Here is a 72,089-nt window from a genome sequence, read left to right on the forward strand (position 1 = left end):
TGTAAACATTGTATATGACTCACTTCTACACAGGTGTATAGGAACAGCTTCCCTGTAAGTACATGTGGATGGGTTTGTTGGTGCATCAATCAATCAATCAATCACTGAACTTGTAAAGCGCACTACTTACCCGTGAGGGTCTCAAGGCACTGGGGGGGGGGTGCTGCTACTGCTCGAAAAGCCAGGTCTTGAGGAGCCTTCTGAAGGTGAGCAGGTCTTGGGTCTGCCGCAGATGGGTAGGGAGGGTGTTCCAGGTCTTGGTGGCGAGGAAGGAGAAGGATCTGCCGCTGGAGGATGTTCGTTGGATGCGTGGGACGGCGGCAAGGGCGAGGCTGGCCGAGCAGAGCTGGCAGGGGGGGTATAGAGGTTGAGTCGGTTGCTCAGGTAGGCTGGTCCGGTGTTGTGGAGTGCTTTGTGTGCATGGGTGAGGAGCTTGAAGGTTATCCTCTTGTTGACAGGCAGCCACTGAAGGTCTCTCAGGTGGGAGGTGATGTGGCTGCGGCGGGGAACGTTGAGGATCAGTCGGGCGGAGGCGTTTTGGGTGCGTTGTAGTCATTGCAGGTGTTCGGCCGGGATTCCTGCGTAGAGAGTGTTGCCATAGTCCAGCCTGCTGCTGACGAGGGCTTGAGTCACCGTTCTTCTGGTTTCGGACGGGATCCACTTGTAGATCCTGAGAAGCAAGCGGAGGGTGTTGTAGCAGGAGGAGGAGATGCCGTTGACCTGTTTTGACATGGAGAGGGAGGAGTTGAGGATGAATCCTAGGTTGCGTGCATGGTTTGTGGATGTTGGAGCTGCTCGAAGTGTGGTCGGTCACCAGGAGTCATCCCAAGCAGAGGGGTTGGGGCTGAGGATGAGGACCTCCGTCTTGTCCGAGTTCAGCTTCAGGCTGCTGTTCCTCATCCAGCTGGCGATGGCCTTCATTCCCTCGTGAAGGTTGGTTTTGGCGGTGTGAAGGTCTTTGGTGAGGGAGAGGATGAGTTGGGTGTCGTCGGCGTAAGAGATGATGTTCAGGTTGTGCTGGCGGGCCACTTGTGTGGGGGGTCATGTAGACATTAAACAGGGTCGGGCTGAGGGATGAGCCCTGGGGTACGCCGCAGATGATGTTGGTGGCTTCGGATCGGAAGGGTGGGAGGCGGACTCGCTGGATTCTGCCGGTGAGGAAGGACGTGGTCCAGTCCAGGGCCTCCTTCTGGATTCCGGCTTCTTGGAGGCGTGTTCTTAGAGTTCGGTGGCAGACCATGTCAAAGGCGGCTGACAGGTCCCGTAGGATGTGGGCTGAGGTTTGCCATTGTCTAGTTGGTGCCTGATGTCGCCTGTGGCCAGGGCCGGACTGGCTACCGGGCAGTTGTGTGTGCTGCCGTGCTGGGGGCTAATTTCCTTGATGGGGACCTGTGTGTGCAAAACGTAATTCGTTTTGCTTTTTTTATTTCAAATTGCACGCAGGTCCCCATTAACGAAATAAGCCCCCACCACAGATAAATTAGCCCCTAGCTCAGCAGCACACACAACTGCCCGGTAGCCAGTCCGGCCCTGCCTGTGGCGGCAATAAGTGCTGTCTCCGTGCTGTGGTTTCTTCTGAATCCGGACTGAAAAGGGTCTAGGATGTTGTTGTCTTCGAAGTGTCGGGTCAGCTGTATGTTGGCGATTTTCTCGATGACCTTTGCTGTGAAGGGGAGTAGGGAGATGGGCCAGAAGTTCTTGATGTCTTTGGAGTCCGCCTTGGGCTTCTTGAGGAGGGCGTTGATGCCGGCGTGCTTCCAGCTTTCCGGAAATGTTGCTGTGTCGAAGGAGATGTTGATGACCTTCCGTAGATGGGGTGCGATGGTTGCGTCTGCTTTGTTGAAAACGTGGTGTGGGCAGGGGTCTGATGGAGATTCTGAGTGGATGGAGTTCATGACCTTGCATGTCTCGTCGTCATTGACGTGGGACCAGGAGGTCAGCTGGTTGGTGCAGGTGGCATTCGGGGTGGGGTCTGTTGCGGTCGGACCGGATGAGGTGTTGAAGCTGTCGTGGATGTCGGCGATCTTGCGATGGAAGAAGGTGGCCAGTGAGTCGCACAGATCTTGCGAGGACGGGATGTCGTTGGTGTTGGCACTGGGGTTGGAGAGTTCCTTCACTATGCTGAAAAGCTCTTTGCTGTCGTGTGCGTTGTTGTCCAGGTGGGTTTTGAAGGAGGATCTCTTGGTTGTTCTAATGAGGTGGTGATGTCTGCGGATGGCGTCCTTTTGGGCTTCGCGGCTGTCTGGTGTGCAGTTGTGGAGCCATATCTTCTCTCGCTTCCAGCATGTTCGTTTGGAGGTCTGGAGTTCTTCGGTGAACCAGGCGGCTTTCTTGCTGGAGTGGTTGGCGTAGGGTTTCTTGAGTGGGGCGAGGGTGTTGGCGCAGTCGTCGATCCACTGTCTGAGGTTTCGGGCGGCGGCGTCTGTGTCGGTGGGGTCGGTGGATGGGTTCTGGGCGAGGGTGGAGGTCAGCTGGTCTTCGGTGACTTTGCTCCAGCAGCAGCGGGGGAGCTGTTGGGTGTGGTGGTGCGTGGTTGGTTTCTTGAATGTGAAGTGGATGCAGTGGTGGTCGGTCCAGTGGAGTTCGGTGGTGTGGTTGAAGGTGATGTGGGTGCTTGTGGAGAAGACGAGGTTGAGCGTGTGGCCGGCGGTGTGGGTGAGTTCGGTGACGAGTTGTCGGAGTCCGAGGTTGGCGACCAGGGCGGCGGAGTTGGTGTCGTTGTTGTTCTCGAGGTGGAAGTTCAGGTCCCCGAGAAGGATGTAGTCCGTAGAGGCGAGTGCTTGGGTGCTGGCTAGGTTGGCGATGAGGTCGCTGAAGAGGGCCCGGGGTCCGGGAGGTCTGTAGACGAGTGTTCCTCTGAGGGTGGTGTTGGGGTTGGTGTAGATCCGGAAGTGAAGGTGTTCGGCGGAGTTGAGGCAGTCGTCTGCGAGAGTGTGGACCTGGAGGGTAGATTTGTGGATGATGGCTAATCCTCCTCCAATGCCGTTGGTGCTGTCTCTGCGGGCGATCTTGTAGCCGTCTGCGATGGCTATGGCGATGTCGGGTGCCGAGGAGTCGTTCCACCAGGTCTTGGTCAGGAAGGCAACGTCTGGGGCTGATGTGTCGAGCAGGTCCCAGAGCTCGACAGCGTGTTTGTGTGTGGAGCGGGTGTTGAGGAGTATGCAGCGGAGGTGGTTGGGCCCGGTCCTGGGAGGTTTGGTGGTTCTGCCGCATGTGAAGTTGCAGGTGTGACAGGAGAAGGGTCTGTGGGTGCGTTTTGGGGTGCCCTGGACGCAGCGGTGGTCTCGGCCGGTGTTGAGTTTGTGGAGGGTGTTGGCATCGTATCGAAGTCTGGCGTCTTGGCGTACGCAGTGACCAGGGGTTCTGGCGCTGGGCGCGGTCCAGGTGCGGATACAGCCTCAGGTCCCTTGTATGCTAAACACCAGGTATGTCACGTGTTGTGGTGTCCTCTGAGAAAAGTAATAGATTTCTGGTTGCCTGCTGTGCTGTGCTGTGATCTCTGTGGCTGATCAAGCATTGGTGATTGTATTAGATTGGGATATTCAAGGAGTTTGAATTACAGTACAGCTGGTCATTGAAGAGACTGGTGCTTGCTAATGGGTGCTGCCCATGAGATCTCCCTGAACAGCCTCAGGCCTGTCATGGCTAGCGTGGGTATTAGTCATCTGACATAATTTATGAAAGACGGAATAACCATATTAGTCAGTGATTCTTATTCTGGCAGAAGGTCAGGACCATTTTGGTACCCAAGATATGATTGTCCAAGCACCAGGCGCCTTTGAGCCAGTGGCGGGTGGATTCCCATGATGACTTGTCATTTGATCGATACCTTCTTTAACAGCCACAGACCCAGAGGAGGTGAAGGAGAGCTGCCATATTTGGAACTGCAGTTCTTTGGTGGGCGATAAGTGAACAACCCACAACAAGTGACCATAAAGAGCTAACAATCCAATGGCAAGTTGCTTGGCTCTAGTTATGATTCGTGCAGCTGAGGTTCTCCACCTGGTGATTTTCTTCCCAGACCACATTGAGGTGGGTGGGCGGTTTGGAGGGTGAGAGGTAAGTACGTTCATGTTAGTGTTCAATAAAGGGGGAAGTAAACTGTGATGTTCCATCTTACCTTGTATGGGTGCTGACAGTAGAGGGTTGATGCTCTGTGGTGGTTTGCAGTCGATGACGTGATTGTGAAGCCCTCCACCTAACCCTTGACAGCTATGGCAATGTTGTTGAGAAGAGTCAATGAAACTGGTGCCTGTAGAAATCCGGTAATACTCTAAGCTGTCTATCATCCTTCACAAGAGAGTCCCATCCTCCGTGAAAGTCAATCCAGCCGAGACAACATGTTCCCACCGGGCGGCCTCAAACCGCGCCGAGGTCAAGTTGACACCTTTTTGGCGCTGTCGCCCTCTATCTGCTTGCCAACATTCTGCGGCCTGTTACATGCAAATCGGAGTCAACAGTTACATTGTCAGAGGCCGCATTGTGTGTGGCTTTACCATAAACGACCTGGCACGCAGAAAGTGTAAATGTTATGTCAGTATCAGGCGCCGTTTAATCTTGATCGATAGGTTGGCAGCGAGCAGTGATGCAACTGACAAACGCAGAACGATGCCAGCCATTTCTAGTAATGGTCGAGGAGGGCTCTGCTTCCTCAAGGCTGATTGCGGCTCCGTGCCCGAGTGGCATATAAGAAAAAGTGCAATTTAGTTTTTCTGTTTGCCAACCAAGTACAAATTTATCACAGCGACTGCGTGCATTGTCCCTGTCTTTGTTGCGATTAATGCTTTAACACTTGCGGATTAGCGGATTATTAAAACACATAAAGGCTTTTTTGTACCTGTTCACGCTGTGAAAATCATTTGCTGGCACAAATTTGTGTTTGTGGAAGCAGGACGGAAAATATACCAGTCATGTAATCGGATATTGGTAGGAAATGTGGATACATGTAAATGGGGGGGGGGGTGAACATCCTAGGGATTGCCAAGTAGTATCCTACTTTTTTGTCATCAAAGTGGTTTGTGAGTGGTAGTTGGGGGCAGAGAACTGTCAATTATTGAGAAACAGCGCAGGTGGCATAAAATAGCCTTTCACGTTTCTAAACAGGGTCGCGCTGGCCTATAGGGCAATCTGGCAGTGCAGAACGTCTGGTCTGATAGGTCAGTGTGTGGGCCAGTTTTTTTGGCTGTTTGTGAGAGTGTTTTATGATTTGGTTGGGCTGGTTTTTTATCTTCGGCACAAACACATGCAGTTGACGAGGCTCATTTCTTGCTAAACACATATAAACCTTGTCTTTACAAGTTCAAAACTGCCCTGATTTTCAAATGTGGAGCACTTTTTTAGATACCTGATTCGATAATGGGGGCCACTGTTATTTTGGTGCCTGGGCCTATTATCTGCCCTTGTCCGACACTGTCCTATTTTGATAGCAATGGCAATTTTTAACAGGTCAAGTTTGTGCCTTTTAAAAAAAGAGTGCTATGTTGCATGTCATTAAAGCTACAGTGACTTTAGAAGCAACAGGCCAGCTACTCAACCCTCTGTCTGTAGACGATGAGTAGCAGTTTTCTTGAGATTTTGCAAGAGAGAGTATTATACATTATTACACCTGTCTATTACAAGAGAAAAGGCCAGGAGGTTTATGTTTGATTATTTGCCACTGTTTGTTGAGGACCCTATAGGCAGGGTTTGCGGAGTGTGTCCAATGACGACCAACCGTAAAGAAACTGCAGACGATGCATGGTGATATACGAAAAAGAAAGACTGCAAACCTATCAGTGCAAAAACAACATTGGAGCAGGAGCAAACCTGCGTGCAAGGCGAATCCAGTGGCGTGTCTGATACTGGTTTATACTATACAAGTGTAGTGGTGGGTGAAGAGCACTTCCATTCCTTGTTTGTTGCAAGCAAGAGCATTTTAAACAGAAAACAGAAAAGGGGAGAGGAGTTGGCCTAAGGGCTAGGGCGGTCGACCTTGCACCTGGGGAACCATGTTCGAGTCTCGGCAATGACCCTGAACATCCTGTGATGCTGAGCAAATCACTTAATCGCCCTATGCCTAACAAAAAAAAATTCATGTGTTCTCATGTAACCAACTATTGCTATGTAAAGCCATTGATACATGATACCTTCGGGTCAAGTTCGTGCTATATAAAACTCGGTTAAAAAAAAACCCCCTTCAGACTAGATAAAGACAGGATGGTCCATAGGAACAATGGCTGTTGAGTTATTTATTGAACGGAAATAAAAATGAGACATGATTGAATAGACATTAACACTACAATCCCAAAACACAATGTATGATTGCATAGGCTTAGTCGTAACAAAGGACATATGGGTTGCGTAGGTTATATCAAGGAGTGGTTGCCTGACATCAAGGAGTGGTTGCCTGACTTGTTGGCCCTCAAACCTGAAAAGGTTGGCTAAGAGGATAGATTCAACTTGGGAAGGGCAGGAGGTCAAGGAGTTGGCTAAGGAGGCCATTCTAGATGGAGCCCAAGAGGGTTTACAACCTTCAAGCACAATTGGAAGCAGGAGGGTTTGGAGGGTTTTGATACAGACAAAAGAATATTGCGAGTAAAGTGGTTGTGAATTGGTGAAAGGTTTTGAGAGAGCCAAGGAGGGGTGCTGGCATGTGGAACCAGCGTCCAGAGTTTGCCCAGTGCCCTGAGTATGGCGACGGCCTGCCAGCTTGATGTATTTAGGGAGATATAGATATTTTTTGGGTAGGCTAATTAGTGATTTCATAGCAAATTCCTTATTTAAGCCTATGGAGCTGTTACAGTATTTCTTCATAAATGTTTCAAAATTGTAATCTGGAATTTGCAGTTTAGAAATGGTATTTTTAATAGGGTGCCATTCAAGCTCAGCATAAAATTGCAAGATGCAAGATCCACTCGTCTCGCTCCCTTTCCCTTCATTTTCCCTCATGTTTTTGTTACTTTGTCATTTTTACGCCTGAGCAAAGAATCACAGGGATTACTAGATAATATATTGTTTACTATAGATGGGAGAAGTGTGTGAAGAATTGTTTTTTATTGTCTGCCTATGTCTTTTATTTTATTGTTACCCTTCTACGCCAAATGTAACCTTTCCACAGACACACCTAAAGATCATTCAGTTAATTCCATTTATAATAAGCAGTTAAGCAACTAACTTAAATAACATATATGCACAAAAAAACTTCCACCGCTTCCTTTTCCTTTCACTCTCTGATTTATCACAAACCTTTCTGTCTGCTATAGGCTCCCAAACATGCTTTCCAATCTCTTCTCTCTTTTCTATGCAACTCATCCAACTAAAAGGCACACATGTCTACCACTTCCACTAACATCTCACAAATTTCCTTCACTAATCCCGTTCAAATCATCTATCGCTTTTCGAAACACTAAAGCAAATGCAGGAGATCTCAAGAGCACACAATTAATACAACCAATGATAAAAGGAAAAAGAAGTACGTGTTAATTTACCTATTTACCTCTAACCATGGGTCGCTGAGTAGCATGCTACTCGCCTCATAGCACTTCAGTGCCATATCTGGGGTAGTAAGGACTATAAAATACAATTTACAATTACCAGAAGTGCATAATTTCTTGATTTACATTGAGCTATTGCTAGTAATTCATGTATTCAAGTTTTAGAAAAAGTTTTAGAAAAATCAAAGTGCGGAAGCCAGTTTGGGTAACCAAGATGGCGGTTCAAGGTTGAGCTGGTATGGTGGTCCGGCTCCCCGTGTCTATTCAGGTCAATAATGCCGCCCTAACCCTCCCGATTGGAGGTTGAGACCCCCCGACCCTCTCTGCATTCTTCAGCACCAACTTGCCCGGGCCGATCTGGGAGACGGATCTGTGGCAGGTCTGTGGTCTCCTGGTCGTGCTGTTGGTTTGGTGCTGCTGGTGGACTGGCGGATCGGGGCTCCTTGCTGTCGGCCTCTTAGATTGGTTATCATGGCGGATCGGATGGCCCGGATCAAAGGACGCCTGGTCGGCCTAGGCACAGTGTTGGTTGGGGCAGGAGTCACCCTCAGGCATCTTGCTTCTTCCCTCAGCTTCACTCCCGACACTGAAGGCTGGGACAGGCTTTAGGACTGGCTTCACCTGAGGAAGTTTTGAGCCCTCCTATTGGCTCCCATCTAGAAGAAAAGCTGCAATGCTGCATGGCTGCCTCTAAGAGAACACAGAGCGTCGGCTCAGAAGTCAGTGAGGAAACTGGTCTTTGTTTGCCCCTCAAATATTTCTCTTACTTTAAGGGGAAAGAGACTGTCTGCTCGCCACTGCTGCAACTGTGTTACAAGACTTATATCACAACCATTGGCTGTGCAGATCAACTTGGCTCTAGGGCAGTCTCTCTTCTGGATAAATTATTGCATACATTCAGAGGAACCCTTGGTCTGCATACATATAATTTAGAGCCTATTCTGGGTCTGGCATCTTCAACAGGATCATTTCATGCTTGTGCCTGTCAACGGAGGGATACAGAGGGGGTTGATCTATAATGGACACCCTACATACCTCCCATATTCCTAAAGGTGGAATAAAAAGCAGCACTGCCTGGCAAACCGGGTGATGGAAACATGAGCACCCGTAGTGGGTTAAGAGGGAAAAAGGCACCATAGGCCCACCGGCTTCTGCACTAAGCACTCATGAAAGTCTGGATGATCCCCCTGTTGCTAATGCCCAGGATATAGCCTCATTCGAGAAGGCACTCTGCACCACTACCACAATACCCCAGTCACAACATTCAATGGATTAATTCTTGACTGCAGGTCCATCTTCTACCTCGTACACTGTGATAGCTGAGCAAGTCAAGAAAACCGTCCCGGATTCCCCCCCATCCGACACAACAGAATTTATATACGGTAGTAAGTGCTCGATTGCCTCTACGTCAGCATCATTGCCTCAATTGGATCAGCCCAAGCTACAGTCAGATTTTGGAAGCTCTCATGCTGAAGCAGGCCCTGTAATGACCCATCAGAATTCGCTATCTCCATCATCGCTACAATCTTCCCAGATCTCGCAGCCTATGTGTCGTGATAGCATGGAACCCACCCTGACAGGTAATGATGGCCAAGAGGTGTTCTTCTACTCCTTATATTTATCTTATAGCAAACTGGGATGAGATTCTAGAAAAATCTCCTCAATCAATACTGGCCACAAATGTTTGCAGCAATCTCTCTGACTCCTCGATTAAGGTATTCTCGGACTCTGACTGTTCGGTCATTCCATCTCAAAAAAGGAGTAGGAAAAATGTTCTGCCAAGAGGTCAAGAAGAGGACTTGGTGACATCAACTTTTGACCAGGGTGTAATTGATCCAGTCTCTTTGCTGGTGGAGGAAGAACACCTGTTATGGGACCCAGAAGGGACCGAGCTGAAACCTACAAACTGGTCCTACCTTGGGGCTGTACCCCTAACTGAGTCATCTTTACCTGGCGATCAGGACATGGGTAGCAGTACACCTTCTCTTACAGGATGTTAACCTGGGGTTCTAGCGCAGGATGCTCATAACATTGGTGCTATCTATAATCTTCTTCTGCAGCACAGAGAGGACTATCGGAAAGACTCACTGGCTTGAAGGCTGCCCATCTTAAGACCCAAGTTGTTCTCTGTAAGCTGTCTAAAAACATGGACATATTCCAGTCGAGACTAGTAGCGGTTAAAGCCTCCCAGTCAGCTCTTCAACAGGTGGTGGATTCTAAAAGCACTGGTATCTCTCAGCATGAGTCACAGGTTACTGCACTATCGTCTAAGGGGGAGGACCTGGAGAATAGGTCACGTCGGAGTAACCTGCTGGTACTTGGAATCTTAGAAGGTGCGGAATTGGATGAAACTTATGGCTTTATGTTTCGTCTGCTACGAGAGGCGCAACCTATATTAAGTAACTGGGATATGGATTGTATGATCCAGTGTGCACATCGTTTTCCATTCAGACCTCCTGGTAAGCATTCTTAGTACCCCCAGGCTATTTTAATCTATGTTGGGAAGTTTATCCTTCGACAAGAGATCATCCAAGCTGCAAATTCTAAGCTTCCAGTTAGCATATGGCACCAAGGGGCATATTATCAAGGGGGTTTATCTCCGCTTTTTTGGCTTTAAAAGCCAAGAAAGCGGAGATAAAATGATCTGCCTATTACCTAGCTGTCGCTAACACCAGTTAGCGACAGCTAGTAGGAGATAGCGACCATCTTGGGCCCCACTTTGCATGTCAGTGAAATGTATCACTAGTGGCATGCAAAGTGGGTGTGCCAAGATGTTAGCGACTGGAAACAGTCGCTAACATCGCTATCTCCTATTACCAACTTTTGGACATATTCGCGCTAAGCACGAATATCTCCAGAAGCTAACACCTGCCCCTGAGCAGTTCTTAGCCATGTTATCCAATGGTAGGTGGATAACATGGCTATGAGCATTAGCTCGGTAATGCATGAATATCGCTGACTTTTCAGTGATATTCATGCATTTCGGCCGATTTTTATCGCTTAGGAGATAAACCTTGATAATAGCAAGGTTCCTAAGCGATAAAAATCGCCGCAGCTCGGCGATAAAAATATTGCCGCTAAGCCAACATAGCGATAATTATCGCTAGTTGTTGGTAATATCCCCCCAAGTTTTTTTGTTTGTTCAGATTTTCGCCATAAAACTGTGGTCAGACACTGACAGCTTCTGGAGCATATCCCAGCACTTCAGAAGCTGGGGGCTTTTGTCTCCCTTATGGAGCCCACAACCTTGCGGATTAGAAAGGATGACCAGACTCTCTAATGGTATGATGGTCAAAAAGTTCAGGAGCTGATAGCCAGGTGGCAATCAGGGGGTTGACGTTATCTAAATTACTGATCTCTGTTGTGATGGGGTAAAAGAAGTCTGTGAGCCTTTAGTGTTGGATGTTTGTAAGTTTGGGGTGTGCTACAAGCACAGCCATTAGTTGGGGGGATGGTTCTTCTGGGGGTCTAGATGGGATAAAACCTTATTACACTTTTGAGTTGGTGTGAAAGGTCTCGCCCTTATATTCCTTTTTCTCTTATTCTCTTGTATTTTCCCCTCTTTCTTTACATATTGACACATATTTCTCCATTATTTTTCTCATCTTAATTTAACTGACATAGTTTACTTCTGGCTTTTTCTTCTTCCTCCAGGTTTTTTTCAGGATGTTTTTTTTTTGTGGGGTTAGGAGGTTTCTCTCTCCTTTTCATAGACGTTGGTGCTGGCGGATGTATGACGTTACAACGCATGCTTTTACCACGCATGCTGTTACAACGCAAGTATTACAACACAAACCATTACAACGCATTACACTTGGGGGTGCTGGATAGTGAATAGTTTAATTTACTATTCCTACTCCAGTCCCCGTGGACACTAGGAAAGGTGTTGGATAGTAAATGAAACTATTCCTTATCCTAGAGCGCCCCCCAGTGTAATGCGTTGTAATGGTTTTCGTTGTAATACTTGCGTTGTAACATCACTGTGTGGTAAAAGTTGCGTCGTAAAGGATGTTCCCCCTTGCAGAGGGCTGGGCACCTTTGCGACTTAGCAATGGATCCCGATAATACAGATACCTCAGTACAAGGTGTTTTTGCCCTTGTCTTTATAGGGCACAGTTATCAGGGTGGGCAGGTTTGAACCTTTGGGAACATGGGTTGGGTTCAAGGGAGTTGTCTGGGTAGTGGGTTGAAGGAGAGGGACCATGTTTTTTTTAAACTGAGCACTGTTTGTACTATGTATGAAAATGTGACCCGAGCAATTCTGAGCATCGTAAAATAAAAATGGTTATCTCTTAATGGCAGTATATTTATAGACATTGCTTATCTCAATATGCATGGTGGAGGGGTAGCTACTGAACCTTATCATCCTCTGCTTGCAGGAGACACACCTGTCTCAAACGGAGAGGGTACTGTTAAGTGAGCTTGGTTAACAGGTTTTCTCAATTTCTTGTTTTAAATGTGGTCAGAGGGGCGTTGCACTCCTGTCACGGGCTGGTACCTGGGGAGTCTTACAACAAAAGACTGCTGAGGGGGGGGGGAGGTGATGGCTGGTGGTGACTATCCAAAAGGATAGGGACCGCTTCACTATATGTGTAGTGTATGGACCAAACACAGATGAATCGAAGGTCTTGGACTTTATTTTGTCTGAATTGCATCCCTGGACTCTACCTTATATTGTATGTGGGGACTTTAATGTGATGTTGGGTCCTATTAGGGATCCAACATCTCAGTGTACATCCCAATCTATATCTCTAGATATGTTTTACAACGACCCGGGCCACTGGGGGAAGAGCCGGCTTTGCGGTGCCGTACATCTGTTAATTTCCTCATATGCGCGGGTTGATCTCTGGCGCTTCAGCGCCCTAAAAAACAGGATTTACATTTTATTTAGCTCTTAATACAGCCTTGTCAAGGCTATATATGTTTCTGGTTAGTGATACCCTTGTTTCCTCTTCTAAGATGGTACTTGACCCTGGGTTTTATTGGATCAAAATTCATTATTTATCCAAACTGGTGAGCCCACCCAGATACCAGGCTGCCAGTGCTAGACATTTGATCGTAGACTGCTTCTGGAACCTAGTTTTGTTAGTATAATGTACCCACTTAATAGAGTTTCTAGAATTGTATATTAGTGCAGAACCGCTTTTGGTGGTCTGGGATGCCCTTAAGGCATCGTGTCGTGGACAGAACCTCCAATTTGCCTCACATCAATGGAGATTCTTACTTGCGGAGGAGACAGTGGCCCAACGGACTCTGTGCTTGTTAGGACAAAGTATCACGTCAAATGACAGGCCACTGGCTGACCAGCTTTTGGAACAATCCACTATTCTTAGAACCTCCCTTGAAACAAATCTGGGATAGGGTGGTTAAAAAAGGCAGGGCACAGAAGATGGCTTGCTTTGAAAATAGTGAAGAAATGGGGCGAATTCTCTCTTTTAAGGTTAGAGACAGAACTGGTTATGGTATTATCCTGCAGATCAGGATTGTGAATGGTGTTTTCATTACTGAACCAGCCGCTATCTGTAAGGTCTTTCATCAATTCTATCAGAAACTTTATGGCAAGGACTGTTCTACTTCCACTAAGGAGATTTCTCAATATATCAGCCAACATTTTGACCTAAAAGTGACTGTTGGCCAGAAGTCTAAATTAGAGGCACCCGTTCATCTTTCCGAAGTTAAAAATGCCATTGATTCCCTTGCCAGTGAGAAGGCTTCTGACACTGATCAGATAACCGTTAGAGCTTTATTCCATCTTTTTTCAGATCTTATTCTTAACTCCGGTGTAAAGGGATCTGTATAACTCTTTTGAGTCTTTTGATCGGGTCCCTGAGTTGTAGAGAGAGACAAATATAATTATTTTCCCAAAAAATGGGAAAGTTGCATGGAGAGCATGGGACCCACGTCTGGGCATACCTGTCTCACTCTGGGTGACAATTGCAAAATGAACAATTGATGGACTGGGGTGAATGTATGTCATTGTTCTGCATTCAGTCCATCAATTGTTCTTTTTGCATTTGTCACCTGAGTGGGACGGGTATGCCCAGAAGTGGGTGCCGTGCTCTCCATGCCACTGGAGTCAAGCAATCCTTGTTGATGAGGGGTGAGACCCCAAAACCGGTCCTAGGATGCTTGTTTCCAGTCCAGGGAGAACCTGACCTGGCAGTTTGGGCTGGAAGGTTCCCATTGGGTGCAGGTTCAAGACTGATTTGCATATGGCTGGGTTCAAACTTGAATGGAATGGGGAGCACCTGGTAGCAGTGGTAAAGTGCCTAGAGTCCTAAAGCCAGCAAAAACAAATCCAGTACAATAGGAGGTCAGCAGGCAATAAAGTCATGGAAATCTATGTCAAGGATACCAGGTATATATATATTTTGAGAGCCACCATAGTAGCAATAGGGACCTATTATGCTTTTACTGTCTGGACCATGTACCTAACAACTTTCGCAGAGGTGATCGATTACTCAGATTACGCAGATTAGAATCCCGCTACATCATAGATATGCAAACTAAAATTCCTCAGGGATCTAATAGTGGTGAGTATCTAGCTGTGCACCTTTGACTCTACTCTCACATGAATACTTGTAACATCTATATACGATTGTGAATATAGTACATTTCATGATATAACTGCAACATATGTGAATACCTGGTATGAGCTTTATTAGAACACGTATTTCTAATTTGGTCACAAATAGACCTAAACCTCTTTAATTTGAATCATTGTGTAAATAGTTGCTCCTTAGAAATAAGTTTCTTATCTCCCAATTGGAGAGTTGTGTCCCCATTCGTGGAGTCTAGTTTTGAATTTCAAGCTTTATGATTTGTGAAGTTTATATAAATGTATATTTTTAATTCAATGGTAGAAAGTCAAGTATGATGAGGTCTAACATGCTTATTCAGGCAACATGCCCATTCAGGGCTATATTTTGGTACATTAAGATTCTTAATTGATTACCATTAGTCAATGCAAAAAAGCAGCCAGAATTTCAGTATAGCTTGGGCCCATACAGGGCATTATTTTGTGTGTATAGTTTTGTGTAAATATGCAAATATGTACATAGATGCACTCCTATAAAAGGAAAATAAAGTTACACTTACCTTATAGCATTACCAATATTTGTACGTTCCAAGATGGCCTAAATGAACTTGAAATCCATCAGGCCAGTCCTTTGTTCATTTCAGTTGTACCTCTGTTTGAACATCCATTGAATTACTTTGACATTTGATTTAAATATTGCTGTCTCGGGCTGCTGTGTAAAATTGACAAAGGCAGTCGCCAAAACGTGTCTTTTGTGTTGAAGCAAGCCAAATAAACTTTTGGTTCAAGAGTTTCTCGAGCGTGCTGTACTGATGTACTTGGGGGCTGGGAGATATATATATATATATATATATCGGTATGCTGCTGTATCTATGCCGCTGAAACAGGCACGTTGTTCCTCTTGTGCATTTCACCAGTTTGGAAGGGCAGTGACCCTATGGATTTTTAATTTTGGAGGAAAAGATACAGCAGCGCCAGTGACTACAACTTGGAACTACGGAAACCACAATGCTTGGCAGAGGCACGCCCAGATGGGCGGTCACAGAAACAATTAAACAGCCGAAAAAGCTGAGTGCAATGCTGCTTCATTTCCCCAGTACCAAGCCGGTGAGCAAGGGGAAAGGTCCCCGAAACGCGTATGGCTTAGGGTGCTAATTTTCCACTGCCAAGGCTTTACTTAAGTGTGCTGCTGCCGGCTGGAATAAAGAAGGCTGAATTGAACGTTGGGTGTGGTTTTCTCTCTTGTGGAGCAAGTTCTATTGGCATATATAAATATATATATTCCAAAACAGTTTCGCCGGTCTCCCAGCCACTCAGTAGCGGCGGGCTTGAGTGGAGGGGCGATCCTCCCAATATGTTATGGCGCAAGCCTTTTGGGTCCAGAAAAGAAGCAAACTTGAGCCCAGTTTCATGGTGCGTGTGATTTTTATTTTCAACAAAATCATCCAAACACCCGACGCGTTTCGGTGCATCCGCACCTTGGTCACGGGTACATCGGTTTAATACGTCATTACATTTAAAGTGTAAAAAGGGTAAAAAGTAAGGTAGGACTACCAGTCCCAACACACACGAATGTTTATGAACATAGCTGACATCTTTGAGTGGTAAAATTTATAAGTATCAATACATTCATCTGTAGTGGATTTTAGAATCAGTGTGGTCAAGTCATATTCCATCATTTTGTCTAATCAGCGTCATGCATGATATTTGTATAATTCCATTTCATGTTTGTATAATAATGTATCGTTGTATCATTGATACAAATGAACAGATACTCTCAGATATAGTCGTACAATTCTGCCCCTGTGGGCTAACTGATACCTTTGAACTACAACATTGCCGGAACTTGTCACAATTCTGCCCAAGTGGGCTTATACTCATTGAGACAGCTACACAATATATCTAATGATGTCATGGCATGACCCCATAAGAAAATGTCATTTAACGCTATAGATTTACACACTATTCGTTCTGATACATTACTCCGTGCAAAATTCATTACACCAATACGTTCTGTTATTCTCTATAGGCAGCTGTTGTTTGCTCATCCATGTTGTGTGCAGACTATTCGTCTCCTACAAAAGTAAAAAATGTGAAATCACTATGATATATATACAAGTTAAAAAAACAGACAGAAGCTTCAAGTCAATTACAGAATTCTTATGCGTTAATTGTGCTGTATGGGTGTGCCAGAACCAAAATAAAGCCTAGATGTACTGACATCTCCTCATCTTTGTTCAGCCCTAGAGGTTGGACTGTATCATATTTAATTATTAATCTTGATTCCAGCTGGCGTAAGTCTCACACCCTGTTGCCCCCTCTTTCTGAGATGGGAATCCGAGCCAAGGCACACTCAGGTTCATTACAGCTTACTCAGACCAATCGTGACAGTTGAGGAGGAGTCTTAAAAAATATTGGCATGTGCTTAATTTAGACCCAATTTTGAAGGAAGTAGTTGGCAATCAATCTAAAATTACTTTAAAAAAATGCCCGGCTCTGAAAGATTTGTTGTGCAGGAATACTTTAAAAACTAAGGGGGTCATTAGGATGGCGGGCGGACTTTGTCCGCCCGCCACCGTAACGGAGAACGGGACCGCCCGACATAAGAACAGGGGTCCCGTAGGGGGAATTAGGATGTGCCCACCACAGTAGCGGGCACATCCTACATGTTTATCATTGTGGCGGGAGGTGCACTCAGCACCGCCCGCCACAATGATAAACATTTGTGAACGCATTTGCATATGCAAAGCGGCAGGCACCGCGCGGTGCCTGCCGCCTTACATATGCAAATGTGGGGGAGTACCATAGGTACCCCCCATGTCCCCCTCCACCTCTTCCATCACCTGAGGGCCCCGCAGGGGGCCCCCGCAGCAATCGCCGCCTGCCTTTCCGTGGCGGCATTGCCGCCGCGGAAAGGCCCCTACATTATGCCATTGTAATATGGCTGGCGGTGTCCATAGGACCGCGGCGGTGATAGATTAATAAGTTGGACACCACCACCTTATTAATCTATCACCGCCGTGGTCGCGACCGCGGCGGTAAAGCGGCGGACGGTCTTTCCGTCCACCGCTGTCCCCTCTGCCATCCTAATCTGGCGGGGGGGGGGAATCAGGACATGGATGTCGGGCGGATTGCCACCGCCAGCCTGGCGGAGGCAATCCGCCTGACATCATAATGACCCCCTTTGATTGATCCAAAAGCAATAAAAGGTTTCTTTACATGCAGAGCATGCAAAGCCTGCAAGAACAGTGTTAACAAGAAAGAATTGCTCTTGTCAAATACCCAAAAAGGTTAAAAATATCAGTAGGGATCTCTTACACCCACAACCCCCAAACAATGAGAAGGAAGAACCACTCAGGTTCATTACAGCATACTCAGACCAATCCTGGCAGTTGAAGAGGAGTCTTAAAAAATATTGGCATGTGCTTAATTTAGACCCAATTTTGAAGGAAGTAGTTAGCAATCAACCTATAATTACTTTTAAAAAATGCCCGGCTTTGAAAGATTTGTTGGGCAGGAATACTTTAAAAACTAAGATTGATCCAAAAGCAATAAAAGGTTTCTTTACATGCAGAGCATGCAAAGCCTGCAAGAACAGTGTTAACAAGAAATAATTGCTCTTGTCAAACACCCAAAAACCATTTATGATACAGAAGCATTTAACATGTAAATCGGACTTCTGTGTCTATGAACTTTGTTGCCCATGTCCACTTGTATATATTGGGAGCACAATACACCAGGTAAAAAAACGAGTCCTGGAACACACTAGGGCAATTGTGAATGAAGATAAAAATTACCCTATAGCCAAGCATTTTAAAGATTTCCACCAGAAAAATGTGAATTTACTACAATTTTGTGCCTTGAATCGGATTTCCATCTCAGAAAGAGGGGGCAACAGGGTGAGAGACTTACGCCAGCTGGAATCAAGATTAATAATTAAATATGATACAGTCCAACCTCTAGGGCTGAACAAAGATGAGGAGATGTCAGTACATCTAGGCAAAATTTTGGTTCTGGCACACCCATACAGCACAATTAACGCATAAGAATTCTGTAATTGACTTGAAGCTTCTGTCTGGTTTTTTAACTTGTATATATATCATAGTGATTTCACATTTTTTACTTTTGTAGGAGACGAATAGTCTGCACACAACATGGATGAGCAAACAACAGCTGCCTATAGAGAATTACAGAACGTATTGCTGTAATGAATTGTGCACGGAGTAATGTATCAGAACGGATAGTGTGTAAATCTATAGCGTTAAATGACATTTTCTTATGGGATCATGCCATGACATCATTAGATATATTGTGCAGCTGTCTCAATGAGTATAAGCCCACTTGGGCGGAATTGTGACAAGTTCAGGCAATGTTGTAGTTCAAAGGTATCAGTTAGCCCACAGGGGCAGAATTGTATGACTATATCTGAGAGTATCTGTTCATTTGTATAAAATGATACAACGATACATTATTATACAAACATGACATGGAATTATACAAATATCATGCATGACGCTGATTAGACAAAATGATGGAATATGACTTGACCACACTGATTCTAAAATCCACTACAGATGAATGTATTGATACTTATAAATGTTACCACTCAAAGATGTCAGCTATGTTCATAAACATTCGTGTGTGTTGGGACTGGTAGTCCTACCTTACTTTTTACACTTTGAACACTTTAAATGTAATGACGAATTAAACCGATGTACCCGTGACCAAGGTGCGGCTGCACCGAAACGCGTCGGGTGTTTGGATGATTTTGTTGTAAATAAAAATCACACGCACCACGAAACTGGGCTTGAGTTTGCTTCTTTTCTGGACCCGAAAGACTTGCACCATAACATAAATATATATATATATATATATCCAGCAAAAAGAGTTACCCCGACAGAAGAGACACACCAAGGTAAGTATAGCTTGAGGAATTTTGATGGAATCTGCCGCATTGTTAGGATGAGACACCTCGCAGCATACATCTTGAAAGCCTGATGCTTTTCGTGCTCCTGCACTTTGTCAAAGGCTTGATGCTGATGGATTAGCACAGCCATGAGTGCATCTACTTTAATTAAAGATCTCCAGCCTCATTGGGTGTGGCCGCTCGCCCGGCCTCCTAGACTCTGTAGTGCCACTTAATATGTGTCCAAACAAATTGGAGGTACCCCTGTAATCTGTGGCAGGGAGGGGGGTATAGCAATAGGACAAAGTTGGAATCCCTGGCTTTGTGTGATCACTATCACCAATAACCGAGAGTTTTCTTAGTGGGCCAGGTCTAGTTTCAGACAAACAATAGTATATGTTTTTCGCATATTGGACTAATTATTTCACTTTAGGCAAGATCTAAAAATAAACAGTTGAACCCATAAATTTTTCTACACAGACGAAAATATCAATCAAACAATTTTTTAAGTGATAAAAAAAGATCTTAAATTTTATTATTACACTCCCAAATTGGGTTACAATCTAAAAGGTTATACCACACATATAAAAACCATAATGAAATTCATAAGTCAAAGTTAAAACAGTAGTCGACGCAGCGTTTCGGTGCTTTTTTTCTTTGTGACACCTTCTTCAGGACTTTTAAAAACAATTGACTCCAATAGCTCTACAAATAAAATAAAGATATTTCAGTTTCATTTCTGTGCACAAAAATCAACCTACTTGCCTAGTCTCAAATATCAGTTCATTATGTAGATATAATCTACTTGGCCACATTCATCAGAATTAGAACTATTACTTTATCTTCAAGAACACCAAATTACAAATATCTTGTGAATGCCCTGTGTAAAATTGTGCTTATATAAAGACTCAATAACAGAGTATTCCATTACGCTTCATGGTACATATATAAGGACCCAATATATGGCTTATTCACTCTACCTGTTTTATGTAAGCGATTGGTTGCAAAAAGAATTGCTTTCCACGAAGTTTCAGCATATATTGTTAGTAGCCCAGGCACCTCAGGTTTCCTTGAGCTCTGTAATTAGTCAATATAGAACCAAGGTTCAGTAATGGTATTCTGAATATAATTTCTAGTGCTACTAATGACCGGATCTACATTAGTATCCTGTTACCTTTCTTTTGGAACAATGTGCTCTTCTGGTTACACGGAGGAGCCACCGTAGAATGATGATAAAAAGGAGCTTTTTTGATTTATGAGCCTGGAATATGCAAAGAATATTTGTTAAGTAAAATAACCAGTCTAAGTGGTTGTTATTCTACTCAGTGCATGATGCAATATACTAACCTTTTTTGTAGATAAAGGTTACTTCATTGGCAGAGCTTAACTTCTGCTCGTTTGGTCTATAAAGGTTTCTTCACGTTTTGTTATGGAAGCCACTCTGTACCGGAGATAAAAGGACCATATCTGGTTTTAATTTTCTAACTTTTTAAGCATGAGGATATAAACATACTCATTTGTTTTGTTAACATTGCACGGGTGCGCAGATGATTGTTCAATAAATAAAACCACTATCCCGAATTATCATTGTTAATGCGTGTGCACATTAACAATCATCTGCGCACCCGTGCAATGTTAACAAAACAAATGAGTATGTTTATATCCTCATGCTTAAAAAGTTAGAAAATTAAAACCAGATATGGTCCTTTTATCTCCGGTACAGAGTGGCTTCCATAACAAAACGTGAAGAAACCTTTATAGACCAAACGAGCAGAAGTTAAGCTCTGCCAATGAAGTAACCTTTATCTACAAAAAAGGTTAGTATATTGCATCATGCACTGAGTAGAATAACAACCACTTAGACTGGTTATTTTACTTAACAAATATTCTTTGCATATTCCAGGCTCATAAATCAAAAAAGCTCCTTTTTATCATCATTCTACGGTGGCTCCTCCGTGTAACCAGAAGAGCACATTGTTCCAAAAGAAAGGTAACAGGATACTAATGTAGATCCGGTCATTAGTAGCACTAGAAATTATATTCAGAATACCATTACTGAACCTTGGTTCTATATTGACTAATTACAGAGCTCAAGGAAACCTGAGGTGCCTGGGCTACTAACAATATATGCTGAAACTTCGTGGAAAGCAATTCTTTTTGCAACCAATCGCTTACATAAAACAGGTAGAGTGAATAAGCCATATATTGGGTCCTTATATATGTACCATGAAGCGTAATGGAATACTCTGTTATTGAGTCTTTATATAAGCACAATTTTACACAGGGCATTCACAAGATATTTGTAATTTGGTGTTCTTGAAGATAAAGTAATAGTTCTAATTCTGATGAATGTGGCCAAGTAGATTATATCTACATAATGAACTGATATTTGAGACTAGGCAAGTAGGTTGATTTTTGTGCACAGAAATGAAACTGAAATATCTTGATTTTATTTGTAGAGCTATTGGAGTCAATTGTTTTTAAAAGTCCTGAAGAAGGTGTCACAAAGAAAAAAAGCACCGAAACGCTGCGTCGACTACTGTTTTAACTTTGACTTATGAATTTCATTATGGTTTTTATATGTGTGGTATAACCTTTTAGATTGTAACCCAATTTGGGAGTGTAATAATAAAATTTAAGATCTTTTTTTATCACTTAAAAAATTGTTTGATTGATATTTTCGTCTGTGTAGAAAAATTTATGGGTTCAACTGTTTATTTTTAGATCTTGCCTAAAGTGAAATAATTAGTCCAATATGCGAAAAACATATACTATTGTTTGTCTGAAACTGGTGCCACTTAATATTACTCTCTATATATTTATCCTCCTGCTGTACTCTCAGTCAGCACACAGCATGCCATGGACACAAGTCCTTTGCAACGTGGTAGTTTTATTTTTCTCTTGGCAACTCTATGCGTTTCAGGGTCAGACACCCCTTGATGCTGATGGATTAGCACAGCCACGAGTGCATCTACTTTAATTAAAGATCTCCATCCCCAGTGGGCGTGGCCACTCGCACGGCCTCCAGGACTCTGTAGTGCCACTTAATATTACTCCTGTGAGCTGGTGTGCAATCCTCATTTCGCAATTAAAAAGTCCCCCAGTGGGTTGATGTGCTGTGTAAATCCCAAAATGCCAGCACCTTACTGCCACCATTGTCCAGCATCTGTCTCACAATGTGCCCGCCGATTGGCATCACCGGGTCCGCTTTGTGCAGCGAGGCTCTCCCGCGGCTGGTTAGCCGTTTAATATCCAACAAAAAGAGTAACCCCGTCAGAAGAGCCACACCCAGGTAAGTATAGCTTGAGGAATTTTAATGGAAGCTGCCGCGTTGTTAGGATAAGACACCTCACAGCATACATCCTGAAAGCCTGACGCGTTTCGTGCTCCTACACTTTATCAAAGTCTGGATGCTGATGGATTAGCACAGCCATGAGTGCATCTACTTTAATTAAAGATCTCCAGCCTCAGTGGGTGTGGCCACTCGCCCAGCCTCCTAGACTCTGTAGTGCCACTTAATATTACTCTATATATATTTATCCTCCTGCTGTACTCTCAGTCAGCACACAGCATGCCATGGACACAAGTCCTTTGCAATGTGGTAGTTTTATTTTTCTCTTGGCAACTCTATGCGTTTCAGGGTCGGACACCCCTTAATTACACGGCCTCTGGCCCTGAAACACATAGAGCTGCCAACAGAAGTATAGAACTACCACTTTGCAAAGGACTTGTGTTCAAGGTGTGCTGTGTGCTGATTGAGAGTACAGCAGGAGGATAAATAATTAGGGATTCGCCATTCCGCCGTGAAACGCCGTCGCTGGAGGCTCGGATAAGGCAAATGCGCTTTGCTGTGGAGATATATATATATATATATATATATATATATATTTTACGCAGTGGCAGTCGCAAATGGGTAGATATAGTTAGGTCTGCTTTTCCATAGATAGAGAGCTTTTTGGCTTGCTAATAACTGTTGGCGAATCTTCACAAAACTTTCCAAAAAAAGCTCCTTCTCGGATCATTTCAGGGTGAAAAGTCAAATGGAGTCCAGGAGAAAATGGGGGTCCCAAAACCCAAATTCCCTATACATTTTCCATAGACTTTTTTAGATGCACTATCACAAAAACTGCTGAATGAAATTACATCAAATTTGGCAGGAACACAGATCTTGGGCCGGAAAGTGTTCTCTTTTTGATTTGGTGTAAATCAGTTCAGTATTTTTACAGATATTAAGTGTGAAAAATATATTTATATCTGGACAGTTGTATTTGAGGGACTCTTGTGACAGTCCCTTAAATCCAGTTTTAAAAAATTGAGTCTTCTGATTGGCCCAGAGAACTTTCATCCCCTTGCACTTTCATTAACTGCCAGCAACATGACAAAAATATTATTGGCAGCCATTACATGAATCAGCGACTTAGTGTCTTGTCTTTAAATGAAAAAAATATAAAGAAAATAAAGGGATAGGGTAGCAATAAAGCGATACAAAAGGGGATGATGGACGGGTAGGAATACTCTGCTCCCCATGCCTTGTTGGGGATCTCGTCCAATCCACTCAGCAGAAGCAGTTTTTCTTGGGGGGTGCACCGCTCAGACGAGGAGATGTGTCAGTTCTGCTCAGGGATGCATCGCTCAGCAGAGATGATGCAGTGGTTGTGCTGGCAAACACTTTAGGCCGACTTCCAAGGCTCCAGGACAGGGGTGGCACCACTTGTCTGGGTAGACTTACAGATGGCAGAGTCCAGGAGCAGGGATTGGAATCCTGTTATGTCCCTGAGGCTTCAGATCAGGAGGCCAGCCAACTAGCCCTTGGAGTTATCCTGGGTTCTGGGTTCAAGAGATACAGGTCCAGTCCTTCTCACCCAGGCAATGAGGCAACAGCCATCAGATCAGCACAACAAAGCAGGGGTCCAGCAGAGTGGCAGTCCATCCGCAGCACAGCAGTCTTTCTTTCTGGAGAGTATTCACAGGTTAAGAAGTGAATGAAGTGGGGGTGTCTGAGGTCCAGTACATATACCCAGTTGTGCCTTTGAAGTGGAGGAGACTTTAAATACATGCCTTCGAAGAACACAGATGTCCTCCCTTCCTTCCCTGTGTCCACACTCACTACAGGGGGTATTCAGACCTTTGCGTGTGGACAGAACACAGCCCATTCAGGTGCAAGGAGCCTTAGTATATCGCCCGCCGGGATCCAGTGTGGGCTTCTCTCTTGCCCTTCTGGAACTCTTAGCTCCACATTTTAAAGCAAAGGAAGATTTCATCCTTCTTGGTGATTTTAATATTCACGTCAATATTTCTGCACACCCAGAAACTATCTCTCTGCTTTCTGATTTATCCTCCCTTGGTTTAGATCTTCAGAATAGCGGATCCACTCATATAGGAGGTCATCTCCGAGATTTGCTCTTCACTAACTGCTCTAAAGTGCGTTGTCTACCCACTGTTCAAATAAACTGGTCTGACCACTTTATCGTGAATTTTATCTATCTGGGCTGGATAAGCTTTCTCAAAAGAACACCCTCCCACCTGTCTGGCGCCGACAGTGGCACAAAGTCATGGTAGAGGAATTGCAAAGGGTGTGGAAGCAGCCTATCCCATCAGAGATGGACAGTGTGGAGTCCGCACTGGCCAAATTGAACAATACGCTTATAGAAGCAATTGATAAAATAGCCCCCCTGAAGCTACACAAACAATACCCTGCTTCCAAACAGGAAGCATGGTATACTGAGGCACTCAGAATAGAGAAGCAGAGATGTAGGAAGATAGAAAAAAAATGGAGGAAAACGCGAACAGAGGGAAACAAGAAAGCACATCATGAGGCTCAGATTAACTATTATAAAAATATTAAACTTGCACGGAGGAACAGCCTCTCTCAACAAATTGCAGAAGCGGGTAATTGTTCCAAGGAATTATTTGAAATTCTTCAGGAGTTTGTAAAACCAACTGCATGCGAAAGCCTGGATGATTTTTCTCAAACATTATGTGATGAAATCTCTCTGTTCTTTGAAAATAAAATCAATTCGATCTACGAAAAAATTATGAGGGCCTCTAGTCAAAAGAGTAACATTCCTTCCTTTCCCACTCTGCCTACATGGAGAGATATTTCACTTATGGCATTTCCAGCAGTCAGTGACTTAGATCTCTCCTCCCTCATGAGCCATATAAAATCAGGGTCTCCAGATGACTTTCTATCGGCCAAAATAATTGCCTCCCTGCGAACTCTGCTTGGACCTCATATCCAAGCAGTGATTAACCATTCTCTCAGGGAAGGATTGGTACCCACAGTGTGGAAAAAAGCAGTGGTGAACCCTATCCGAAAGAATGCGGCTCTTCCATGGACAGATCTTTCGAACCTCCGACCCATTTCCCTCCTGCCTTACCTTAGCAAAATGACCGAGAGACATGTTAACACTCATTTGTCCAAGTACATCGAGGCAGCGGAGGGCCTATATTTTTCTCAATCTGGGTTTAGGCCCAATCACAGCACGGAATCTGCCCTCCTCTTAGTGACCGATAACATCAGGATGTCACTGGATGGAGGGGGCTCCATGATTCTGGTGCTGTTAGATTTATCCGCTGCCTTCGATACGGTGTCCCATGAGATACTTCTCGGTCGTTTGAGGGAGATGAGCATAGGAGGCATGGCTCTGTCCTGGTTAGAAAGCTTCCTTTCGGATAGACTACAAGGTGTCAGATTGGGCTCCCATCATTCCATCTTAAGGGAGCTCACCAAGGGAGTGCCACAGGGCTCATGCCTAAGCCCTACACTCTTTAACGTGTATGTGGCCCCCATGGCAGACATTGTAAGAGTGGCTGGTTGAGTGCGTTACTACAAATGTGAACACATCCTTGTGACTGGGCACACCATAAGGTTCATCGTGAGATACGACGGACTCCTTTGAAGTTTTAGGGTTGGTTTATTTAAAGTTCAATTGTTTCATCATAAATTCATCAGTTCATTTGATTCATATTTACGCATGTGATTAAGTAGATTTCACACTGTCATATTCCAAGTGGAACATATAGAACAAGGTGCTCCAATGCATTTCGGGCTGAAAAAAGCCCTTTTTCAAGGAGCTCTAAAAACATAAAGATACGCTCATTTTAGAATGTAGATTTATCTCATGAAAAAACATAATGAAAGAAAACATTGCTTTGAATTGCCAATTACAAAAACATATTAACCAGAATCACATGAGACCGTGGACATGTGTGTCTTATAAACATTGCTTTAAGTGGTCTGTGTGTTACCCATTGAAAAAACATATTAACCGGAATCGCATAAATCTGTACCACTATCACACCCCACCCGACCCCATGGGTTATAAGGCACACATTTCCACAGATTTATGCGATTCCGGTTAATATGTTTTTTCAATGGGTAACACACAGACCACTTAAAGCAATGTTTATAAGACACACATGTCCACGGTCTCATGTGATTCTGGTTAATATGTTTTTGTAATTGGCAATTCAAAGCAATGTTTTCTTTCATTATGTTTTTTCATGAGATAGATCTACATTCTAAAATGAGCGTATCTTTATGTTTTCAGAGCTCCTTGAAAAAGGGCTTTTTTCAGCCCGAAATGCATTGGAGCACCTTGTTCTACATGTTCCACTTGGAATATGACAGTGTGAAATCTACTTAATCACATGCGTAAATATGAATCAAATGAACTGATGAATTTATGATGAAACAATTGAACTTTAAATAAACCAACCCTAAAACTTCAAAGGAGTCCGTCGTATCTCACGATGAACCTTATGGTGTGCCCAGTCACAAGGATGTGTTCACATTTGTAGTAACGCACTCAACCAGCCACCATTGTCCAGCGTATCGGGACGGTTACGCCACTTGTTGGAGCACCCTTAACATCCATCACAATCTCACTCTAACCAACCTGAACCTTGAACAAGCTTACGCAGTGCGCCTTACCTGAACTTCCAGTTCTCATAGACATTGTAAGAGCTCATGGGTTCACCCCTGTGTCATATGCTGACGACACTCAGCTTTTGTTCCCCTTTCAAACCCTAACGCCCGCAATACAACAATCCTTTGCGGACGGAATGAGGGCAATATCGGACTGGATGGCCATAAATTGCCTCCAGTGTAATGTAGGCAAGACAGAGGTCATGCTGTTCGGGGAGGCCACACTTCTGTGGTCACCTGAATGGTGGCCCCTGGATTTGGGACCAGCACCAAGTCCCAAACAGACCGTAAAAAATCTCGGTGTGCGGCTAGACAAGACACTTTTGCTTAAAGAACACACAAATCAAGTAGCAATATCCTGTTTCTGGGTCATTGGATTGCTACGACGTGTCTTTCCGTTCCTTTCAGACACCTACAGGAAAACACTTGTCCAGGCCTTGGTAATCAGTAGACTGGACTACTGTAACGGCCTGTTTATTTCGGCCAATGAGGAACAACTACAGAGACTACAGGTGGTCCAGAATACCGCAGCAAGACTAGTTCTCAGTGCTCAGCCAAGGACTGCCTCACGCCCTCTCTTGGACAAACTTCACTGGTTGCCAATTAGGCAGCATATAAAATTTAAAATCTGCTGCACAATACACAAAAGTCTGTTTGGCAATGGCCCTAAATACTTAAAAGAAAAATTCATTCCCTATAAACCTGCTCGCACCCTGCGCTCTAGCAGTCAGCAACAGCTCCAGGTTCCTAGGATTAAAAAAGCTAGGCAGGGAGGGCGTGCCCTCTCCTACAAAGGCCCCATTCTATGGAACTCATTACCCCCAATCCTTAAAAATATCACCAATTTTCAGTCTTTTAGGAAGTCCTTAAAACCTTTTTTATTTACTGCATACTAGGATACCATCACTTGAGTTCCCTCACAGCTCATGACGAGGTTTTAGCTCTTTTTGGTAAAGCGTAAGCGCGGAGATACCCCTTCGGGGGACGAATCCTGCGCTATATAGGAATATAAATAAATAAATAAATAAAGTGAGGCTGTGTCCAGCTACTCCCTTTCATCCTAGCAGAAATGGCTAATTGAGACAAAACTAAGCTTCCACTGGGCGTGGCTGCATAGGAGGAATACACAAAGCCCCACTGCCAACTACCCCCAGTCATGTGATCAGAGACAAGCTGCAGGCACCAAATGGCTAAAGCAAGAAAAGGCCAACTTTCTAAAAGTGTAATTTTTAGAACTGTAAATTTAAATCCAACGTCACCATAAATTAGGATTCCAAAGAAACCAAACCAGGATCAGTTATATCTTCCCATTTTGAAAATTACACATATAAGATGTAATAAGGCCATCCCAATGTTATCGTATGGGAGATATAGGCCTGGCAGAAGTGAAAAACAAATGTAATCATTTTTCACTAACAGGACATGTAAAGCTTAAAGGTACATGTCCTGCCTTTTAAGTACATTGCACCCTGCCCTCTGGGTTGTCCAGAGCCTACTCTAGGGATTATATATATTTATAAAAAGGGAAGGGTTAGGCCCGGCAAAAGTTTTATTTTGTCAGGTTGAAATGGAACTGTAAACTGCACACACAGTCTGTGCAATGGCAGGCCAGTGACATGGTTAAAGGGCTACTTAAGTAGGTAGCACAATCAGTACTGCAAACTCACCAGTAGCGTAGATTTTAAAGGCCCTGGTCACATGTAGCTCACTGTACTGGGTACTTACAAGTAAATTAAATATGCCAATTGTGTATGAACTAATATTACCATGTTTATAGGAGAGAGCACATGCACTTTATCACTGGTTAGCAGTAGTAAAGTGCTCAGAGTTCTACGGCCAACAAAACGAAGTAAGAAAAAGTAGAGGAGGAAGGCATAAAGTTTGGGTTGACCTTGCGAAAAGGGTAATTTTGCATCAACTAAAAATGCTGGATTTCAGTGGTTTGCTAGTTTAAAATGGTATGTTTTAACTAACATGTTCATCTAACTATAACATCCCTTTAACCTTTGTGTATTTCAGTGAACACACATATATATGACTGTTGTCTTGTGATCCTTCATCCTCTAATCTATCTATCTATCTATCTATCTATCTATCTATCTATCTATCTATCTATCTATCTATCTATCTATCTATCTATCTATCTATCTATCTATCTATCTATCTATCTATCTATCTATCTATCTATCTATCTATCTATCTATCTATCTATCTATCTATCTATCTATCTATCTATATATCTATCTATCTATCTATCTATCTATCTATCTATCTATCTATCTATCTATCTATCTATCTACCTACCTACCTACCTACCTACCATATGACTGTTGTCTTGTGATCCTTCATCCTCTAATCAATCTATCTATCTATCTATCTATCTATCTATCTATCTATCTATCTATCTATCTATCTATCTATCTATCTATCTATCTATCTATCTATCTATCTGTCTGTCTGTCTGTCTGTCTGTCTGTCTGTCTGTCTGTCTGTCTGTCTGTCTGTCTGTCTGTCTGTCTGTCTGTCTGTCTGTCTGTCTGTCTGTCTGTCTGTCTGTCTGTCTGTCTGTCTATCTATCTATCTATCTATCTATCTATCTATCTATCTATCTATCTATCTATCTATCTATCTATCTATCTATATATCTATCTATCTATCTACATAGATCCCACACTCTTGTAAGAAGCATATATGTATATATAGTCACCAACAATACCAAAGGTTAAAGTAACATTAAAGTTAAGTGAAATGTTCACTAACAACATAATATTTTAAACAAAAAAAACACATACATTTACCAAATATAGTTTTCTGAAGTAACTACAACTCCTGCTCTACGGTAACTCTAGCTTATTACCTCACCATGCACAGTTTTCTCATCAATAATTTAATTACAAATTTTGCAGTGATTTTAGCAATTATGTCATAGAATTTGTAATGAGTAATGTAATATTAGGGGTAATTAGCTGTGCATGGTGAGGGTGCAAGTTATAGTTACCTTAGGATACAAGTTATAGTTACTTGAGCTAACTATAACTGGGGAATTTCAGTGTTTTTGTATGTTTAAAATGGCATTTTCACCTAACTATAACATCACTTTAACTTTTGATTTCTTCAGTGAGTTTCAAGTTTTTTTAATGTAGTTAAGTAATATTTTATTACCATACATAAAGCCAACCCCTCACCATGCATGGCCTTCAAGAATGTGGGCACCGGAGGATTGGCTGCAGGGCTTATCTCATCACCTACACCAGCAGCCAACCCCACATCACGCATGGCCTTTGGCTCTGCGAGACTTGTGGTTGGTTGCAGGGCCTGGCCTGTGACCATGCTGCAACCAACCACTGCAAGCAGCCAACCCCACGCCACGTGCAGCTCTCTGCCATACGCCACATGTGGTTTGTCTCATAGACCCTCGCTGCACTCAGACTTAGTAGACTTACTGACTTTGCCAGAGGCTTACATACCAAAATATAACAAGTATTGGCATAGCCAATAGGTCTCGCTTTTGGTACCTTATAAGTATTAAGTTATGCAGCAAAATATCCTTGGTGCAACAACATCAACTGTTGCATGGCTAAACAATTATAAGGTCCCAAAGGCGAGACCTATTGGCTATGCCAATGCTTGTTTTTATTGTCGCCTCCACAAAAAATAATAGTGGTATGCATAATAGAAATGAAAGGCTTGTCTTTTTTTAATTCGTAGTAAAACATCCACAACAGAAAACGTTTTTAAATGTAAAATGTTGTTATTTTTACAAGCATAGGGAGGTTACATTTAGGTGGTGGTGTTTCTTTTTCTTTTGTTGTGTCATATGCTTGCAATTAAAAGTAACCATTCCGGAGGGGCGTGGCTTGCACGCAGCCAAGATGGCCGCGTTTCTTTGAGCTCCGTCGCGTCGCCTGGTGGTGCGCGATAACAATCACTAACGGAGCTTGTTTCTGCGTGCGAAAATGATCACATCAGATGGCGGAATGCGTGGAGAAGGCAGTGAACGCTTTTGAAGAGGCTGTGACGTTTCCAGCATCCTTTTTTTCACCTGAAGCCTTTCTCCTCAGCAAGCTCTTCAAAATGGCTGCTCCTATCAGTTGACTGAAGCGTCGGAAGAATACTGGGATAAGTACTCCCTGCGCACTTGTGTGCTTATACTAATTGACTTTTGCCTGCTTTCGTGACTGAATTTTGCTACTTTTTGATGCTTACGCCCAGAACAGTGACACTAGATACAGTTCTCTCTCCTCAATATTATTTCTTTTAATTTTTTGGTGCGCTTATACGCTACTTCTTCTATTTCTGCATCTTGTTCAGCGCTGAAGTGCCCTAACTCTTCTTTTTTCTGTCCTCACAGTAGCGACAGTATTTCGCGCCTGGATGCTTTAGAATAAGAGTTTTTGTTTTTTGTGCGCACTAGTTGCTCAAAGATCTACTCTCTCCAAGCGATTGCCCTTGTTCAGCGACATATTGGGTGTACTGGTTGTGGAGATATTCTTTGTGTGGTGACCCTAGACATTCTTTTTTCTTGCCCCTCCTCATGGCAGACAATATGGGTCTCTCTCCTAAAACTAAAGACTCCAAAAGTACTCTTAAAAGAACAAAACAAAACTCTCCTACTCCAGAACTTGTACCGAAGGACTCGGGCACTACTTTGGTGCTATCCTCTCTCGCCTGAATTCGTTCACGATATTGCGCAAAGCACAAAAACCAATACTGACTTGCTTCAAGTTGAGGTTCCAGCAATTAGAAGTGATTTTAAGAATTTAACACTTCAAGTTTCCAATGCTGAAGCGCGTATCAGTGCTGTTGAGGATCCACACACCAGCAGTCCAAATCTCTGCAGAATATGGAACGCTCCTTAACTGCATTACGGAGAGATCTTACGGAACAGGAAGACAGGAACCGTAGATCAAATTTACGCATTTTTGGATTACCGGAGGATGCAGAGAATATGGCGCCTTCGTTGATTGACTTTTTACTCAGCTGGATTCTTTCTGTTCTAAATATCTCGTTTCAGAAAGACTTTGAAATAGAGCGTGCTCACAGAGTCCCTTCATTCAAACCGAAATCTTCTCCACATCCTAGATCAGTGGTTTTTAAACCATTGCGACATCAACACTCTGAACAAATTTTAGCACAGATGTGGAAAGTTAAGGCGATTACTTGGGAGGGCCACAAAATCGCTATATCCCAAGATTTTGCCAGAGATACTGTCATCCGTCGGAAAGGTTTCCTCAATTTGCGACGGCGTCTTCTTGATATGAACATACCATTCTCTTTTGCTGGTCCTTCAAGATTTCGTATAACTTTCAAGGGTCGCTCTCAGATTTTCTATGAGCCTATTGATCTGTCTACTTTTTTGGACAATCACTCCGGGTCTCAGATGGAGTCCTCACCTTCTTCTAGTGCCTCTTGTTCCTGAATAATGGTTTCTATATTCTTGTTTTTTTTTTGTTTTTTTTGCGAGAATATCTGTTAACATTTTGGAATGAATGATAGCCTATATTCACAGTGTTTAATATGTTCTAATATTTTATTTTCTCTATAGGATACATTTATATGATATTGAATATGGTTGTTTAGTCTTCGTGTCATTTATTTGGATGTCATTCTATATGTGATTTCTCTTTCTTTTTACCTTTATGTCTCTTCCTTTTCCTGATATTTCTTCTTTCTTTGAGTATTTAGTACTCTAATAGTTTTTTCTCTTATCTTTTTATTCTTGATCACTTGATGTGTCTGGCACGTCTCTATATCTTGTTTGTATGTTATGTCCGTTTTCTTTGCTACCTTCTTTGTCTTTTTCATATTCTGTTTGGTAAACTCTGTTTTTTGGCTTGTTTGGGGGTTTTTCGTTCGTCTCCTCTCGTCCTTATTAGATAAACTTTTTTGCAGTTTACTTGTATTCGTTATTATTTTTCTTTTCCTGTTCTAGGTCACTTTTTGGTATATATATATTTTTTTCTTATTCTTCGACTATTACCTAGTCCTGATGTATTGTATGATTTATATATATGACTGTTATTTCTAATGTTGTCACCAGAATTTTTATGGATTGACTACCTTATATTTATTCTATCGATATAGTCATATTAGCATGATGTTTCAACATATTATACATGAATTGTTCTTTTCTTCAATTTTATGCTTTACAGATCATCTCTGATATGGTTGAATCGCTAATTCCTTGTGGGGTATACCCCTTTTGTACTATGTTATCATATTCTATTTAATTTCTTCTATTTTTTTAGATAACCTTTGGTATTCTGGTCTCTTTATTCTTCATATATGGCCTGACCTTATGTTTCATATGGTTATTTCTATAAGAACTCTATTTAAATTGTTGCCATTGCATTGTTTTATGAATGTGTTGCCTCCTCTTTCTTTTGCTGATATAGTTTTATGATGTCTTTCATTTGTTCTATATGAAATGTTCTTTATGACTTATATACCAGTTAGTATATTTTATGAAATGCTAGCCTCTTGTTGGACTATTTCATTGCTTATTTTTCTTCATATTACGATGTATTTCTTCATGATTGCGCTTTATTTATATCTTTTTCACCTATGCTTCACTCTCTCGTCTTTTGCCTTGACGGAATTAGCTTCTTTCTTGCTTTTTGCTGGCCTCCTTGGCTGTTCCTCCATGTTCCTCCCCCGTATGCATATGGTCTCTTATAGACTTCCCCTGGTGGGTTCTTTCCTCCTTTTTCTTCTCTTCCTTTTCTTTCTTTCTCTCTTTTCTATCTTTCTCTTTACAATCTTTTTCTATCATTTTTTCTCTGGTGTCTCCTGCTGGTATTCTTATTCGTTGCCCTCATTATTTTTGTATTGTCTGTCCTGTGCGTATATTGTTATTTTGAGATTTTACCTTCAGGTGCCAAATTGTAATTACTACTCTGTCCCTTATTTACCATGCCTGGGTTGAAGGTTTTATCCCTGAATGTTCGGGGTTTGAATCATCCAGTAAAAAGAGCAAAAATACTGAAAGCCTTTTTAGTGACCTTGTCTTGTTACAGGAAACTAAAATTTCATATAAAGAAGCTTTGCTGCTGCGGAAATACTGGGTTTTAGACGTTGTATGTGCGGAGGCCTTTGGCAAAAAGAATGGTGTAGTGACTATGATTTTGAAGAATTCAGGGTTGACTGTTGTGGCTGCGGAACAGGACTCTCAGGGAAGATGGTTGTTGACTCGATTTTCCAATGGGTCTCTTGATTTATATGTCTTGAATATTTATGCTCCGAATAATGACGATCCGTCTTTTGGGCGCTCTCTGACTAAAAAACTTTCTGAGGTTCCTCATAATGGAAATTTGATTGTAGGAGGGGATTTTAATCTTCCTATGGACCCTCTTTTGGATAGACATTCAGCTTTCAAATTTTGTCCACCTAGAGCACATAAGCAGATGGCTAATATGTGCTCCTCCTCTAATCTTTTGGATGTGTGGAGATTACATAATCCCTCTGGTAGCGATTTTACTTTCTTTTCTTCTCCCCATTCTAGCTTCTCTCGTATCGATTACTTATTAGTTCATTCCACCTTGCTTTGGCAATACTCAGACCCTATTATTCATCCAATTCCTATATCTGACCATGCTGCTGTTACATTCACACTCCTTAATTTGTCATCACCCAAAGAACCCCGTACTTAGCGTTTGAACTCAGAGATTCTATTTGACCAAGCTCAAATGGTCTCACTTACTAATGATATTGAACACTTTTTTCTTGAAAATGAATCCTCGGTTAGTTCTCCTCTGGTCCTATGGGATGCTTTTAAATGTACAATCAGGGGTCAGATTGTTAGCAAAATGGTGAAAAAGAATTCAGATATTAAGAAAGAATTGGCAGATTTGGCAAATGACATTAAACACAAAGAATCTCTGTATCGATCTTCTACGGATAAACGGCTCTTACAAGATATTAAAAATTTAAAATATTCCTATAATTCTATTAACGAAAAGGGCTCATATTGGTGTTCAACTCCAGAAATCCAAAAGATTGCTCTTAAAAAATGGTGCGGGGAAAGTTTTGGCTGCTACGTTAAAATTTCAAGACTCTGCTGTTAGATCGATACAGCTATCTTGTATTAAGGACAGTGCTGGTACTATGAAGTTCCAAACTAAAGAAATCCTTGAGGTCTTTCGTGACTATTATAATAAATTATATACCCCTCAAAACCAAGCTTCTTTAGCTCAATGCCAACAATTTTTAGACACAATTCCAATCCAGAAGGTATCTCAGGCTGATGGAATAACATTAGGAAGACCAATTGAACCGGATGAAATTCTTCACGCTATCAAGGCCACTCGTTCTGGAAAAGCTCCGGGACTGGATGGCTTTCCTATCCTTTTCTATAAAACTTTCCTTCCTTCATTTATACCCCGTCTTAAGAATGTTTTTGACTCATTTATTTTTCTGGTTCAGCAGCGGAAGCTACTATCGTAGTAATTCCCAAAGAGGGTAAAGATCATTCAGACCCTAAGAATTTTCGTCCTATATCCCTCTTAAACATGGAAGCAAAAATGATTGCTAAAATATTGGCCAAACGTCCAGAAACATATATCCCTTTACTTATTCATCCTTCGCAGGCCGGATTTGTTAAAGGAAGGTTAGCTAGAGATAATATTAGAACATTTTGTCACATTCTAGGGAAGGCAAAACTCTCTCAACTACCTGCAGCCGCGCTTGCCCTTGATGCCGAAAAGGCTTTTGATAAGGTCTCATGGCCTTTTTTACAAGCAGTCCTGAGGGCCCATAATCTTGGTGATTCCTTTATCAATATGGTGATGTCTTTGTACGCGCACCCTAGGGCTAACATTAGGGTTAATGGTGCTACCTCTTCTTTTTTTAATCTATGTCAGGGCACTAGACAAGGCTGCCCATTATCGCCTTTGTTGTTTTTATTATCTATTGATCCTCTTCTTCGCTTACTGAACCTGAACCATGATAATAAAGGCTTTCAATTTGGCTCTGCTTGCCTTAAAACAGCTGCCTATGCAGATTATGTTCTTATCTTTACGGATGATATCTTTTCTGCAATACCTGCTATTTCTGAGTCTATTTACTTATTTTCTAGTGTTTCGGGCTATACACTTAATAAGGACAAAACGGAAATGTTCCCTCTTAATGCATATTGTTTCCCTGCACATATGGGGGATGCCGGATTTAAGTGGCAATCGCGGTGCCTTAAATACTTGGGGATTTTGGTTTTGTAGTACTATGACAGATACGATTTCTTACAATGAAGCTCAAACGTTCCTTAAAGTTCGCCAACTTTTAGATAACTGGTCACCTAAATATATTTCTTCGTGGGGTCGCCTCCAAACTCTAAAAATGATGATAACCCCAATTATTAATTTTGTGTCTTCTATGTTGCCTGTAAAATTGTCTTCGTCTTTTTTTCACAATATTGTTTCCCTCACTTCCTCCTTCCTCAGGAGTGACAAGAGAGCAAGAATGGCATATAAACATTTGAGGAAACCATATGACATGGGAGGTTGTAATTTTCCGGATTGGGATCGTTATCAGGTGGCTTTCCTGGCCTCTCAAGGGGCTCTCTGGTTCGCTACAGACACTCTTCACACCCCTCAGTGGGTGGTTATTGAACGTGAACTATCCTCTCCTCTACCTACTTCAGCTTTTTTAACCATGTCCACTCTATCTATTCCTTTCTCTCGCGCTATTATTTTAGACACTATTGCCGCGGTTAAAGCGATTGATAAGAAAGTTTCTAGTCCGATTCATAAATCTAGATGGTCTTCTCTATGGCGTAATCCCTGAAGTAAGATTGAGGCCGATTCCAAGTTGATAGATTATTGGGCTACCAAAGGTATTACCCTTGTTCAACATCTTTATGATTCCAATCATGACCCATTACCCTTTTCTTCCTTGGCTCGGCAGTTTTCTCTTTCTAACTTAGATTTTTATACTTTTTTAAAAATTAAGGTTGCCGTATCTAAGATCCGACTTCTTCCAACTTCTCCTACTATTTCTCTCTTAACTATATGGTATGAATCAGGCCATATGGCCTCTAAGATTTATAAATTTCTATCTTCTACTCCGCCTTTGGTGTCTATGGTCACACAACAAAAATGGCTTCATCATTTTGACCATGATACTCTTGCACATATCTCTTCAGAAACTTGGCAACTTATTGGGAAACTCTCTCTTAGGAATAAGATTGCCCCCTCCCTAATCCAGTCCAAATACTTCTCTCTTAATTTCTTACATTGGACACCGGTTCATCTACATTCGCTCAATCTTAAAGATGATGATTTATGTTGGAGTTGTAATTTAGCTGCTGGTACCTATCACCATATGTTTTTTGATTGTTCTCTACTCCAACCTTTTTGGGACTTGATTCATAAACATCTTATGCTAATTTTTAATATCCAATTTCAGCTCTCACTTCCTTTAATACTATTGGGTCCATGGGCTACGCCGATACCATTCTCGTTGGATACGTTAGATATGTCACTATTAGATCTATTACTGACAATTGCGGTTAAAATCATTCTTACAGAATGGAAATCATTTGGATCCGTATCCTATCATACCTGGTGGGCTTGGGTTTCTTTTCTCCGTGGAGCTCATACTACTATGGAGGAAAATCATTTCTCTCCTATTTCAGTGGGGTGTGGAGATCTTTGGATAGATATGTGGACTTGGCTTCTAGGGGATTGGTAGTGCAATATCCCTTTGTGTCGTCTTCTTAATTTTTCTTTTTCCGTTCTGTTTGTCTATGCAGGAGACACCTTACTTTCCTTATACCCAATTTCTCTTTCCTCTCCTTTCTCTATATTCCCTTCTCTTTTCTTTCTTTCCTTTAGCTTTACTTCTTTTTCCTTTCTTTTTTCGTTCTTTCTCTTTCTTTTTCTCTTTCTTTCACTCAATTCTATTTTCTTCCTATTTAGCAATACATGCTGATTTTTGCATTTGACTTATCTTTCTTTCTGATAATATTGACTATAATATTTATGACTTTTATTGACATGATGGAAAAGACCTTACAGAATTAACTTAATATTTATTATTATTCATTCAAATAGCTTTATTTCGATTCCACAAAGGAGTCATAAAAGTATACACCAATATAAAATAATAAATTGTCATAAAAATCCACGATACATATTTACATATTTAGGATTTACAATACATTAAAAATAACCGTGATCATATATATGGACATGACATAAAGTGCTAAGTTAATTTCATCAACAGGAAAAACATTTTTATGGACATTTCCACCCACAGCTTATTTCAGTATCGATTTCTAATAGCAAAGGCTGATCTAATAAAACTAAGTACAGCATTACAAATGTTTGGGGTTGACAAGGACAATAAATGTTCATAGCCCTCTTTGTAATAGCATGATCCAAAGGATAGTAAGACTAGTCTAATAAAAGTGTTTCTTGGGACCTTATACAAAGCACAGAAAAGGATAAGGTGCAAAGTACTTTGCGAAACCCTATCATTACAGGGGCAAGAAGGTAGTCTCTCACACCACCCCCCTTGCTTTGGAAAGGCAAAAAGGAAGTGTAGAGTACTAAGGCGAAACCTTGTCAAATAAAAACGCCATTGCGTATTGATGATATACGATAAATAAAAAGGCCGCAACAATTTGCCCCTAACATACAGTGCATGCTCACTATTCCTTAAGGTACCCAAATTAGAACCATAGGCATTTTTGATAATTAACTTTGAGTCCTTGCTAATCATATCAGGGTTTTCAAACATATTACCTAACCCAATCTTGTAAAAGGTATCCCTAACATATAGGAGCCATGGAATCTCCCTATAGTGGTCAAGTTTAAGGCAATCTTGTAAAATATCTTTAGTCAATTTCAATTCTTCGGATTTCCAAACTTTAGACCATAGTAGTAATGGAGCTACATGTATAATGTCACTTACAAACTCCATAAATGTAGTATACTTGTAAAGCGCACAGCTGCCCCAGCAACGGGGCGTCCCGGCGCTGTATAACTCTGGGGAACCCGTCCTGGCTTTCCCTGTGGGATGGTCCCTTGCTGGGGGTCCCCAAGGTGGAGCCAGGCATCCCCGGAATTGGTGGGGCCGTTGTGGAGATTAGGCAAGCTAATGCCCAGAGTTGCCGAGTGGAACCCCTGATTAGAGTAAGCACCGAAGTGAGAATTATCGAGTCCGCTGACCAAGGTCCACGACCCTGCCGCGTCGGGAATTGAACCCTGGTCCCAGGCTGACTTCTGATCTCAGGCCTGCCGCCTCTAACCAGTGAGCCACACTACTCCACTCCCCATGACAAAAACTATTCGACGTACCCGATGGGACAGATTAGAGGCGTTTTATAAATTTATTCTCGATAATCTGCAACTTTTCACAGTTTTGTGACCCCCAGACTCCAGCGCCGAAAGTTACAACGGAGACACACTTGGCTTTATACAAGGATATTATTTCTGCTATTCGCCGTTGACCTAGTTTACTGGCAAAACGAAAAAGGGCTTCAATTGATTGTGTAACCTTTTGGACCCGAGCTGATATCAAAGGGTCCCAATTCAATTTCTTGTTAAATAGGTTACCCAGATAATTAAAGTTATCAACTTTCACTATAGTTGAGTCCTTCACCATATACCTGCGGGTTTTTACACTTTTCGGGCCGCAAGTCATGGCAAAGGATTTAGTGAAATTGACCCTAAGATCTAAACTTTCCATAAATGTATCAAAAGCATTCAGACAGATCTGCATGCTATTGGAAGTGAGGGTCATTAAAACAGTGTCGTCTGCGTATGACAACATTGGAATCCTTTTGCCATTAGCCTGTGGAAAGTCAGCGCCAGATTCTAACAGAAAACTTTCTAATCCATTAGTATAGACCAAAAATAAAAAAGGAGCTAAAATACATCCCTGGCGGACACCTTCAGTGGATAATATGGGTCTAGTCTTCTCCCCACCAGGGCCATATCTAATTCTCACTGTTGTAGCGGCATGGAGCCTGCGAAGCAAGGTAACCAAAGGTTCCTCAAACCCCATAGACTCCATCATCTGCCATAGCTTACCCCTACATACAGTGTCAAAAGCACTGGACAAGTCCATGAATGCCAAGTGGATGGAACTATTCTTGGCACCCATGTACTTGCCCATAATTAGTGCCAAATTAAGGCACTGCTTGGTGGTTCCTTTACCTCCTCTGAATCCGTATTGGGAGTCCACAATAACCCCTGCTGACTCCGCCCATGTTTCAAGGCGAGCCAATATCACTCTGCCCATTAACTTGCAGGACGCGTCTATTAGTGATATTGGCCTGTAGCAACATGGGTCAGACTTGTCACCCTTTTTAAAAATGGGTACCACAACCGCCTCTTTCCAGGAAATTGGGATAGACCCCACCGTTATTGCCTTAAAAACATTTAAGAGTAGTGGTGACCAAGCCTCTAGATTATGTTTGAAAAGATCCAAGGGTACTGCATCAGGCCCTGGGGCCTTTAATGCAGCACCCTTACTCAAGGCGATCTTTACCTCAGGAAGCGTTAATGAGTCACTAAGTAATTTTGCTGACTATTAAAATCGCCAGCCCCCACAGTAGTAGTCAGCAATACCTCATTTGGGTTGAAGATTTTACTATAGTGAGCTACCCAAGAGTCTTCTGGTATGTGCACTTGAATTGTACCCTCCTCTCCCGTTTTTAAAAAAGGTCGGTTTATTACCTCCCAAAAAAGCCTGGTGTCCCTCCGTTCAACCGCTTTTTCCAGATCTTCCCATGTCTTAATCCTTAAGTCATTTTTCCTTTTGCTGACTGCATCTCTATACATTTTCCTAACTGATCTGACCAGATCTCTATCACGTGGTACTTGGCGTAAAGCCTTTGTTAGACTTGTTTGAGCAGCAGAACATTCTTCGTCAAACCATTTGGGTCCCCTATCTTGTTTCCTCCCCCCTGTCTTTACAAGGTATGAAGCCAGTAGTAATTCAAAGTTCTTGATTATAAAATCTGGGTCGGATATAGGCGTCAGGCAAATTTCTATCTCATCCTTGTTTTTCTTAAAAATGTCCGCCTCCAATTGCCTCACATCTACTTTATCCCACCTTAAGGTGACCCCCTGATTTTAACTATATTTTATTGGTTGTTCCGCAGTCTGAGTTTTCTCAAGAACAGAGTTAAAACTCAAAATTAGGGGGTTGTGGTCGCTGGCGGGGTTCGCCTCAATTTTAAAATCCTTTACAAGATGGGCAAAATCCTTAGATACCATAGCAAAATCGATTGTACTCACTCGGCCCCCTGTACCCTGGAAGGTGGGTATACTCAGTGAACCGGAAAAGCTAGACATATCCAGGATACATAAATCATTATTCAAAACAATACTATTCAAAGCCTCCCCCTGTTTCGAATGAATAAAATGAGCCATAGACTGGTCAGTTGAGTCCACCAATCCACATACTCTAGACCCACTAAATTTGCATAACACACAATTAAAATCACCTAACCATATAATAAAAAGAGGGAAAACCCTGTTTGTGACCTTAGCAATTTCCTCCTGTAATTTTTCAATAACTGTGGTTTTATGGGAATCAAATATATTATAATACCAGTTTATAAGAAGAAGGGTTACTGGAAATAGGTCCTTGATCATAAGTAATTGGTACCAAGGAGATTCCACCACTCGCACCACATGTATCAAATTATACTTTACAGAGATAGCTGTCACAAGCCCAACTTTTAGCTCTCCCTGCTTGTGAAGGCTCTGCAAAAACATTAAACATTTGGTAGCCATCCAAGCTATGACCCATAGTACTCCATGTCTCCTAGAGGCAGACAATGTCAAAGGATTCAATGCATTCTAGCCAGGCACGATCCTCTAGCCTCCGCCAGAGGCCAGCTATATTCCAGGAAATTAAACGAAAGCAGCTGTCCTCTACCCGATTGCCCTCTTTACCCCGTAATGATTTCCCGTTAAGGTGAACTATGTCACTCCCACCCACTCTTGTTTCTATACCATTATTTGCTGCATCAGCATAGGGGGAGTTTGTGCCTCTAAAATTACAGGGGTTTTCTCCACTCCACTGATCTAAGACAGAGTTAAGATTTACTTTGCCTGCAGATCCCATATTCACGTGAGTAACATCATCTTTATCTCCGCTATGGGCTGCAGGATTAGTATTTTGCTCGTCAAGGATTCGGGTTGTATTACTAGCCCAAGAACCCTCTACATCATTATTCCTTTTCTCCAAATCATCCCATTGAATAAGTTCATGATGAATCACCGGAACAGGCATAGCCTTCTCTACCGAAAAAGGTGATATTGACAAGTATTTACGGACAAATCTCTCTTGTAGGGGAGTTAGGTTCAGTCAATCATTTACGTCCATACCAGTTAAGGGGTGAAACATGTTATATAAAGGAATATTCCAGAATTCCTTTGGGTCTGTGGGAGGATAATTATTATCGGTTGGGATTGGGTACCTATTTGGATAATTGGGCGGAAAAAAGGGGATAGCATTTCTATTATAATAAGTAGGGGTGGCAGAGTTCGTGATTTGTTTCAAATGATAAGGGACGTCAAAACCATGCCTCCTTAGAGGTTTATTGGGGGGCAACATCATAGTTTCCGGGTAAAAGTAAGTCAAATTTCGGGATGATACTCCTCCATTACTTCTACCCGGGAACCAATCACTAATATAAGTGACCACCCTATGATCCCGAAAGTTTACAATGATCAAGTCGCCTTCTATATCTTTAGGGCGTAAGCCCACCCAGTAGCACCTTCTCACTGAGACAATGTCTCCATTCAGGTGTAAAGGTAACTGTCTATTTATGCGAAACCAGTGGATAACTTTGTTTTTCAAACTAATGTTTGATTCCACATTTCCCTCTGGTACGACAGGGACACCTGTTAGGATGATGACAAAATTAGACGACTCCGGGGGCAGGTCTACTATGTTTTTAGAGTAAAGTTTTCCTCTAGTCGAAGAACTTGTTTTAGTGGGGGGTAAGCTACTGGTGTGGACAGGTTTTAGTACCACTGGTTGAATCTTTTCTCTGCTTGTGGCTTTTATAACTGTAGTGTCTAATATGCCTACTGATTTGGTGGAATTTCTATCAGCAGGCATATTATTAGATCTTACAATAGGTGTATGTTGCCTATGTTGGTTATTAGTAGGTTGTTTAGTTATAGGTCGGGTTTCAGTTGGGATGGACGGAATAATTGAATTGGAATTCTCTGATGGAGTAAACTCCGGCAGAAGTCGATCCAGTTTTTCACCCAGCCTTTTAAGCCTCTCAGTGAGTGGAAGAATGAGAGCCTTTAAAAGACTTTCAACTGCCTCAAAAAGCCCTTCGTTAGAAAAAGATTTATAGTCTGTGGTGGTGGGTTTCCCTGTTTTTCCCTCTTTCCCCACTACATCTGGTGGAATTTGTTTGGGATCTGCTACATGTGGAGCCTTCCATGGGTTTCCAACCCCATTTGTTAGCCCACCCTTCATCCTTCTTTTCCTAACTGGGGAGCGTACTGCTCCTCTATTCACTTTACTTGTCGGATTGTCACGTGCTCTGCTAATTTTAGCAGTAGGTTGGGAATCCAGCGACGTGACTACCTCAGTTTGGATCTTCGGGGCTACAGGTAAGATGTTACTAGTAGGGTGGGGGGCAGAATCTGAAGGTGAAGGGGTATTAAGATCTATAAGATTATTGGATGCAGCTGTGGACGTGTTGCTGTCGCCGTCCACGATTACTTCCACATCTTCTAGTAGTGGTGGGCTATCTTGAAAGATTAAAGGGATATTTTCTGTGTTAAACAGTTCCGCATCGGTCTCAGGGTGCGTGGTATCGTGTGCTGATATGCTCATAGCAACCATATCAAGATTGAGAGGTGCCTGTCTCTTAAGAAGCTCAATAGAGAGGGGGCGCTCGGCCCTCCTCTCTGCTAGCGCTAACTCCCTATCAATATCTTTGGAGGCTCTAGCAAAATATTTATCAAGTGGGCCAAGTATGGATACGCCTACACAGTTAGGAAGAGGGTTTAAAATAGGACTAGACATCCTTAATTAAAAATACAATAGTTAAAAAAGCCAAACAATGGGGAAATAGAACAAGAGGGAGCCAAGTTAAAACACTCAATAAAAACAGTAAATAATAATTTTCGTGGCTTACTAGCAAAATTGATCAGGGTAACGAGGACAACGGGCCCATGCAAATAAATAAATAAGTAGTTAACTAAAACCAAAGGTAGTCAGAGGGGTGGCCCAGCCCGGCCGGTATGCAACGTTTACAACGAAATTTTTACAACGCACTACCATTACAACGCAGGTATTACCACGCATACCATTACAACGCATTGCGCTGGGGGGGCGCTCTAGGGTAAGTAATAAGTTTAATTTTCTATCCAACACCTTCCCTAGTGTCCACGGGGACTGGAGTTGGAATAGAAAATTATACTTACCACTATCCAGCACCCCAAAGCGCTATGCGTTGTAACGGTATTCGTTGTAAATACCGCGTTGTAAAGGTATGCGTGGTAAACGGAGTCCCTCCTGCTCTGCTCGCAGCCCTGCTGAAAACCTTCAATGCCCTTCGCGCTAAAGCCCAGATGATTAACAGCTCTCCCCTTAGCTGCGAAGCGGGACCCGCGAAGCGGGTCCTGCGAGCAGTTAGATGTCCAGAGGGGTCAGTGGAAACGAAGACAAGTGGCGGGCTGCTCCTCGCAGTCCAGGAACACAGCAGCAACAGTCACGAAAGGTCCCACGAAGTTCAGAGACAACGGAGGTTTTCACCACACAGGGGCGGGGGGGCGTGGCCAGCAGGGAGAGCGGACCAGGTGTGGGCAATGGTCTGAGCAGGGGCTCCTGGGAAACAGAGTCCCTCCTGCTCTGCTCGCAGCCTTGCTGAAAACCTGCAATGCCCTTCGCGCTAAAGCCCAGATGATTAACAGCTCTCCCCTTAGCTGCGAGCAGTTAGATGTCCAGAGGGGTCAGTGGAAACGAAGACAAGTGGCGGGCTGCTCCTCGCAGTCCAGGAACACAGCAGCAACAGTCACAAAAGGTCCCACGAAGTTCAGAGAAAACTGAGGTTTTCACCACACAGGGGCGGGGGGCGTGGCCAGCAGGGAGAGTGGACCAGGTGTGGGCAATGGTCTGAGCAGGGGCTCCTGGGAAACGGAGTCCGTCCTGCTCTGCTCGCAGCCCTGCTGAAAACCTTCAATGCCCTTCGCGCTAAAGCCCAGATGATTAACAGCTCTCCCCTTAGCTGCGAAGTGGGACCCACGAAGCGGGTCCTGCGAGCAGTTAGATGTCCAGAGGGGTCAGTGGAAACGAAGACAAGTGGCGGGCTGCTCCTCGCAGTCCAGGAACACAGCAGCAACAGTCACGAAAGGTTATTATTATTCATTGCACTAATGTATTGCTTTTTTTCACTATATTTAACTTTTTATATGCTCTTTTAAACCTAATAAAATATTAGAACAAAAAAAGTAACCATTCCGCCTGCATGCAAATGCCATGCCTATTCTCTTTGCCAATTCTTGATTGCATAACAATGGGATTCTAGATTTTAGAAAGGGAAGTAGAGCCGTATACCTTAACTCTTAAATGTCCTCGTAAGAGGTGCAATGTTTTTCTGTGAGAAGCTATGTCGCTTCACTTTCTGCGACAGTAATACTGAAAGCCTTATTTATTGAGTGTTTCACGTGCGCGTACATGCTGTTGAGTAATAGTTGCCTATCTAAAACATCACACGTCAGTCATCGAATAGGTCTTTACAGTATTTTGGAGTGCATACTAAGTTCACAATTCTCTCATAATTCGAATTCCTTGATAATATTATATTCGGTATTTTTGATAAATATTCAATTTCTAGCCATGAATCAGTGTTACCATGATTCATTGGCAGAACATACGCTTCCTATATGAGTGAAACTCGAATCATTATGTTTTTTGATAGCATTAGCATTCTCTCATTTCCTCATATTGTTTCCATAATTTGTTCTATTCTTATAACCAAAAAATAGTTTTCAGAGGAGAAAATAAGAAATCAGGAGCAATTTAATTTTCGGAAAATTTGGCAGCACGTGACAATCACACTGCAGATAGATTTTGAAATCAAAACGATTATACGGCATTTCAAATTGTGCTCGTTGTGGCCAGTGGAGAAAATATGCTTGTGTGTTTCAGCAGGACTTGTTATAGACTTCCAGAGTTAAAATCTGTGGACTGTTGAATCACGAGTGGCAGATATTTCCTCCAGTTTGAGTATCTGTTGATGTGTCTTCCATGTCCTGCCCAGCAGATGTATCAGCAGCAGGAGAATGTGGTGGAGCATAAAGGCTTAAAAGACCGTTCATGCAGAAAACTGTGTGTCTGCACTCCCAAGTTGTCCCTTTCTATGTGTGGCATCTTTAGCTAGTCTACTTTTCAGGCAGCAGCAATTTGGATTTGGATTTTTGCTCTTTCCATTACAGTATTTTCTCCCAGGATGCCTGGTTCTGTTGTCACTAGGACTAGCTGAGGATGCAACACAGGACAGGTATCTCCTGACTGCAATGGTCCGCTACAGCACAGTATGAAGTAATGTGTCAAAAAACAACGACCTAAAAAGAGTGAGATGAAAAGAGTGTTTCATACGGCGCAGAGGAAAAAAGAGGAGCACGACGGGTGGGACTGGGGCAGTCAGGGAAGGTTAAAGGGGCGCTGAGCAGAGCTGCTTGTGCATGCTTCCCCATGCATGCAGAAGTATGGTGTGATGGCCGGAGTGCTGTTTGCATGCCTGCTAATCCTCTGAATGTGATCTTTGTGCATTTTGCATCAAAACGTAGTGTTGATGAAGTCAACTAGCATAGGGAGAAACACAAAACCCAACTGTTGTAAAGAAGGGAGGTGGCTCAGGTTAGAACTCATGTTAGCCAAAAAGCCCCCAAATGCTACTTGCCATTTTATCCTTGGAGGTGAATGCAGGATGGCCTCCGTCATGTGCAACACTTCCTCTCAAATATGAGGGCGGGGAGGAGTGAGGGACTGACTCTTTCATTTTGGGACATGAATCCCTAATGGTTTACATTCAAAAAGACTCTAACCTCAAAGCTGGTTTGTAACTATGAGGTCAAAATCCATTATGAATACTTTACTTACAGATGTAGGGTGGAAATTGTCCTGTACTCATTGAGCCTTTGCCCTTGGCCCAACGGCATATCCAGCTGAATTCAGAAATAAAGGTAGGACAAATATCTGCAATGGAAGTTGTGGCAACAAAGTGAGGCACATGTACTGGAACCCAGGGTGAGTGGCCCACAGCACCCCTATTACAACTGTCTTTAACTACCGGATCAGAAGGAAGGCAACTAATTTTCTAAACTTGCATCAGGGCCCATGGTATTTGGCAAACCGGTGGTATGTTCTATATAAAGGGAAAGCATAAGATGTCTGAGAGGAACGAGAGCGTGGGTACACGACGGAAGCGTCAGATGCAACACATATGATGCTTTTAACGTAAAGGTTGGTAGCACAGTTGACTGAATGAACCAGAGACAGGATTCACATAGATCGGGGGCCCACCAAAAGTGCAAAGAAGTCCAATGCAATAAAGTCCGCATCAGACCCAGGTAGGGTCTGCAGACAGAGAAATGGCCATTCAAGTTTGCCATTACCTGCCACCAGCTTCCGGGCATGAACTCCAAACAGGGCGAGATTAGCATCAACAGGCATAATTAAAATACCAGGAGCGGCCTAATTTAATCTACTCTAGAAAGCACCAGCGGAGGCTCCGTCTAAGCTATGAACACACCTGACAATCAACTCGTCCATTTGATCCACGTCTGCACAATGACGAGCCAGCAAAATGGAGGCAATAAAGAGCCGGGCTTCACACAGAAACAATATACGGGGCTCTGGTAAATACAACCTAGAGACATGTAATTATAGTGAAGAGCAGTAACTGGCGGGTGAGCAGGTACCTTGATGCGTCGCTGGTGGCTATTTCCTTCGGTTCAAAAAGAAAGTTTGTCTGCACCACGCCCAAGTCTGGTGAGGGCTCGACAGCCGCAAAGCACAAACACTGGTCAGCAGAGGGAAGCCCGGGGTGTGGGACTGAACACAACATTTTATCGCTCTAGCTTTGGGCAGCGCCGAGGCTTGGTAGATGAGCCAGAGAGAAGGAGCAACAAGACCCGCTGCTGCGAAATGCGCTCTGTGGTGGGGGAGGGGCGTTGAAGCGCGAGCAAGACAGTGAGGCGCGCGCACTTGAGAGAGTGAGAGGAAAGCCAGATGGCGCCTCTGCTCGTGCCTGTGCGCGTAACAGCAAGCAGTATGCCACACACAAAAGCTGTCATAGGCTTTTTAAAGCCCACTAACTAAATGTCTCGCAGAGTAGCACATGCGCTGGCTCAGGCGAGACCTGAAAAAGGAACACTATTATCATCTTTCTTAAAAAATCACCAATATTTATAATTTAGTGTACATTTCACACAATGCAATGTTTAGTAATAGGCATTATTGTACAAATGTTTAATAAACAGTCTGTGTGTCGGTGAGTTTTCTTTTAACATAGTTTTTATTATTGCAGTTTGTGAGCTTACAAATGTTAAAAACATTTTTTAAATGAAAGCAAAATGTCTCAGAATTTTTCTTTTACATTTCTTATTTTAGCCCACAAGATGCAATGATAACAAGCATTTGCAATGCAATAGGTCTCGCATTAGGAAAGTGTGAGCTATGGTATTGTAAATGATTCAGAAAAGGGGGTGGTGATGAACAGAGTGTCTGAATTAAGCAGACCACTCTTACCCAGTCCAAAGATCAGGGCTTGATCCATCACCGTTATTTATCTCACTGCCCCATCCCAGCTCAGAACCTGGCTATATGCAAATTAGTCTGTCCCTGGCCCAGTGCATCATGGGAACAGGGCAGACCAAACTACCAAGCCAATTCTTCACCAGAAAGGAGACAAGCTACCGGGGACCGGTTTCTGGCATTTCAGCCTCTTCGGCCCGGCTTGTTTGAATCCTGATGGAGCAGTGAGAAAGGGACTCATGTCTGAGTATACCCTGCCACACCTATAGTGGCCAAAAACGATTCAGAAAAGGGGGTGGTGATGAACAGAGTGTCTGAATTAAGCAGACCACTCTTACCCAGTCCAAAGATCAGGGCTTGATCCATCACCGTTATTTATGTCACTGCCCCATCCCAGCTCAGAACCTGGCTATATGCAAATTAGTCTGTCCCTGGCCCAGTGCATCATGGGAACAGGGCAGACCAAACTACCAAGCCAATTCTTCACCAGAAAGGAGACAAGCTACCGGGGACCGGTTTCTGGCATTTCAGCCTCTTCGGCCCGGCTTGCTTGAATCCTGATGGAGCAGTGAGAAAGGGACTCATGTCTGAGTATACCCTGCCACACCTATAGTGGCCAAAAACGATTCAGAAAAGGGGGTGGTGATGAACAGAGTGTCTGAATTAAGCAGACCACTCTTACCCAGTCCAAAGATCAGGGCTTGATCCATCACCGTTATTTATCTCACTGCCCCATCCCAGCTCAGAACCTGGCTATATGCAAATTAGTCTGTCCCTGGCCCAGTGCATCATGGGAACAGGGCAGACCAAACTACTAAGCCAATTCTTCACCAGAAAGGAGACAAGCTACCGGGGACCGGTTTCTGGCATTTCAGCCTCGTCGGCCCGGCTTGCTTGAATCCTGATGGAGCAGTGAGAAAGGGACTCATGTCTGAGTATACCCTGCCACACCTATAGTGGCCAAAAACGATTCAGAAAAGGGGGTGGTGATGAACAGAGTGTCTGAATTAAGCAGACCACTCTTACCCAGTCCAAAGATCAGGGCTTGATCCATCACCGTTATTTATCTCACTGCCCCATCCCAGCTCAGAACCTGGCTATATGCAAATTAGTCTGTCCCTGGCCCAGTGCATCATGGGAACAGGGCAGACCAAACTACCAAGCCAATTCTTCACCAGAAAGGAGACAAGCTACCGGGGACAGGTTTCTGGCATTTCAGCCTCTTCGGCCCGGCTTGCTTGAATCCTGATGGAGCAGTGAGAAAGGGACTCATGTCTGAGTATACCCTGCCACACCTATAGTGGCCAAAAACGATTCAGAAAAGGGGGTGGTGATTAACAGAGTGTCTGAATTAAGCAGACCACTCTTACCCAGTCCAAAGATCAGGGCTTGATCCATCACCGTTATTTATCTCACTGCCCCATCCCAGCTCAGAACCTGGCTATATGCAAATTAGTCTATCCCTGGCCCAGTGCATCATGGGAACAGGGCAGACCAAACTACCAAGCCAATTCTTCACCAGAAAGGAGACAAGCTACCGGGGACCGGTTTCTGGCATTTCAGCCTCTTCGGCCCGGCTTGCTTGAATCCTGATGGAGCAGTGAGAAAGGGACTCATGTCTGAGTATACCCTGCCACACCTATAGTGGCCAAAAATGATTCAGAAAAGGGGGTGGTGATGAACAGAGTGTCTGAATTAAGCAGACCACTCTTACCCAGTCCAAAGATCAGGGCTTGATCCATCACCGTTATTTATCTCACTGCCCCATCCCAGCTCAGAACCTGGCTATATGCAAATTAGTCTGTCCCTGGCCCAGTGCATCATGGGAACAGGGCAGACCAAACTACCGAGCCAATTCTTCACCAGAAAGGAGACAAGCTACCGGGGACCGGTTTCTGGCATTTCAGCCTCTTCGGCCCGGCTTGCTTGAATCCTGATGGAGCAGTGAGAAAGGGACTCATGTCTGAGTATACCCTGCCACACCTATAGTGGCCAAAAACGATTCAGAAAAGGGGGTGGTGATGAACAGAGTGTCTGAATTAAGCAGACCACTCTTACCCAGTCCAAAGATCAGGGCTTGATCCATCACCGTTATTTATCTCACTGCCCCATCCCAGCTCAAAACCTGGCTATATGCAAATTAGTCTGTCCCTGGCCCAGTGCATCATGGGAACAGGGCAGACCAAACTACCAAGCCAATTCTTCACCAGAAAGGAGACAAGCTACCGGGGACCGGTTTATGGCATTTCAGCCTCTTCGGCCCGGCTTGCTTGAATCCTGATGGAGCAGTGAGAAAGGGACTCATGTCTGAGTATACCCTGCCACACCTATAGTGGCCAAAAACGATTCAGAAAAGGGGGTGGTGATGGTGCAGTGAGCTAAAAAACGGTGATGGATCAAGCCCTGATCTTTGGACTGGGTAAGAGTGGTCTGCTTAATTCAGGCACTCTGTTCATCACCACCCCCTTTTCTGAATCATTTTGTCCACCATAAGCGTGGAAGGGTATACTCAGTTGTGAGTCCCTTGCTCATTGCACCATCAGGATTCAAGCAAGCCGGGCCGATGACGCCTGAAATGGCAGAAACCGGTCCCCGGAAGCTTGTTTCCTTCCCAGTACAAGAATTGGCTTGGTAGTTTGGTTTGCCCTGTTCCCATCATGCACTGGGACAGGAACAGACTAATTTGCATATAGCCAAGTTCTGAGCTGGGATGGTGCAGTGAGCTAAAAAACGGTGATGGATCAAGCCCTGATCTTTGGACTGGGTAAGAGTGGTCTGCTTAATTCAGGCACTCTGTTCATCACCACCCCCTTTTCTGAATCATTTTGTCCACCATAAGCGTGGAAGGGTATACTCAGATGTGAGTCCCTTGCTCATTGCACCATCAGGATTCAAGCAAGCCGGGCCGACGACGCCTGAAATGGCAGAAACCGGTCCCCGGAAGCTTGTTTCCTTCCCAGTACAAGAATTGGCTTGGTAGTTTGGTTTGCCCTGTTCCCATCATGCACTGGGACAGGAACAGACTAATTTGCATATAGCCAAGTTCTGACCTGGGATGGTGCAGTGAGCTAAAAAACGGTGATGGATCAAGCCCTGATCTTTGGACTGGGTAAGAGTGGTCTGCTTAATTCAGGCACTCTGTTCATCACCACCCCCTTTTCTGAATCATTTTGTCCACCATAAGCGTGGAAGGGTATACTCAGATGTGAGTCCCTTGCTCATTGCACCATCAGGATTCAAGCAAGCCGGGCCGACGACGCATGAAATGGCAGAAACCGGTCCCCGGAAGCTTGTTTCCTTCCCAGTACAAGAATTGGCTTGGTAGTTTGGTTTGCCCTGTTCCCATCATGCACTGGGACAGGAACAGACTAATTTGCATATAGCCAAGTTCTGACCTGGGATGGTGCAGTGAGCTAAAAAACGGTGATGGATCAAGCCCTGATCTTTGGACTGGGTAAGAGTGGTCTGCTTAATTCAGGCACTCTGTTCATCACCACCCCCTTTTCTGAATCATTTTGTCCACCATAAGCGTGGAAGGGTATACTCAGATGTGAGTCCCTTGCTCATTGCACCATCAGGATTCAAGCAAGCCGGGCCGACGACGCCTGAAATGGCAGAAACCGGTCCCCGGAAGCTTGTTTCCTTCCCAGTACAAGAATTGGCTTGGTAGTTTGGTTTGCCCTGTTCCCATCATGCACTGGGACAGGAACAGACTAATTTGCATATAGCCAAGTTCTGACCTGGGATGGTGCAGTGAGCTAAAAAACGGTGATGGATCAAGCCCTGATCTTTGGACTGGGTAAGAGTGGTCTGCTTAATTCAGGCACTCTGTTCATCACCACCCCCTTTTCTGAATCATTTTGTCCACCATCAGCGTGGAAGGGTATACTCAGATGTGAGTCCCTTGCTCATTGCACCATCAGGATTCAAGCAAGCCGGGCCGACGACGCCTGAAATGGCAGAAACCGGTCCCCGGAAGCTTGTTTCCTTCCCAGTACAAGAATTGGCTTGGTAGTTTGGTTTGCCCTGTTCCCATCATGCACTGGGACAGGAACAGACTAATTTGCATATAGCCAAGTTCTGAGCTGGGATGGTGCAGTGAGCTAAAAAACGGTGATGGATCAAGCCCTGATCTTTGGACTGGGTAAGAGTGGTCTGCTTAATTCAGGCACTCTGTTCATCACCACCCCCTTTTCTGAATCATTTTGTCCACCATCAGCGTGGAAGGGTATACTCAGATGGGAGTCCCTTGCTCATTGCACCATCAGGATTCAAGCAAGCCGGGCCGACGACGCCTGAACTGGCAGAAACCGGTCCCCGGAAGCTTGTTTCCTTCCCAGTACAAGAATTGGCTTGGTAGTTTGGTTTGCCCTGTTCCCATCATGCACTGGGACAGGAACAGACTAATTTGCATATAGCCAAGTTCTGAGCTGGGATGGTGCAGTGAGCTAAAAAATGGTGATGGATCAAGCCCTGATCTTTGGACTGGGTAAGAGTGGTCTGCTTAATTCAGGCACTCTGTTCATCACCACCCCCTTTTCTGAATCATTTTGTCCACCACAAGCGTGGAAGGGTATACTCAGATGTGAGTCCCTTGCTCATTGCACCATCAGGATTCAAGCAAGCCGGGCCGACGACGCCTGAAATGGCAGAAACCGGTCCCCGGAAGCTTGTTTCCTTCCCAGTACAAGAATTGGCTTGGTAGTTTGGTTTGCCCTGTTCCCATCATGCACTGGGACAGGAACAGACTAATTTGCATATAGCCAAGTTCTGAGCTGGGATGGTGCAGTGAGCTAAAAAACGGTGATGGATCAAGCCCTGATCTTTGGACTGGGTAAGAGGGGTCTGCTTAATTCAGGCACTCTGTTCATCACCACCCCCTTTTCTGAATCATTTTGTCCACCATAAGCGTGGAAGGGTATACTCAAATGTGAGTCCCTTGCTCATTGCACCATCAGGATTCAAGCAAGCCGGGCCGACGACGCCTGAAATGGCAGAAACCGGTCCCCGGAAGCTTGTTTCCTTCCCAGTACAAGAATTGGCTTGGTAGTTTGGTTTGCCCTGTTCCCATCATGCACTGGGACAGGAACAGACTAATTTGCATATAGCCAAGTTCTGAGCTGGGATGGTGCAGTGAGCTAAAAAACGGTGATGAATCAAGCCCTGATCTTTGGACTGGGTAAGAGTGGTCTGCTTAATTCAGGCACTCTGTTCATCACCACCCCCTTTTCTGAATCATTTTGTCCACCATAAGCGTGGAAGGGTATACTCAGATGTGAATCCCTTGCTCATTGCACCATCAGGATTCAAGCAAGCCGGGCCGACGACGCCTGAAATGGCAGAAACCGGTCCCCGGAAGCTTGTTTCCTTTCCAGTACAAGAATTGGCTTCGTAGTTTGGTTTGCCCTGTTCCCATCATGCACTGGGACAGGAACAGACTAATTTGCATATAGCCAAGTTCTGAGCTGGGATGGTGCAGTGAGCTAAAAAACGGTGATGGATCAAGCCCTGATCTTTGGACTGGGTAAGAGTGGTCTGCTTAATTCAGGCACTCTGTTCATCACCACCCCCTTTTCTGAATCATTTTGTCCACCATAAGCGTGGAAGGGTATACTCAGATGTGAGTCCCTTGCTCATTGCACCATCAGGATTCAAGCAAGCCGGGCCGACGACGCCTGAAATGGCAGAAACCGGTCCCCGGAAGCTTGTTTCCTTCCCAGTACAAGAATTGGCTTGGTAGTTTGGTTTGCCCTGTTCCCATCATGCACTGGGACAGGAACAGACTAATTTGCATATAGCCAAGTTCTGAGCTGGGATGGTGCAGTGAGCTAAAAAACGGTGATGGATCAAGCCCTGATCTTTGGACTGGGTAAGAGTGGTCTGCTTAATTCAGGCACTCTGTTCATCACCACCCCCTTTTCTGAGTCATTTTGTCCACCATAAGCGTGGAAGGGTATACTCAGATGTGAGTCCCTTGCTCATTGCACCATCAGGATTCAAGCAAGCCGGGCCGACGACGCCTGAAATGGCAGAAACCGGTCCCCGGAAGCTTGTTTCCTTCCCAGTACAAGAATTGGCTTGGTAGTTTGGTTTGCCCTGTTCCCATCATGCACTGGGACAGGAACAGACTAATTTGCATATAGCCAAGTTCTGAGCTGGGATGGTGCAGTGAGCTAAAAAACGGTGATGGATCAAGCCCTGATCTTTGGACTGGGTAAGAGTGGTCTGCTTAATTCAGGCACTCTGTTCATCACCACCCCCTTTTCTGAATCATGGTATTGTAAATGACACATTTAAAAAAAAATATGTGTTGGCTTTTAAAATATATAAATTAATAGCATCGTTATTCACAAACCCAATAGCTTACACTTTCCTAATGCGAGTCCTATTGGCTATGGCAATGCTTGTTGGTAGCAAGCAAGGACAGTGCAGTTGTGGTGCTGACTGATGATGTGGTTGGGGTGCGTGATGTGGTGGTGTATTAGAGTGATGTGGTTGTGTATTAGAGTGATGTGGTGGTGTTCCTGAGTGATGTGGTGGTGTTCCCAGAGTGATGTGGTGGTGTCCCCGAGTGATGTGGTGGTGTCCCCGAGTGATGTGGTAGTGTTCCCAGAGTGATGTGGTGGTGTCCCCGAGTGATGTGGTGGTGTCCCCGAGTGATGTGGTGGTGTCCCCGAGTGATGTGGTGGTGTCCCCGAGTGATAAGGTGGTGTCCCCGAGTGATGTGGTGGTGTGCCCGAGTAATTTGGTGGTGTCCCAGAGTGACGTGGTGGTGTCCCCGAGTGATGTGGTGGTGTCCCCGAGTGATAAGGTGGTGTCCCCGAGTGATGTGGTGGGGTGCCCGAGTAATTTGGTGGTGTCCCTGAGTGATATGGTGGTGTCCCTTAGTGATGTGGTGGTGTTCCTGAGTGTTGGAGGGTGGAGTTGGAGGGTGGAGTTGGAGGGTGGAGTGTGTAGTTGGAGTTGGAGGGTGGAGTTGGAGAGTGGAGTTGGAGGGTAGAGTTGGAGGGTGGATTTGGAGGGTGGAGTTGGAGGGTGGAGTTGGAGGGTGGAGTTGGAGGGTGGAGGGTAGAGGGTGGAGTTGGAGGGTGGAGTTGGAGGGTGGAGTTGGAGGGTGGAGTTGGAGTTGGAAGGTGGAGTTGGAGTTGGAGGGTGGAGTTGGAGGGTGGAGTTGGAGTTGGAGGGTGGAGTTGGAGTTGGAAAGTGGAGTTGGAGTTGGAGGGTGGAGTTGGAGGGTGGAGATGGAGGGTGGACAGTGGAGGGTGGAGTTGGAGGATGGAGTTGGAGGGTGGAGTTGGAGTTGGAAGGTGGAGTTGGAGTTGGAGTTGGAGGGTGGAGTTGGAGGGTGGAGTTGGAGTTGGAGGGTGGAGTTGGAGTTGGAAGGTGGAGTTGGAGGGTGGAGTTGGAGTTGGAGGGTGGAGTTGGAGTTGGAGGGTGGAGTTGGAGGGTGGAGTTGGAGTTGGAGGGTGGAGTTGGAGTTGGAGAGTGGAGTTGAAGGGTGGAGTTGGAGTTGGAGTTCGAGGGTGGAGTTGGAGGGTGGAGTTGGAGGGTGGAGTTGGAGGATGGAGTTGGAGTTGGAGGGTGGAGTTGGAGTAGGAGGGTGGAGTTGGAGGGTGGAGTTGAAGGGTGGAGTTGGAGGGTGGACGGTGGAGGGTGGAGTTGGAGGCTGGAGTTGGAGGGTGGAGTTGGAGGGTGGAGTTGGAGGGTGGAGTTGGAGTTGGAGGGTGAAGTTGGAGTTGGAGGGTAGAGTTGGAGTTGGAAGGTGGAGTTGGTAGGTGGAGTTGGAGTTGGAGTTGGAGGGTGGAGTTGGAGGGTGGAGTTGGAGGGTGGAGTTGGAGTTGGAGTTGGAGGGTGGAGGGTGGAGTTGGAGTTAGAGGGTGGAGGTGGAGTTGGAGGGTGGAGTTGGAGGGTGGAGGTGGATATCTCCCAGGTAAGGAGGCAACACCCTCGACTTCAACAGGTATAGTTAATAGTGATGACGTATTTTGCTATTGCATGGCACTGAGAATAGCACGTGCGCTTGTAACCCAGGTGAACGGGATTGAATTCACCAACCTCATAATAATTATGGAATAAGCCGTTCTTATCTGGTATTTCAGTCTGAGGGAGGCCTGCAGGCTAAAAATTGCGAAAGCAAGCGCTGAACTGACTGACCTCTCAGGAGCGGTTTAAAGACTGCCTCTGTCGGGCTTGTGGTGTCTAATATCTGCCCCTCCACTCGTTACTGTTAGTGTCTTTGTAACCGAGTCATATAACAGAGAGAGAACGGGTGGATAAAGACCGAAGGAGGGAAAGTGGGAGAAAGGAGGAGGGGAGAGAGAGTGGAAACTAAGAGAGGAAGCAAATGATAGAAAAAAGAAAGGTTGGGGGTTAGGCAGAAAACAAGACAGAGAGAGGAAATGAAAGGAGGCACAGCGTGAGAAAGGAAAGAACGGAGACGACCAAAGCAGCGACATCGACTCAACTAACAGCTATAGACTACAAGTAGGTATAGGTGTGCTGGGGACTGGCGGAGGCATGTAAGGGTACACAAGATTCAAAAGATCTAAAGGGAGGCATCATTGTTAAATGTTTACCACAGAGATGGACAGGAAAAAAAAGAAAACCAAAGCAGGGACATCGACATGACTAACAGCTCTAGACTACAAGTAGCGGGTAGGGGAAATTGGCGGGTGCCGCTTGTTTCAAAAGATCTAAAGGGAGGGATCATTGTTGAATGTTTACCACGAAAACAGATAGGAAAAACAAGCTCTTGGCATTGCTGTGGGGGGGCGGGGCGGGAGCGCATTGCTTTGAAGTCTAATGCGGGGGTGGGGAGCGGCAGCTTTGAAGTGTGACGGGAGGCGGGTGGCACAGACAAATGGTTGTTTGTGACGTGGCTGGTTTGTGCACCCGCATCGGTCACATGAACTGTTTGTAGACTGTGTTTTTGCCCAATTACTATAATCTCAGCCGGCAATGCGCAAGCGCATTGGCAGGCCGAGACCTAAAAATATACACAAGAGGGCCTTGCACTCCAGCTGAAGAGCATAGAGCTCCAGCTAGGAGTGCTTTAAAAAAAAACTATTGTACGCTCTCTTGGGGTCATGGTTTTGATGACCCAGGATATTTACAATTTGTTGTGGGGGACTGTTTCACTTCCTGCAGCCTCCCGCCATTATTAAAAAAAATGCTTAGTTGTACCCCTCCCTATGCGAGGGGCTCCACCAAGCATAAATAAATATTCAACAAAAAAACAACTCTCAGGGCATTATAGGAGCAGTGAATAATGAATGAGCAGCTCCTGCTGCACACTTATTATTCACTTTGGTATTCCAGTGCCTACACAGGACACCCCTCTTTAAACAAATATTGGGGAGGAGGCACATAGCCCCCTCCATGGGCTTTTATGGCCCGGGGGAACCCATCCCCTTTGGACTTTATTTTTAAATGAAGGGAGAGGGGCTCAAGACACCTTTCCTGAGCCTCCTTGGGCCTCGGGGTCCCATCCTCTGGGGCATATTTTATAAAGTAAAGGCAGGGGCACACACACCCCTCCTCTTTGATGCTTCTTGGGCCCCAGGGCCCCCATCATCTGGACCCTATGTTATAAATTGAGTGGAGGAGGCACATGTCACCCCTCTCTGAGCTTTTATGGCCTCAAGGAACCCAACCCCTGGGGCAAGAGGTGCATGGCCCAGTGTCCACTTGGGACACCCACAAACCACTAGTTGGGGATGGTGGGGGGAGCCACAGGGCCCTCGTGGCCCCAGCCGGGTCCCCACGTGCACCTATCTTTAGGGCATTGGGAGTAACTTTGCTCCCGCCCAGAAGGAACAGCTGTTTTTGCTTGCTTCCTCCGGGTTGCAGCATTCGGAGTTTCCCTGCCCTTAAAAGCTTGGGCGGGGAAACAGAAGGCTGCTTCCATCCTGTAGAAGCATTTTGAAAAGCTACTGCCAGATCGGAGGAGATTTCTGTTTCCCTGTCCATACTCTTGGGGGCAGGGAAGCCACTGAGTCATGGGGTGGGCTCCCCCGGAATCAGTGTGTGAACTGGCCCCGGGCAATGGGGTCCGCAGGGCCTTAACAGACTCAGGGAGGGTGGCCACAAGGCCCCATTCCCCATTCGTGAAATTTCAGCCCTGAAGGATGGGGTCCCTGGGCCTATGAAGGCTCAGGAGATTGTCAAGCACTCCCTCTCATTTTATTGAACAGCCCAAGGGATGAGATTTCTGGGCTTTCTTAATGCTTGGTTGTGGATTCGCAGATACTCCGCAAATACACCACAAATAAAAAAAAAACATCTTTGGCCGGTAGTGGGGTGCCAGCTGCCCTAGGGGGTTAGGGAATCCCTTCCCTGCCCCCTTATATTTGTGTACGCTTTTCTAGGTCTTGGAACTAAGTCTAGACTCCTAAGATGGCGTAACCACATTCTTTTTGATGTGGTGGCACCCAATCAGATCTCATCATGAGATCTGTCGGTCCTGTGAATCTTCCATTGTGCAAATTTTTTTGCCTTAATGTCTCAGAAAGTATTGAACAGATTTACACCATATCACAAACATCACTCTTTCTGGACCAAGATCTAGCTTTCTGAAAAATGTAGTGTAAGCCTGTTCAGTCGTTTTTTGCTGTAGCTGTGTCTAAAGTTCCTGTAGAAAAATGAACAGAGGACAGGCGTATTGGGGACTCCCCGTCCCCTTGACAGCTCACCCCAAAACCTTCCCTTCCAGGAAGTAGCGGAGGTAAAAAAAAACCTTTTTTTAAACGTTCTATGACGATTCCTCAAACGGCACTAAAGACATAAGCAACCCCAAAAATGTATTTCCATGGAAACACGATCCAAACTACAACTACCCAGTGGCACCTGCTTACAGATATATACACAGACACACACATGCATGCACAAATATACACACACACACATGCACAAGCACATACACACACACATACACTATTTCGGGTTCTGTGGTTGTCCCCATTTTTGATTCTAAAAATTTGTCACCGTAAACATTTATTATGAAAAAAAACAGAATGTAAGTGTCAGAGTGTGGACTCATTGGAGGGTAGCTGGGGAGGGTCAGCCACAGGAGTCCACTCCATTCTCTGTGAAACCTTCCAGGATATGGCCTTTTAATTTATTTGGTAGAGAAACATTACCCCAGAAAGTGGAGGCATAGGTTGAGGTGGATGTTGTAAGAAATTAGATTATTCATTGGGGTGGGTGACTACCCACTCTAAGGAATAATCACAATGCTTGCCAGGGTGAACCTCAGAGTCAATAAAATTAACCTGATCTCAAAACTCTGGTAGCTATGGCTGAGAGCATACAGGCTTAACTTTGGGTATGTGTATAGTATTTATGGAGTACCAAAACAGTGAAAAAGTCCCTTGTTTGGAATCGTGTTCAGCAATCTGCACCGCTGCAATCAGCTGTTTGGTGTTGGGTTAAACTACAGCGGATTTTGATGAACTCGTTAGTTTTGGGATAATATTGAGACTTTAAGGTTTTGGAATAAACTGAGTCAGAGACATTCATAAAAGACACAGTGACGCTTTTTAAGTGGTGAGAAAGGTTTGCAAAGGACTAATAATGTCCATCATGAGATAAGAGATTAGCTTCCAGTCTGAAGCAGTGCTATGTTCTAATTAACAAAGATTTTGGATACAATGAGAATATTTTTTGACCTCGGGTCTGTGTATAAATTTCACAGCTGACTTTTATCATTACAACCATGAATGTATTAATCCGCCACTTTGGGTGCTCTTTCAATAGTGTGTATTTGACGAATACTGAATACTTGTCTTCAATTATAATCTCAGTTTTCCATTATTATTTTTAAGGCATAATAACGTGCTTTTATGAAGGAATATTGATTAAAAAAAATACTCAAATTCTCAAAAAAGATTGAGTTGGATTTTGCATTACATACTTACCTGAGCATGTTTATGTTTAGATAATACTGTTGTTTTCAAATGACCATTATCGTATTTCTTTCATGTCCTTATTTATTTAAGTATATATATTCCTCACAAGATGGCACTCATTAGGTGACAAAGGCTGCTGCGCAGCCGAAACGCGTCCTGTCCAGTGAAACCTGATGAAATAAATACATGTCAACTTTCGTCCGCCCCAGAGTGCATTATCTTTCACGAGTTGGAAAGAAAGTTTGTTTGAAAAAAATATATATATATATATATTATTCCGTTTGTCCCCTTGCAAGGACGGTTTTCCTCAAGCACTCCCTTGCGGTAATGATAACTCCACACTCAATCTAGCCGGAATTCAGTTTATTTTGTTCATAAACCATACTACACATGGATCCCACTGTTGCTGAAATTGTAGGGGACCATCTAAATGTGACATATCGGAGGGCCAGAAATTTAAAAGACAAATTGATTCACAGTCATTTCAAAGAACAAAAAAAACGGAGACATGGCCAAAACCGAGAGGTTTTTACAAATGTTCAGAATGCAAAGTTTGTTGCATTGCGAAAACAACAAAAGAAATAGAAATGGCAAACAAAAAAACTTGGAAAATCAATCAATTGATCAATTGCAAAACTCAATTTGTTATATATGCCCTGGAATGTCCTTGCTCCCTGAAATATATTGGAAGCACCAAAAAAGAACTGAAACTACGCATTTTGGAGCATGTGCGTGCAACCATAAACTCAGATCGCAGCAATGCGATGGCAAAACACATGGAAAAGGAGCATAACGGAAATTGGAAGGAATTGTCTTTCTATGGAATTGAAAGTGTTGGACCAACCCCAAGAGGTGGAGACCGTGAAAAGGTGATGCGACAAAAAGAATCTAAACACATAATGACCTTTCGAACTCTGAGCCCGTTTGGCCATAATCAGGATGAAGAACTACATTGCCACCTTTAAATACACTTCCGAATTTACTTAAGAACTGTGTAAAAACGATGCCTACCCTATTAACAATCTTTTTAAATCACATGATTTTCATTGAAACTTTGATTAACTTACTGAAATGGATGGACCTGTAGACAATAGGTGATAGACTTTAGTTTAATTTTTCAAGTTGTTTTATTAATGAATGGTACAAAAATTGTATTTTACAACAATTTAATTTAGTAGTGACACAATAAGTGGTTCACAGCCCACTGGAGGGCTTGATTGTCAGAATTCCTTGTTTCAAAATTCTAAAAATTTAAATTGTGGTTCTAAATTTGACAATCTAAAGCGTAGATTTGTCTTTCAACAGTTCTAAATGTATAAAGGGAACAAAAACTACATGTCCCAGAATACCCTGTGTGTAAACAGGAAGTGATGTAAGTGGTAATGAGTAATTTCCTTTAATCACTGTATTTAAAAATTGCAAAAAAATGGCCGAAGTGACAGACCTGTGAGCAAGATCTCAGTGGAGATCGAAACGCGTAAGGTGTTGCTGGTTTATGAACAAAATAAACTGAATTCCGGCTAGATTGAGTGTGGAGTTATCATTACCACACGGGAGTGCTTGAGGAAAACCGTCCTTGCAAGGGGACAAACGGAATAATTTAATACGCGGCTGGTCCTGCCGCGCCTCAGCGTGCACCGCCCGAGAGCGCCCGGGAGCCTTGAACCTGGACAAATGGGAATATATATATATATATATATTTCCGCACAATCCACTCCAATCAGGCTAGAAGGATGACCAGCACACCGATATCGTAAGTGATGCTTTTTAATTCAAGCCCCTAACCCCCACAACAGACGCGTTTCGCCAAAAGGCTTCGTCAGTGTATATATATACATATATATATATATATATATATATATATATATATATATATATATATATATATATATTCACTGAAAAAACCATAGGTTATAGACCATATATAGTTAGGAATTAGCATTTACAAAACCTTGAAAATTCACTGAAAAAACCATAGGTTATAGACCATATATAGTTAGGAATTAGCATTTAGAAAACCTTATTTTACTCACACAAAACCATTGAAATTCCATATATAGTTAGTTGCACTAACTATATATCGCGCACCCGCAATCCACTGCTGATGATGTCACATATTACATCATTCATGACATGGTCAGTGACATCACTGATGACATCACTGATGACATCATCTAGTGTCTGTGTGTTTTTGTAAAGTTTAAATACGTTTTACATATTGAAGAATGACTGGATGGATGGAAGACTGAGTGTGTGTGTGGCTGGCTGGGAGGTGTGTGACGCTGTGCATATCAATGTGTACTTGTATCAGTGATTGTATAAGAGAGTAAGTATGTGTTAGTATATGTGTGAAAAGTATGGTGTTCTGTGTTTAACTATAGATGAGGAAATCGAAGTGTGATTGATTCTTCACAGGACTGACTAGGTGTATGAGTGCATATGATAGTGTTCTAATAATAACTGACTGTATGTATGAGTAATTGTATGGGTGAATGAGTGAATGTGTGTGTAGACGTGCGAATCAGTGAGTGCGTATGTAGTAACTGGTATTGGTGTGTCATGATGTCATCAGTGATGTCATTTGAGATGTCATCAGTGATGTCATTTCAGATGTCATTAGTGATATCATCAGTGATGTCACTGAAGTATGGTGTTCTGTGTTTAACTGTATAGATGAAGAAATGGAAGTGTGATTGATTCTTTACAGGACTGACTTGGTGTGTGAGTAACTCCATGGATGAGTGGCAGTGTGTGACTGTCTGCATAGGTGTATGAGTGCATATGATAGTGTTGTAATAATGAGTGACTGTATGTATGAGTGATTGTATGGGTGAATGAGTGAATGTGTGTGTAGACGTAGGAATCAGTGAGTGCGTATGTAGTAACTGGTATTGGTGTGTCATGATGTCATCAGTGATGTCATTTGAGATGTCATCAGTGATGTCATCAGTGATGTCATTTGAGATGTCATCAGTGATGTCATCAGTGATGTCACTGACCATGTCATGAATGATGTAATATGTGACATCATCAGCAGTGGATTGCGGGTGCGCGATATATAGTTAGTGCAACTAACTATATATGGAATTTCAATGGTTTTGTGTGAGTAAAATAAGGTTTTCTAAATGCTAATTCCTAACTATATATGGTCTATAACCTATGGTTTTTTCAGTGAATTTTCAAGGTTTTGTAAATGCTAATTCCTAACTATATATGGTCTATAACCTATGGTTTTTTCAGTGAATTTCATTGGTTTTTTAACACCTAATATCTGTAGCTGTAAAATGTATTCTTCTTTAAATCCAAAAATATATTTTATATGTTTATTAATAATTTTTTTTTTAAATATTTTTTTTTCTTCGTTCCCGCTTCGCGAATCGGGAAGCTTCCCGTTAGCTGACCATGATGCCGCGAAATAGACCGCGAGCCGGTAAACGTTTCTTTACCGCAACTGCCGCGTTAGAAAACAACATCGTGACGCCTCCCGTCCGCATGACGTTTCGCGTTGTCGCGTGATACGTCATATGACGTGCTACGTTAGCGAACTGGTACGCTTACCGAGTCGCAAAGCACAGGTTTCTGGAAGCAGACCGGGAGGCCCTGCAAAGCGCTTAACGTAAACACAGCAGGTCATGTGACTTGGTAATAACACTTTTCATTGGTTCATTTCACTTTTGGTTTCCTAATGATGTAAGACTAGGTCATATAATCTAAAATGAACACTTTTCATTGGTTGAGAACTATTGTTTTTCCCAAATGATGAAAATCCCTCCTTCTTTCCTCACTCTGACTTTCATCATTGTGAGAGAAAGACCCTTTGTTACCAGTGAGCAATGGCTTCTTTAGTAGCTTCAGCTGGTGCTTCCCCACCACCTCCACCACATCCAAGGAAGAGTGGACCACCTGCTCAAGTTATAATTCAGCAAGAAGAGGAAGAAGAGGAACAGGACGACGAGCACGAAGAGAGGCACTTTTTGCCTGAGGAGCCCAGGACGTCTCACCGGAAAGAAAACTTCATTTGGCAATTTTTTTAAATTCCCAAAGGTCAGAAAAAAGTAAATGCAAGATACGTAACTTGCCTTATATGTCAAGATAGACTGTCCAGAGGGACCGACAAAAAATACAGTTTCGGAAACTACACAATGCATCGCCATATGACTAGGTGGCATCCTAACAACTACAGTGCTGCACAGTTTCGTAACGACCTAGATAATCTCCCTATTATGGCCAGAAGATCTGTTGTACCGGAAGTAACGGGACCAGAGGGCAGGGAGATGGTGCCAAATATTCAAACGAGATTTCATGAAGTAAAACACGTCTGCGTACATTGCAATGGATTCATTTGCTACGGAGAAAGAAGCATCACTCTGATCAACAGAGCTATTGACTATCATATGCAAGTTTGTACGAAACGCCCCAAATAATAAATACTTTTTTTTTGTTTTGTTGCTCCTGTTGAGCCCTTTACAATGAATCGTTTTCATTGCCCCCTGCAAGAAAAACCCCAAAAAATATAAAACTGTTCAGAAAAATTCAAAAAAAGTAAAAAAATGTTCAGAAAAATAATAAAAAAAATATAAAACAACAAAAACAATTTAAAAAAAAGTTCTTTTCAGAACTACCTCCCCGTTATTAAAAAATTGGTACAATATTTGGAACTGTGCCAACCTCTATTTCTCGTAGTTCGCTTCCCAGTTCGCTCGCCGGTACGCGAACCGGAAGTGAACCAAAAAATTTTTTTAAAAAAAAGAACAGTAAGTATAAGGGAAGGAAACAGACACTTATGTTAAAAGAAAGACAGCTATAGGGGAGTAAACTAGAGATACTATTACCCGTAATCCACTGCTGATGATGTCACATATTACATCATTCATGACATGCTCAGTGACATCATCAGCAGAGGATTGCGGGTTTTTTGTCAACGTGCCTTATCCACGGTTTAATAACGCTGCCTTTTGCTTTATATAAGTTTTCAAATTGTATGAAATATATACCAATAGGTCGTTATGAACCTTTAGGTAGTGCTTTTCTTCATGAGGTCTGGTCGCTTCCATACACATACAGATGTTTCAAAGATGATCAAGAAGTTTATCTGAATGGAGAGGAATGCACTGAGACGCCAGATCATTCACTAATGTGTAGGCACATACAGTTACACGGTTCATGCAACAAACACCGACCAAATATGGCTTGCGTGTTGCAAGGCACGCCAGTTCCTGCTATCATCCCCACGTTCAAGTTGTTGGAAAATGGTAGTTATTTGATGCTCAATAATGAAGATTGTTCTGGGTTAATTAAAAGTATTCCTTTTATCGTAACAGTAAGTGAACGGGTTATTTGCTGCAGAAATGTTCTATTTCCTCCCACACATGAACATAGGGAGTTTTCAATCTGGCCACAAATACCAACCTTGGGAGCACATTTCAACGGCATGGCAAGATTAAGAGCTCTTTTGTCTCAGAGAGAGGTGGCCTTGAGTTCGGCCCGTGAAACTTTCGTGCTTCACATAGCGAACACCCGTACAGAGGTGCAGACCCTTTTAAATACTGATTCGCCTTTGCATTTCAGCGACATGGTTCGGACTATCTTTAACGCGTCCTCCACAAAGGCCCTGGCGCACTTTTTTAAAGTTGTTACCAGTGGTCTCGTGACTTCATTTGAGAAAATCTTTGGAGTCATCCCTGCTTTCTTTCATTCTATTTTTTCCACTCTGCTTCGTGAATTCCCATTTTTACTTGCATTACCAGCGGACGCTCTTGTGCTTTTTTACATTTTTAAATATGGATGTCCCTCCTGTGCAAGCTCCCGCCCTGCAGCTGCTGACACTGTTCCGCAATCGCATGCTAGAATATTATGGCACAATGCCGTTGGCGATATTAAGCACGGCATATGGATTATCTTTTCGATTCTCCTACTTCACCTGTGTCCAGCCTGTATTTCACTGCCTGACCTGTGATTTCGATTGGGCCATTGATTTGTGTCTCTGCGGACCGGTTTCTCCTGATGTCGACTTTAATCAGCTGATGACTCCTATCATTACTCACGAGTTGGTTTGTCCTGGCGAAAGGATTATGGCTGTGGCATTGATGCATGGACTAATTGGTCCCTGGAATTTACTGGCGGCAACACAGTCTTTCTTGGAACAGAGCTTTCTTGAAAACCCACCGAGCTGTCCTCTGATGGTGATAGAGGATCCGGTGCTGGGAGAGCACGTATGTTCTTTTCCGCTTTTAAATTGGATGGCTGAACTCTTTTCGGATGAAGACGGTGACTTCCTATTGGAGGCTGTTGCAGCTTATTTTGCATACACAGTTATGTCATAGACCTTTTTCATGTTTGATATGCTGAGTACTAGCATTTCATTGACAATTCATTGACTTATTTGTCAAGTTTTTATCATTTAGCTTGCCTATTGGCTTAAGACTCGATAAAGTACTTGGCTGTTTTATTTTTCTTTAGCATTAAATTTTCCTAGTTTTTAATGTTTTACCTTGCGGACCGTCCACATATAAAGTTGCAATCTGCTCTCATGAGATGGCACTTCTATTATCTTATTCAGTTCGTTTCTGGATCATGGGGAGGTGTCATCTAGGTCCTGGATATCTTTACACCGTGTTAAGTTAGCATGGGCTCATTACCGGTTTAAACGCCATTTTTCCTTTTTTGCAACTTCTGCACACGACACTTAGTTGTTGCTTTAGCTTTCAACCTAGTAGTTCATCGTGGTTTACATGAGAATAATATGTTATTGCTCTACTATCTGCTTTGCTTGTTAAACTATATCTGTACAGCGACTGCTGAAGTTTCAAGAACAACACGATACAGAATTGTTATGAGGTCTGATCTCCACGACTTCATACTCATAACATAAGTGCAGCTTCTGCCAATTCTGGGCATGAGGCGGGTTTTATATTGCTTTGCCGAACACACATACACAACACTTGATGCGGTTCACATGAAGAGAGAGCTGGTGTATGCTGATGTGATTCCTTCAAATCTAAGACACTAAAGTATGGGCACGCCCTAAACCAACACAAACAGACCTTCTTAGCAAATAATATAATATGTGTATTAGGGAGGGTGAGATATAAGCAGCCGCGGGCCGTGGAGGGAGTTACGGTGGGGCAGGGAGGCGGGGAGGGGGAGGGGCAGGGTGGAGCCCTCTCCACCCTGCCCCTCCCCCTCCCCGCCTCCCTGCCCCACCGTAACTCCCTCCGCGGCCCGTGGCTGCTTATAAGTGTTGCTAACTCTTATTCATTTACAGCATGTTAACATACTGTCACCATTCGCTTTTTATGTACTAGTAACTATGCTGGTAATTTTGCTACTGATAATATGTGTACTTGTATTATCTAAGATACTACGCCTGAGAAGACGGCATTAGTAAATAAACATTTCAAATACACATGTGTTCTTCTTAACTCCATGTTCTGGTTTCTAAGAAATATATAACGACCGACTGTTCATGAGTTCCACGTATCCTGAGGTACTATAAGTTCATATTCTGGATTGTCTAAACATTGAGAGTTTGTTATATCCAATGTGACACTGTACCTAGCTTGCTAAGGGGTTTTTGATTACTAAGGTGAGTTTTGGGGCACCCTAATTCGCCGAGGTTCCAATCCTCTGTCCACAGTTCTGTGTGAGAACAGAAACCCTGTGACAGGGGCACCCCCGACCCTTGCTGGAGCTTCATCACACTTGCGATACAACTCCAGCAATGCGCCACCTTTACGGCACAGATACATCACGCATCTGTGCTGTTTTTGCCCCATGATGCGCCGCATTGTAAATGCAGCACACCATAGGTGACGGAACAGCGGCACAGAATGACTAACACATCCCTGGTGATGCGCCAGTCATCATAAATCTATCCCTATGCTTCTTATCTTGTTAGAGATGAACCGCCATATGTATCATCAAAGTTTTTTGCATTTCCTAAATAGCGAACTTTAAGGAATAAATAGCGATTCTTTACCATTCCTAGTTTGCGATGAGCTATTTGCTAATTACAAATTACCCATTCATTTCCTTCATTTCCATAGGGCGGTTGGCCTCACTTTTAGCTCGAACGGCTGAATGGATTTCCACGAAACTTGGCAAAATTGTAGGGACTGGTAGCCCGATGTGCCTGTGCTATGTCTCAAGATATATGCTCCAGTGGTTTTTACGAAAATTAACTTTGAAAAATATATATTGGGCTACATTGGCCTATATATATGTTGGAGCCCAAATGTAGCCCAATGAAGCCCAATGAAGCCCAATGTAGCCCAATGTAGCCCAAAGATGGCCGCCAGAGACAAAAAAAACAAATGTAGCCCAAATATCAGCCAGATGTAGCCCAACTATACCCCAGTGACAGAATGACCAATCAGCTTCGCAAACCTCTGTTACGCGAAGCGGAGCGCTGTTACAGATATATATCTTTTTTTGAACGTTAATTTCTCAAAATCCACTGGAGCACACATATTGAGACCTAGCAAAGGCACATCGGGCTACCAGTCCCTAATATTTTACCAAGTTTCGTGCAAATCCATTCAGCCGTTCGATTATTATTATTTTTTTTTTTTTTTGCCCCGCGGGGCCCTTTTAAAACCTCCACATCCAACCTAGGGGGTCAGCGAGGATCTACTATGCCCCCTTATGGTCATTTGCCCCTTCGCTTTGGCCTCCTCTTGTCTCTCGATCCTACCGAGAGACAAGATGGCGGCCGCTACGGACTGTTTGGAATGTTTACAGACGCCGGAGAACCAATCAGCTTCGCTTCACAAAGCTCCGTTGCGCGAAAAGTACGCGTACTGGAGCGCTGCCCGGTCCGCTGTTACAGATATATATCTTTTTTTAAACGTTAATTTCTCAAAATCCACTGTAGCACATATATTGAGACCTACAAAAGGCACATCGGGCTACCAGTCCCTACAATTTTGCCAAGTTTCGTGCAAATCCATTCAGCCGTTCGGGCTAAAAGTGAGGCCAACCGCCCTATGGAAAACTCAATGTTAAAAACACGTTTTGGGACCCCCCTTTTTTCTCGACCCCCCTGGACGAACCCCCCCCCAATTTTCAGGGGCTGCTCAGAAACAATATGTGCCATTTTCCTGAAAATTTCAGCCAATTCCGTCCACAAACGCCAAAGTTATTTGACATAGAATTTTCAAAAATCCCATAGAGAAAAAATCCTAACTATATATACCTACTGGCGACCGCCAGTAGGTAATATATATATATATATATATATATATATATATATATATATATATGTGCATTTACTTTGTTTTCACAGGAATTCATGCCAATGAGCTCCGTCGGCACAGTGGCGTAGCAAGGTCAGGTGGTACCCGGTGCAGAAAATTTCTTGTCACCCCCAGCTAGACAAAAAGGCAAAAATATGTGAAAAAACACATATTTTTGCCGGACATCTGTTTGCCGTTTGTCCCCCCTCTCAGTGTTGACAAAAATATGTGTTGAAAACTCATATTTTTGCCATTTTGTCTCCCCCCTCAATGGTGACACCCGGGTCGATCCGTACCCACCGAATCCCCCTTCCTATGCCACTGCGTCTGCATCACACACCACCCGTCTTGGATCCTGGGCTTCAGGAGGAGCTGCTTCTGTATTGGAGATATATGCATATATATGTGTATATACAAAAATATGCATACACACATATATATTTACCTTCACCATGTATTGGTCGGCGACATTACGGCTATTTTGCAGCACAATGTTTAAAACTTACCATTCTGTAACTATACCACAAGGGAATTATCACAAAAGCTTAAAAGTATACTTTCTTCGCAAAAATAGTGCAGGATTTGGCACCTTTCTTCCATAAATCTACAGTCTGCAGCACAGCAGACGTCACGATGGTGTCTGAGGGTGAAAAGCAACAGCGTGGCAGAGTAACTGGCAGCTCTTTACAGTGACGCACTGATAATCTATTGTAATAAAACTCTTACGAAACCTGGCTTTAGTTAGATTTTTTGTGGGCTAGACTTCTCAAATATTAAGCTGCACTTTTCAGCATTTCATTCTGTGAGGTCCCCTTCTTCTCCTATACTTTACTCTTGTCAAGTGCCGTCCTCTTCTCGCTCCCATGCTCGTCTTATTGTGGATGGCCTAATCTCTCTGAGATATTTGTGCGCTCACTGAAGGAGAACGACGTCCCCTCCCTTGCTTATTCAGTAAGGCATGTTTGTTTTAGTAAGGCTACTATTTCCTTCCCATCTCCTGTGATATTTGTTTTGTGTCCTCATGTGATGAACCTGTTGTTGAAACTGCTATGAAAGAAGGAAAGTGGTTAAAAAAGGGACTTTACTGTAAGGATATTCTTGGGAGTGGTGATGTGTATAGGGCTGAATAACATTTCCTATGTGGAAGCAAATTGAGCAGAATGTCACCAACTCTATTTGCCAATATGTGGCTGTTAATAGGCCCCGGGCGTAATAACTAGGAATAGATTAAATAATTAGCCCGGGGCAGTAAATTTGGGTAATTTTGCTTTCTGCGGAGAACTCGGAATTGCCAAAAATTTAGTGATCCGCGACTTCGCAGAATTTTTTGCTTGTTTGCGCTTTCAAAATGCGTGTTCGCAAGATATTTCTCCCCGAGCACGCAAACTGCGTTCGTGAACAGGAAAAAAGCATTGTGAACGGGAACAAGCAATTCTGCATGATCGTGGAATTTTTGCGTGCTCGCAGAGATTTTTTACCATTTTGCGGAACTACGCAAATTCCGCCCACCCCCACAAATAACTAGGAATATATGAAATTCCAGGTAATTATAAAACTCCATGCAATCGTCTGAGCACAAATTAAGTCAGCTAATGGGGCTTCTGTACATGTGTATGAGAAAGGTTGTGGAATTTTCAAATTAAGTCCATTCCAATGAAAGCTATTTGGGGACTCAGGGCCTTAGTGCCATTAATGCCACAACTGCATTTGAACCATACAGAGGGGCCAGAGGGGCCCACTGCAAGCCAGGGCAGCAGGGTGATCTGTGCTTAGAAGTTGTAAAGGAAAGTGAGTTGGGCCCTTATCAAGCTGGAGGCAAGGCCAGGCAACAATAATGTACACAAGCAACATATGCCTTCCCGTCAGATTACGAAACCTATGTGTGTTACAGTAAAACTTAATCTACTGTGTTTTTGTACATGTATTTCATTTTGTAATTCTGAATCACTATTCTTTAAATCATTAGCCGATAGGTACAAGTGCTGCAACCTTATGTTACATTAGTTCATCAAGATTTTCTATACAGAAGTTACAATTGTTTGTGAAAACACAGAACTGTGACCCCAAAAGGTGCAAAGTGAAACGATTACGAAACGTGCATCAAATATAAAGTGCATATACTCTTGGACAGCTAAGGTGAATGGGCTACAAAATGGATTAAGAATGGCAAATCAGTATTTGGGCACCAGTTTAATTTTTAGGTTATTTATGATGTGCCTACTTCAGTAGAGACTCATTAAACTACTCTGTGGTCCTGCGATGCAAATGGAGTCCCTCCAAGCAGATTCATTTAATATCCACACACTCAGACGGGTCAATCTTCTCACCAAGCTTTTGTTTTTGTTACTGGTATTATTTCTCCATAT

At 43.6% G+C, this 72,089-nt stretch overlaps 2 long non-coding RNA genes across 2 annotated transcripts; one reads left to right on the forward strand and one right to left on the reverse strand.

The window, feature by feature from the left end:
• Positions 1-19,451: 19,451 nt before the first annotated feature.
• Positions 19,452-20,156, reverse strand: LOC144791289 (uncharacterized). The gene is made up of 3 exons (XR_013602349.1): positions 20,091-20,156; positions 19,897-19,993; positions 19,452-19,621 (listed from the first exon to the last, which is right to left on the reverse strand). It is a non-coding gene; the product is annotated as an uncharacterized LOC144791289 (long non-coding RNA).
• Positions 20,157-20,840: 684 nt separating this feature from the next.
• On the forward strand, positions 20,841-21,545 carry LOC144791290 (uncharacterized). Its single transcript, XR_013602350.1, has 3 exons — positions 20,841-20,906; positions 21,004-21,100; positions 21,376-21,545. It is a non-coding gene; the product is annotated as an uncharacterized LOC144791290 (long non-coding RNA).
• The last annotated feature ends 50,544 nt before the right edge of the window (positions 21,546-72,089 follow it).

The sequence above is a fragment of the Lissotriton helveticus genome, chromosome 11, assembly GCF_964261635.1.
Source record: "Lissotriton helveticus chromosome 11, aLisHel1.1, whole genome shotgun sequence".
In the NCBI taxonomy this organism is placed as follows: domain Eukaryota; kingdom Metazoa; phylum Chordata; class Amphibia; order Caudata; family Salamandridae; genus Lissotriton; species Lissotriton helveticus.